This window comes from Thunnus maccoyii, chromosome 17, assembly GCF_910596095.1.
Source record: "Thunnus maccoyii chromosome 17, fThuMac1.1, whole genome shotgun sequence".
Classification (NCBI taxonomy): domain Eukaryota; kingdom Metazoa; phylum Chordata; class Actinopteri; order Scombriformes; family Scombridae; genus Thunnus; species Thunnus maccoyii.
The window spans coordinates 6,610,821-6,682,909 of record NC_056549.1 but is presented as its reverse complement, the minus strand read 5'-3'; the positions used below and the strand labels follow the sequence as shown (position 1 = coordinate 6,682,909).

The 72,089-nt window shown below is 38.8% G+C and overlaps 1 protein-coding gene and 1 long non-coding RNA gene across 6 annotated transcripts in view; one reads left to right on the top strand and one right to left on the bottom strand.

Moving 5' to 3' along the window:
• Positions 1-14,088, bottom strand: part of txlnba (taxilin beta a) — a 17,215-nt gene extending 3,127 nt beyond the window's left edge. The window contains exons 1-8 of one of the 3 annotated variants that reach the window (XM_042389601.1): positions 14,029-14,088; positions 5,466-5,670; positions 5,258-5,330; positions 4,091-4,176; positions 3,657-3,827; positions 3,091-3,285; positions 2,163-2,282; positions 315-389 (exon numbers count right to left, since the gene is read on the bottom strand). In XM_042389601.1, coding sequence (XP_042245535.1) covers positions 315-389; positions 2,163-2,282; positions 3,091-3,285; positions 3,657-3,827; positions 4,091-4,176; positions 5,258-5,330; positions 5,466-5,663 — 918 coding nt within the window. In that variant the 5' untranslated portion in view covers positions 5,664-5,670; positions 14,029-14,088. Of the gene's footprint in view, positions 1-192; positions 268-314; positions 390-2,162; positions 2,283-3,090; positions 3,286-3,656; positions 3,828-4,090; positions 4,177-5,257; positions 5,331-5,465; positions 5,671-8,405; positions 8,519-14,028 lie in introns of those variants that run through there. The other 2 variants (XM_042389602.1, XM_042389600.1) reach the window with 2 other exon arrangements.
• Positions 14,089-44,012: 29,924 nt separating this feature from the next.
• On the top strand, positions 44,013-69,520 carry LOC121881861. Of its 3 annotated transcripts, XR_006091938.1 has the most exons (6): positions 62,239-63,039; positions 63,348-63,847; positions 65,320-66,227; positions 67,715-67,816; positions 67,927-68,007; positions 68,228-69,520. It is a non-coding gene; the product is annotated as an uncharacterized LOC121881861 (long non-coding RNA). The 3 variants fall into 3 exon arrangements; XR_006091939.1 differs by lacking the exons at positions 62,239-63,039; positions 63,348-63,847; positions 65,320-66,227 and adding exons at positions 44,013-44,287; positions 49,975-50,154; XR_006091937.1 differs by lacking the exons at positions 62,239-63,039; positions 63,348-63,847; positions 65,320-66,227 and adding an exon at positions 49,131-50,154.
• The last annotated feature ends 2,569 nt before the right edge of the window (positions 69,521-72,089 follow it).

The window sequence follows — 72,089 nt, the reverse complement described above, 5'->3', positions numbered from 1 at the left end:
AATGTAATAAATTAAAAATGAAATGATTCTAAATTTTCTGATGGGATGAGGCTTGTTTTAACGACTTTCTAAAATCCAAAATCCCAGCTACAGCCTTGTTTATCCGTAACTACGGTAATTTAAACCCTACCCTGCAGTTATGTGCTACCTGTCCTTGTGGTCAGCGTGTTAGTCTGGTCAGTGAATATTCACCTGTGCCTGCATCACAGTGTCCTGCTCTTTGAGTGCCTGAGCCTGCAGTTTCCAATCGGCAGCCTGAACCAGTAACTGGTTAGGAGAGAACAAACAGAGACACATTAAAGACGCTTCTTTACCTGCTTCTTTAGGGCCAGCTCCTGCTCCTTCATTTCGGTGAATTTCCTTGTTTTGTCAAGCGTCTCTCTAAGCAACTACGGTGACAGAGATAATGTACAGTCAAACTGGGGGATGTTGATTCATTAAGAATTACTAAAGTGTTCATACAGTAATACAAATGTATAACGAAACCACTACAACTGAGCATCAGATGTTAAATACAGATTCTACAAAAATAATCAAAATTTTGTTTACAAAATTAATATTAATCAAGTTTAATTGATTTCACGATCAATCGTAGTCCATGAATGAACTTGTAATGAAGTTCAACAAATATCAAATGACATGAAACGGCAACAACAGTACAAAAAGTCGACGTTAATGAAGACTGATATCAGAAATTGAATGTTTGAATAGTGAATATTTGAATATGTGATATAAACAGTAGCCTAGTAGGTTATCAATAAGGAATAAACGAGCAAATTCAATTCAGTTTAAAAGTAATTTAAAAATGAATTAAAATAGAATAAGATAAATCATTCATACATACTTTTTTTTTTTTAAAATGAACCCTTCAGAAATGAGATGGTGCATCTCAAGGGACTTATCCTCTATTTCAATTTTGAAATAAAAAAGACAAAAATGTTTTGACATACATACTGTAAGGTTTTTTAACATTTTTCTTTTTGTTTTTTTAAATATTTTTTTTCATACATAAGCTTTTTAAAAACATTTTTCTTGCATAGATGCATGTTTTTTTGACTTTTTTTTTTGCATACATGAAGTGACGCCTACGAGCTGGTTCAGGCAGCCCACCTTGAGCTGCGGCTCCACTCACATGCCGTACTCTTCTCACTGTAACATATATTCAGCGCACCCTTATAATCATTGCGGCGTATTTAAGCCGTCAGTGCTCTGCTCACACTTTGCTGCACGCCTGCTGCTGCTGCTCATATAGCATTTCAAAAGCAAATTCACTGCATATCAGCCTGATCGTGTTGCTTTGAGAGGTTTGAGGAAGGAGCTGTGTTTACGTCCTCTGCTGCTTCTTCCAGGTTACTCAGAGCAACGAGACTCTGATCAGTGGTCATTCATCATTTCAGTTGTTAAAGCTCTGTTCAGTCAGTGCTCGCTACTGTTTGCTGCTGTGGGGACCAGCAGGGCTCTTCAGTGGAAAACTTGAGTGTGTAAATATTAAGTATTTTTTTGTTGTGATACTCGGATTTAACACCTGGACTTTGTAGCTGCGTCGCCGTCTGTTATCAAACCTATAATTCTCTCTCTCTTCTCTTCATTATCAGACAAGATCAATGTCAACAATCAAGCAGCAGCTTGTTTAGCTGCACTTTCGTTGGTAAAATGCGGAAAAGTCGCATATAAAGAAGTCAGTCACAAGTTGACGTCGGCTCGGGCTGAAAGTAGAAAAAAAACACTGGAGTGTTCAGAGCAGTCTGAAGTCGGTGCTTTATGCTCACAAGGATTAATTCTACATACGTTTACCTTATTATTTGACACTTTGACACTTATTTGACTGTACTGAAAATAAGGAAAAGCATAATAAGTCCCCTTTAACATATTTTTCCATGTATACTTTTTTTTTTACATACATACATTTCTTTAACATTTCTTTGACATACCATACGTTTACAAAAAATGTTGTGTTTTTTACATAACTTTGTTTAACATCTATTTTACATACATAATTTACATAACTTTTTGTTTGTTTTTACAGTTCTTATATGTGAATGGTGATAAAAGTTACCAAAACTAAATATTGTTCAGTAAATACTTCATATTTTGGGAGAACTCATTGTACCATTATCAATCCGTCTTCTGCGTATCGAGTATTTCGCTTTGTTCATACTCACGTATTCTTTCTCTCTCTTGTGTTTCTCCTCGGCGTTGGCCAGCAGAGCGTTGGCCTGCTGCAGTTTGGCTTCGCTCAGTTGGCACTGCAGGTCGCGATGTTTGTTGATCTTTTCCAAATTCTGCAGAGAGAAAAGAAGAAAGAATCTGAAGTAATGTTAAACACAACTGACAGAGTTCAGCAGGGGCTGAAATTAACAATTATTATTATCACTGATTAACCTGCCGTTTAATAACGCAAATAATTCATTATTTGGTCAATAAAATTTGATCCTCAAACTAATTGATAATTAATTCTCTGTTGATTCAGCTCTGCAGTTTAGAGTTTTAAGGTTTGTCGAAACTATATACAGTATTTACCTAAATGTGGAGAAATGCACTCGACTCTCCTCTGATACATATAAATAATAAAATATTATTAAAAATAAATATATTACTTACGTATTAAATATTATTAATGCATGTGTGTTAAATCATACTTTCTGCATACGTCTTGGTGTGCAGACTATGTAGAGTATATACTCTAATGTTTTTTGTAAATATTTCATACACAGTATAACAACAGCAATTAATGATAATTTTCATCATCAATTAATCTGACTAGTATTTTCTAAATCAATTGTTTGTCCATAAAATGCCAGTAAAGTTTTAAAAAATGTCCGTCACAATGTCCTTAAACTCAACATCACATCTTCATGTGTCTTGTCACAGAAAACAAATAATTACAAACAAGAAGAGTCCTGAAACTAATTAAACGATTAATCAGTTATCAAAATAGTCGCCCATTATTTTTCTTTCAATCAGCTAATCAATTATTCAACTCATTATTGCAGCTCTAGTATTTACTTTGATCAATATTTTGTTAATATATCGTTAAAAGTTTTTCTCATCTACGAAGCTTTAACACATTTGACCTTTGACCTTACTCACCTGCTCCCTCGTCTCGCACTGTTTCATGAGACTCTCCAGTTTTTCGGTCAGGATGATGTTTTCGCGGCACAGTTTGGTGTTTCGGGAGCTGTGTTGCTCAATCTGAGCCTGGATGTCGACCAGCGTCTTCTGGAAGTGGCCGGTGATCTCGTTCCTCTTCCTCTCATCGTCCCTGCTGCTCTGAAGACTCTCCTCCTGGGGGAGGTAGGCAGGGAACAATGGACGGAGAGCATTATGTTAAAAGAAAAAAGGGGTTTCATTGTGACTTTATTATCTCTTCATTTCAGAGTGTCAGATTGGCCTGCAGGACGTTTACTTCCTGCACAAAAGGAAACTGTTCCTCTGAGAAAACGTTACAATAGGTCATAATGTCAGTCGGCCAAAAACGGAGAACTGGTGCTGTTTTAAAGGTTTCTAGGACAGATTTCCTCATCCAGAGGAGGAGGAGGGGTGGATGGAGGTATTAACCCAACGGTGGACGTTTTAACAGGAGACTGCTGTTCATTTCCTGTTTCCACCCATGAGACAGGACAGTTTTTAGCCCCGAGCAGACCTCTAACACGTACCCTCAACACGCTGTAGTATCCCTGCAGCTCTCTGCACAGAGTCTCCAGGTCCCTGCGAGCTACGATGCCGCTGCGACACTCAGCCTGCAGCTGCTGCTGCTGCTCCAGCAGGACGGACAACTTCTGCTGCTGAACACACAGCTTCTTCTCATCACAGCGCCGCAGGACCGTCTGCACACACACACACACACACAAACACACACACACAGGGAAAAAGAAACACTTATTTATGCTGTGTTATGGCTGTAATTATTAATGACAGCAACAGCATAATTAGTTTGTTTTTTGGTGCTTTTACATCTAAAATAAAGTTGCTGGATTTATTTGTAGGCAATGTGTGTTTTCTTTCTAATTTTAAAGGTCAAACGATCAAAGAAATGTTGCAAATGTCTCAGCTGTTAAAAGCCTCTGCATCTGTTTAAAAATATTCTCACCATTTCAGCATATTTTCTGACCAGATCTTCCAGTTTCTTCTCTGGGGAGGAGAGTTCGTTCAGACTCTGCATGATGACAGAAACCTCTGTGGATGAGAGAGAGAAACAGGAGATGTAGAGCCTGAACTCATATGGACTGCCTGAGATATAAACTTTAATATAAATTTTTCCAGTTTCGCCCCTAAAGTTCTGGGCTTTCCTCTCCCTCCAAACTCTCCTTGGTGGAACTGATGTTGCGGAACATGCAAGAGAATATTGAGGTGCTTTTTGATTGAGATATTTAGTTTTTTAAATGTTTAACAGACACAGATTTTCCATTTTTCTTCCTTTTTATGTCGACACTCCTTTTTATTTTATTACTGATGGATTTTTGGTGGGTGGGCTGATATGAGAGCCAGAGATCAGATGGAAGTTCATGAGAAACGAGCTGCTGCAGAGGACGATGAAGATGCCAACTCTCATCATCACTACAAGCTTTTTGTTCTCTACATCTAAAAATGAGCTGCTAACAAAGAACAGCTTGTTCTTGACAGAGTGGGAAGCGTTTTTGCCAGAAGAACCGAGCTATTGAGAACAGATCCTGTTTTGTTGATGCCAAGTTGGAGTTCAGAGGTTCCTTTAAAAACCCAAAAACCAAATCTAATTAGTTATCTTCAGGTTTGGCTAGCAGCCCTGGAGTCCCCTTGACTCATCTCACAAATCCTTCAACTACTTTGGAGCTGTGAGGATGAATCGTTTTTTTCAAGTTTTAATCATTCTTCAAGCAAAAATGCCAAATATTTTCTGGTTCCAACACATTACTGTGGCCTCTAATTGAAAAAAACAACCCCCAGATTAATTTATAATGAAAATGAGCATTATACTACTTGTTTCATTCCACATATTGTGTCTTATTTTCCATATTTATTCATGTATTTATTATTTTTTTTTAGTTTTCACACTTTACTTATGAATGTCATATTTCATCATCCATATCTCATTGCAACACACACAAAAACAATTAATATAAAAGTATTCTGTGTTTTTATCCATTTACCTTAAAATCATTACACTGTTTTCAATCCATGTTTTCAATTCAGCAATAAAGCTTCACTGAATTAAACTCAATGAACTCACTGTTCCTTTTTGTGTACATAAATAATAAATGTTAGCATCTTCCGGCCTCACCTTTCTCCATGGTAACGGTGATGTCATCTTTTGCCTCCTCCTTCATCTTTTCCATCTCTGCCTCCACCACGCTCTGTTACATTCAAAACAATATAAAACTCAGTTTACATGCCCTCATACATCTCTGTGTGTCATCGGGATTCATTGAGATGAATGTTCAGGTTGTGTAAAGTTTATGTGTAACTCAGGTAGACGTCACCTTTCCCACCTGTTTGTCCAGGAGGCTGGCTGCAGAGCCGTGGGTGTTGATGATGTTCTCCAGGCGTCTGCTGAACTCCTCCATCGGGTCGAAGGAGTCGGAGGCCGCAGGCGGAGCCGTCGTCTCAACTTCAGCGCTGTCGGAGTCTGAGGAGGAAGACACAACGTCCGGCTTGGGGGCCACTACTTTCGCTGATGTCTCCATCATCAGAGGTCTGAGAATAAAGGACAGAGAGATTCATATTTCAGTCTAGAGGCATCACTTTCATCTCTTTAAATTTTTTTGTTGATAGGGTCTGAAGAACTTCATGTAGAAACAATAAAACTAAAAGTGTTTTATACAGTATATAACCTCTAGCAGAGAAAAGAAACAAGATAATGATTTAACACTTATTGTACAGTTTTGAGTGTATTTTTGTTTTTCTGCTTCAAGTCACATGTTGTTTTAAGAATTTCTAACCAGGTAATTGAACTTTTTTTGGTGGAAAACTTCATCAGACACAAATCATTATTCCAAGTAGAGTATTTTTATATGTTTTAAAGAATGTCTGAAGAGGATCTTTAATAAACAAGCTAACCTAACCTAACCTTAAACAAATTGCTAGAGTTTAAACATTACCATAAAAAAGTTACGAGCTGATATTATACTGCAAGATTGGATATTTTGAGAAAAAAAAATATGATGAAATATACTTAAGGAACTTTTTTCTTGGGCTCAACGTTGCTGCATCACAAAACATTTACTGTATCTCCCAAACACACATATACACATACATAAAAAGAACAAGGAAATCGATGAAACCACAACAGCTTATAAAACCAGTAAAATAATATTGCGCTAGTAGCACAGTATTGCCCGTTCAACATGCGACCAACAACTAAAGTATTGCACAGTGTAGATCTGTCAACCTGTATCTGTATCTCTGTGACCATGTAACTAAAACAGTATTTAACTGCTGCTCTTTTAAATAATGGATGATGGGATTAATCAGTTTTTAAAACACTTCAGTCTGCATTTTGATACCTTAAACCATCGGCCAACGCTCACATTCAGAATAAAGACTGTGAGAGAGTTCACTGATTATTTTCTCTGCCTCTCTAAGCACAGACATCTCACATAAAATATAACTTGAAGAGAATGTTTTCCGTCCCTCCCTATAACCTTCACAGCCCTCTGCACAAGACAAGTAAGCTCGGATACTGTGTCAACATGTGAACATTTCAACAAGTCCTCCAAATTAAACAAGCAGATATTTTGAATTTAGAGAAACATGTGGTGTGGGTTAAAGTTACTGCTTCCTTAAAGTTGGGCCACCTTTGTCGTCATGGCTACAATAATAACCACAAAGTTATATTTAGGTGATGATCATTATTACTGCTCTTAAAAAACAGTCCCGCCTCGCAGTTGGAAACAGGAAACAAACAGCGGTCTCCTCTGGCAGAGTCCACTGTTTGTTTAATGGCTCCATCCAACCCTCCTCCTCTGAATCTGTCCACATGTATATACATCATCTGAACTGCACCGCTGCTCCGGCTCATAATTACCATACTACTATTACTACACCACTAGATGGCATCTGTCACTCAAACTCAACTATACCTCGTTAGTGGGCGACAGACTTTACCACCTGTTGTGTGGTTTTTCCTGGGAGGACGGTCTCAAACGTTTTACTCGTGCATTCACTATCAACATGTTTGCAATTCTTGGCAGAAACATTTTTTTTCCTTCATTACGTTCACTTCAAAGCATGTTGCAGTGTAGTAGCATGTAAAAGCATTTTATAGGAGACATGGAGGCTTGTAGAAGGTATTCAGTGTCTGTTTATCCTCACAGCTCTGTCACAACATGCCGGCTGCCAACGTTTTTGTATCTGTCGAGTTAAAATTAGCTGTGTGAGCCAGCCAACCCCCACTCACACACACTCACTCACACTCACACACACACACACACTCAACTTCGCGCAGCTATCCTTGTTAGGACATTGCATTGACTTCCATTCATTGTGGACAGCCTAATCTAAACCATAATCACAATAACCATAATCAATTCATGCCTAACCCATAATCTTAACCAGGACCTCAGAAATGACGTTTTGCCTCATTAGGACTGGGCTCTGGTCCCCATGAAGACTACTGGTCCCAACAAGGTTGGTGTTTATACTGGAAAAAGTCCTAATGAGGTAACAAAAACGCATGCGCACACACACACACACACACACACACACACACACACACACACACACACACACACACACACACACCAGACGACACCTGTTGTAGTCTCATCTATTCTGAGAGTGTCCAAATATGGTAGAACTGCTTGATACAGCCACACACACACACACACACACACACACACACACACACACACACACACACACATATATATATTGAACACACACATACAATAAGCAAAATGTTACATGTGTGTTACAATATCCGTCTACCTGCTTCATGTCATACACACCGCCGCTGTAATAAATCCCCCAAAAGACAAAATTAGGCTCCACCCACTGTGTCACGCAGCCAATCAACAGTCGTTTCCTCAGAAAACGTGAAACGCTGAGGTGAGGACAGATTATTTTTATTGACGTGGGTGAAGATTTACAGACTGGCCATGACGAAGCAATTTATTGCGCAATGGCCACCATGATGGAAACTCTCCATGTGCTTTTACTGAGTTAGTACCTTAAGTTAATATTATACAGTAAAGCAAATCAGTGCAGCACAAGATAAGTATTTCTCTGCCAATTTAGTGTCCGACAAAACAAAAAAAAAGTTACTTCTTCCTAAAAAGTCCACTGGGGGAAAGTTGAAAGAGCATAAAAGCAATAAAAAACACTTTTATTGCTACATTTTGGCTAAAACACAACATGAAGGCAAACACAAATAGACACTTTACTGACACAACTGATTATTTAGCAGCGTACAGAATGAAAAAGAGTCTTACCGGATCAGTGGAGTGAAAGAGAAGAGATGAAGAACAGACAGAGAAAGGCAGAGGAAGGAAAGAGAGAGAGGAGGAGGAGGGTCCTGCTGACAGCTGACCCCCAAAATAACCTGAGAGGCTCAGCTCACACTCTGAGCTCAGGGACACATGAGTGTGTGTGTGTGTGTGTGTGTGTGTGTGTGTGTGTGTGTGTGTGTGTGTGTGTGTGTGCTTATGCAAGAGTGTGGGACTGTGGATACAGGGAGGACAGACTTTTCTGCCTGATATTTGATTAATTTAAATGATTTAAAAGACAGAGATTTTAAAGTATTGATGCTCTGAAGCACAATATGACCTCACTGTATCTGTACAGATCATAAGGGCCATGAAGCAAGTTTAGTGTACTGGCAGCTATCTTTGGACTTAACTCATATTTTCCAATATCATGAAACTAGCTCACTTTTAACTGGGGTAAATCACCATGGTAACCTATGCTGAACAGCTAACCTGCTCAACCTCTGACCAATCAGATCACTGGAAAAACAGGATCCCAACAAGGACAAAAGTCTTGAGTTTACAATGACATGACAAGTAAAAAAGAGCCATAAAGGGCCAGTATGAGAACTGTAAGTCATGCAAAGATACATGCCCTTGAATACTTTTGGAAGTAAACTTTTTGTTGTATTCATTTCTCTGATTTGTCTACATATGCAGCCCTTTTCCATTGAGGCGCACCAGTATCCTGGTTATGATCAGGTTTTCGGAGTATTCTGGTCATGTGTTGCACATGTAAACATTATATCCTGGTTTTAGAAACCTGGATATGCTCCCTGGAGTACTCCGATAGAAACCAGGATACTGTTGCATGTAAATGTTTCTCAACGTTCTCCGTCGGTGGAGAAACGAGTGTCTGAGATGTTGAGAAATTAAGACACAACTGGACACAGACGATCAGAAACCTGGATAGAATCATATTCAGCTTGTAATAAATAAATGGTGATAACTGTCTGATTACACAAGCGTTAATGTTTCCATTACTCTTTCCAGGTTGTAACAGATGGGACTAGAGGAGGTGGTGTTACTGTAATATGAAGTGTGCTCTGGTGTTGACCAGCTGGTGGCAGCAGCGAGCCGTCAGCCTGCTTCAATACCAGCCTGATGAAATGCAGCAAAGCACCATGTTCACCTGCAGGAGTGTGAGCGTGTGCGTGCATGTGTGTGTGTGTAAGAGAGTGTCGAACATTCATTTCAGTCACTCAGCTCTTCTGTGTGTCACTCATTCACACACACACACACACACACCCACACTTGTCCTTTCTTGCCTTTCACACAACTAACACTCACACAGACACACACAAACACACTGTATTTCAATTTGTCTCACTCACACACATTTGAAGACAACTCACACACACACACGCAGACACTCCACCCCCCCACCTCTCATACACACTGGATGTTAAAAATGTGTGTTAAAACAGCGCGACGGGCTGTGTTGGTGGAGGCGTGTTGCTTCAGGTAGCGATGAGACGAAGGTTGAGGGGTAGGTGGACCTGAACATGAAACATAATAAATATATAAAACATATTACAAAACAGCTCACATTAAAAAAAACATACATCAGTCACAACATAACCAGACATCTGACCCTGTATCATCTATAACACGATCATTATATGGAAAACTGATCATCAGCTGTTTCATCCTGAATATTAATATCAGTTTGATGACATGAGAGATGAAATAATTTCTCACCCTATTAGACCTGACCTTTGGTGATCTGAATCTCCAAGAGAGGAGAAGCTCAAACAAGTGGACACTCTTCTTTTTTCAGAGGATGTTAGATAGATCAAATGCACAGTGGTGGAAGAAGTTACTCAAATCCTTTACTTAAGTAAAAGTACCAATACATCAATGTAAAAATACTCCATTACAAGCATGAAAAATCCTACTTAAGTAAAAGTACATAAGTATTATGAGCTTGATGTAGTTAAAGTATTGCAGTAAAAGTAGTGGTTTGGTCCCTCTGACTGATATATTATTATATATGACATCATTAGATTATTAATAGTGAAGCATCAGTGTTATAGCAGCATGTTACTGTTGTAGCTGCTGGAGGTGGAGCTAGTTTACACTACTTTATATACAGTTAGCTAGTTTAGTCCAGTGGTTCCCAACCTAGGGGTCAAGCCCCTCCAAAGAGTCAGCAGATAAATCTGAGGGGTCGTGAGATGATTAATGGGAGAGGAAAGAAGAAAAAACAAAGTTCTGATACACAAATCTGTTTTCAGTTTTTGGACTTTTTCTCTAATCTTTGATTTTTGGTGAAATATTGGATCATTTGAACATTTATTGAAATGAAAGCATGTGAGAAGTTTAGAGGGAAAAATCACTATTTGGTGGAGCTGTTAACAACTCATAGACATCTACAAACTGCTTTTTGTAAGACGTCAACAGCCAAAAAGGTTGGAAACCACTGGTTTCATCTTTAACAATGTGTTGTATTTTAAAAGCTTGTTATATTATCCATTGTGTTAAATCTTCATCTGAAAAGCTGTCAAATATTGTCAGTATCACAATATAACATTTTGTTGTTCTTCAACTCACCTTTGAGCAGTAGTGTGCTGTATATGAACACACACACACACACATACAAGAAAAACTCCTGATTACAGCACAGCACTCCAGATTGGTTTTAATAACATAATTTGCTTCATGCTGTGCAGCAAGCCCCTCTTGATGCAGCAGCACTGCGGTGCATCCAACGTGCAACGGCTGTCAAATGAAGCGAGCAATTTGATGCACCGCAGCTTTATCCTGCATGAATATCACTTCTTCCTGTTTTGCTTCTAACATGTTGCTGGTGAACAGAAGTTTCAGGTTTATATTTATAAGATAAAAAAAAGGCAGAGGAACAGACGGTGAAAGCCTCACGTGAGCTGCTGAGGAGAAGGATTCCCCCCACATATCAACAATCAAACATTTACTGTGAAATGTGGAAACACTTTAACTTCCCGCTTAGGTCTGGTGTAGACTGCTGTTGCTCTCTGTTAGAGGAAACAGACAAAGCTGGGATTAACCCGTCAGAAAGCGCTCCGATCTCAAAGTGAAAGTCCCTCGGCAGCTTCCTTTCAAAAGTCAACTATGATCTCGTTTTTAAAATATAAGTTCCCAGGAATAAGCAGTGGTGAAAGCGCCGTGTGATGTTCTTTCTAAAAGTAAAAGATCCGCGGCTGCTCGCTGTGAGCAAGTTTGCTCCGTACTCAATAACCATACTTACTGTGTTTTATTTTGATCTTCTTCTGTCACACTGCTGCTGTCTTCTTTCTTCCCCGCACTTCAATCGTTCTTTCCTTTATTTTGGTTTCTTTTCCTCTCTGTTTGTCTTCTAACTCTCTGCCAATCATTTTTTTTTCTCTTTTTTAAGTCTCTCTTCTGTTCATTTCTCTGTTTAAACTTTTTTTCTGTCAATCTTTCAGTTTATTTCTGTCTCACAATGTCTTTATCACTCCAACACTTTTACTCCCCTTTTCCTTCTTCTCTTCCTTCATTTCCTTCTATCCTTACCCCCCTTTCTTTTCATCCTTCCCATACCTTTGTCTTCCTTCCTTCCTTTTTCCTCTCTCTTCCATTTCCTTTCTTTCTTCTTTTGCCCTTTTTTGTCTCTTTCATCCCTTTTACATTTTTTCCTCCATCTATGCGCCCACCTTCCTTCCTCTCTTCCCTCCCTTTTTTGTCTTCCTTGTCTTCTTATTTCCTTCCTCTCTTTCCTTCCTTCCTCCCTTTTACCTCTTACTTCTTCCCTCTATTTCTTTCCTTGCTTTAATTTTCATCTTTTTTTCACTTGCTCCCTCTTTTCTTCTTACCTCTTCCTTTCTTATCTCTCTTACGTTTTCGTGTCTTCCCCCCTACTTCTCTTTCTTCCCCTTTTGTCTTTTTCCTTCCTTTCTTCATTCCTTTCCTTCCTTGTTTTCCTCCCTTCCTTAGTTCTTTCCTTTGTTCCTTTCCCTCTTTTTGCCTCCCTCTATTTCTTTCCTTCCTTTAATTTTCTTATTTTTTCTTACCACACTCCAACCTTTCTTCCTTTCTTCTTTCCTTCCTTCCTCTCTTCCTTAATTCTTTCCTTTTGTCCTTTATCGTCTTTCTTCATTCACTTTTATGTTTTGTCATCTTTCTACACTTCTCTTTCTTCCTTCCTACCTCTCTTTCCTCATTCTCATCTTTTTTCTTCTTTCTACCCCCCCATCTTCTTTCCTCTACCGTCCTGTCCTTCCCTCATTTTCTCTTCTTTTCCTTCTTATTATTTTCTTTCTTTCTTCCCTCATCTATCTTTGTTTCCCTGCTTTATTTTTTTTAATATCTCTTTCCTCCTTCCTTCTTCTTTCTTTTTTCTTTCCCTCTCTTTCTTCCTGCCCTTTTTCCTTCCCTCTTTTCTATCTTTCCTTTGCCAATTTCTGTCTCTCACTTGCCCTTCTCTATGTCTGTCTTTTCTTCCTCCACCTTTCATATATTGCCTCATTCTTTCTTCTGTCTCTTTCATTCTCTGCCTTCTGACATTTGACTGGTCTACTGACATCCTCCTCCTCTTCTTCTTCTTCTTCTTCTTCCTCCTCTTCTTCCTCCTCTTCCATTATCTTTTGTGTTTCTTCTATATAGAAGAAATAATGAAATGGAATGTACACTCTGCAGCCAAGTCTCTTTAATAACACGCATGAGATTTATTTTTTCTTTTGTAGCTGTGTGATACTGTCCTTTCAGAATTTTTCACCTTTCACTTTGAGCATTAAACTTCAAGACAGGAAATGTGTGATAATGATTATTTTTTTTGGCTGCTGAGGTGATAATGTCTTTCTGTCAGCCATGGACTTTTTTTTTTTTAGGAGGAATTTCTCATTCACAGACAAAAAGTACGACTGATCCGTACACTTTCTTTCAGACTGTATTCGTCTCCTTCACCTTTCATTTTCTTTGTGTCATATGTTCTCTGTCCTTCTCTATAAAGAGCTGCAAACCTGTGTCCTCACCTTGCTAGACTTTTGTTAGCCATGCTTCTGTAACTCAATGGGTTTTCTCAATGAGGCTTTTTTTCTTTCATTCGTCTCTCTGAAAAGCTGAAACATGTTCCTGGTATTTTCTCTTTATACCCAAGATGATGTCCAAATCACTGCCTACATCTCGATCCAAATACGTCTGGTGATGTGCTCAATGATGGCTGTTTCCCAATTATTTTTCATTATGGTCTCAATTTCTAAATTTAGGCTCTCTAATAAGTGTGCTGGTGGTGATTTTGGAAATTATTGCTCTGTTAATAAGATCTAAAGACTTACAGTTACAATTACAACAATTTTTCATTTAGCAGATGCTTTTATCCAAAGCGACGTACACGTACAGCAGGGATCTAGTCAGGAGAGAACAACACAAGTAAGTGCCATAAAGCAAAGTTTGAGTCTAAAAGGACGCAGATGCCAACATGCGGTGCACGGATGCAATGCATAGAGTGCATAGATGCATGGAAGAGCGTAGTCTTTAGTCTTCTCTTAAACACTGAGAGGGACTCTGCAGATCAAATAGAGTTTGTGAAGTAGCTTTGATGTCTGCCGTGTGGGCGATGTTGATTGACAGCTGTGGTTGACAGTTGGCTCACCTGCTGCTCTCTCCGGCTCCGGGAATCACACTGAGCCAGACTGTTGTCACAATATTTTTCAGTAAGTTTAATGCTACTGCCCTGTTAGCACAATTTAGATAAAGTAGCTAACATTAGCGCAAATATGCAGCACTCGGTGTTCCCAGTAAGCTAGAATTAGCTTCAGTTCGAGGTAGAGGCAACACCCGGCACTCCTTATTTGGAAAGTCCTGGCTCAAAACAGAAAAGATGGCGCCAACCATAAGCTGCAACTCTGGGCTTTAGACTGGCTCCAATGAAACCAACGGGTGACGTCACACCTCGCTACACCCATCTTTATATACGGGCTGTGATAATGAAGTGAAATAAAATGGCATTTCAGTCTAACAGTAAACAATCTCAGCCCAGTATCGACTCTACACATCTCAATTTATGTCAAATGCCAACGTTCGGTGCCAAAGCAGTCCTTGATGTAGCAAGAGACCGGATTAACATTTGGCTTCTTATCAACTCATTGGTTTTGTGAAATTTGTAGCTCAAAGCATTTGTTAAGCATGGTCATAGACACTGCTTGTTAGTAAGTATGTACGGTATGTGTAAATAAGTGTGTGTATGCATATACAGTATATGTATACATAAAGAGAGATGTATGGAGAAAGAGTTTTACATGGTTTTGTTGAAATTGTATTAGGTTTTTGTAATGTTTATAATGTTTTACTTAGAGGGTAAGGTTAGTGCTGTAATTAGATTTATGTATGCATGTATGTGAAAGCATGTATATACATTTATGCTCTTACCCCAGGAAGAGTAGCTGTTGCCTTGGTAACAACTAATGGGAATCCAAATACACAATAAACCGTGAAAACAAGCATACAGAGGTAGTATACAAAGATTTATACTGTAAATATGTTGTCATTGAATGTAATTCAGGGTTTGGCAGAACCAGGCAATGTTAATGTTCCTGTCTGGCAAAATGTGTTTTAAAGACACTGAATCCCAACTGTTCCTGATGACCAAGAAAGAGGCTTACATGGACAGCAAGTCCTCCATATTAAGCAACAAAACACATGGTTAGTCCATGAACTCTAGAGCTGATCGGACACACCTATGAGCTGTACAAATCTCTGTGCCTTCCAAAACCGTCACACATCACTGTTGAGAAATAAATATTTTATGATGTGACAGCACTCTGGCTAAAGTTTGGTTAGGTTCAGGGAAACATCATGGTATGGGTTAAAATGACTTATTTCTTAAGGCTAGGAGACTTTTGTTGTCATGGTTACAATAATAACCAAGTGGTTAAGATTGGGGGATGATCGTGGTCATGATTTTAAAAAAACAATGTTGATTCTGAGCAACTAAATATCTACCGAGATAGGAGTGATCTCCTAAGTTAATAGTCCCAAAGTGGGACCAAAAATGTGTCACTCTGAGAATCTTTGGCCTGTTGGGAGTGATTTCCTCTTCTGGGAAGCTTGATAAATATGGCCCCAAAGTGCTGTTTTTGACAATCAAGTCAAATATTGGTTTAACTGGCGCTTTCAAGCCACAAATTCCTGCACACAGAGTAGTTAAACTTTATCCTACAGTACGTATCACAATGGTAAACCTTTCTTGGCGACATTACCCTGACTGTATGTAAACGGCCATGAAGTTCCTTGTTGAACATGGTGCTCACTCAATTAAGACAGTTAGTTTAGTTCTTCACTGGTTGACTTCTCTCTCTCTGATATTCTAATTGTGTCTGCACTTGTCGTTCTGGAAATGTCTTTCCATGAAAGCGTGAACCAAATGGGCGATGTTAAAATAATCAATCAATTGCAGTGAAGGCAAGAGAGTTATGGAGGAACATCCACGCCGTTGCTTTTCTTTGATTGCTTCTGCAAATGGCTCCTTAATCAAACCGCTGAATGGGTCAAATGGTATTACTGCTGATTAGATTGCCCTGGCTCAGCCCTCTAAAGATGGCACATCCTCTCTCGTCATTCACTTTCCTCAGTTTCTTTGCCCCCCTATCTTTTCCCCTCGTGTCCTCCTGTCATCTATCACAAGCTCACTTTTTTCTCATCTCTTTCTCTTTCCTCTGTCCTTTTGTGTCTCTTGTTCTTTTCTTCTCTTTCAATCATCTTTCTCCTTCCTTCAACTGTCTTTCTCTCACGACCTTTCCTTTCTCTCCTCTCTTCATGTCTCACTCTTTATCTTGCTCTCCGACTCATTTTCTTTCCCCTCTTTATCTAATGTTACCCTCTTGCTCATCACCGTCCCCTGAAAAACCACTGGCCGTTTGTTCAATCATCTTTCGGTTTACCTTGCGAGGACCTCCCGTGGTTATGTGAATTATGACTTAAGTGTCTTTATAAGCCGAGGTGGCCGTGCACAGAATCTGACATTTAAATGGGAGGCAGTTGCTGGCATCCTGTTTCGTTTTGTATTTTAAGCATAACCATGATCATTTCCTAAACTTAGCCAAATAGCTTTTCTGCCAAATCATTTTATAGTGGTAATTTGCATTGATTTTGGAAGATACTGACTAACAATGTCACTCTGACAACCAGAAAACGTGTGATTTTGAAAGGCAATGACGAATTACTTAATCTAAGTGTTTAGTTTGGCAGACATCAGCAATCCCTCCTTTTCTCCATTTGCCATTTTCACTCCATTTTCACCCCCTTCCCTTTTCTTCTCTCCATCCCTGTGTCTTTATCTTTTTATACAAGAAGGTGAGAGCTCTATCTTGGAGATTTGTGCTGAAAGTGCTGTTCTCTAATACATTGATCACCGGTGCATAGAGCTACAGTTATGCTAAATCAATTTAACATGTATTTCATTTAAAAAATGTGTGACATGAAATTGCTATACTATTCAAGTATAAGCTGCACTTTCAAGCTTCCAAGCAAAGGGTGCTATAAACAAGCTAAAACAGGATGTGACGACAATTTCTAACCTCTTCCACTGCTGATTCAGTCCCTCCAGGAAACTGCAATCGCAACAATTAACACAAATTCAAGATATCTCCAGAGCTCGCAAACTTGCAACTTTTCCGCATGAAATGGTCAAATCAACAGACTGCTTGTGATTTGTGATTTTGTGTCATGGTAACTATGTCATCAAAGCATCCAACAAGGATATAAATAGAACTCAACTACAGTATTTTGTTTTTTATATAACTTTGAGCCCATGGTTCTCATGTTCAAATTTAAAAATTAGCACTGAAATATACTTGAAATATGCTTTTTACCAAAGTGATTACATATGACTCTTCACTGGTAGTAGTTAAAAAAACAAAAAAAGCATTATTTTCCTTTGCTTGCAATTTTTCCAAATTCCCACAATTTTACCACAAAAAGAGCACGTAAAACAAAATTTTTTGAGAAAAGCCACTGCAAAATCAAGCATTTTTGGCTGCATAATCACAAAAAGTCCTGGAAGGATTGCTAACTGGTTGAAACATAGTGTCGAAAAGGCTATGTAGCAGTTTCCTGGCTTGTTTTGGACACATGGACAATGTTTTTTTTCTGTTTTTACAATAACTGATCTCAACAACTACAGTATTGTTAAGGTTGGGAAAAGATGGCTATAACAAATAAAGAATGGTCAAGGCATGGTTAAGGTTAGCAGCTAAACACTTGGTTATCTTTAGGTAAGGATCATAGTTATGGTTTAAAGAAGGCAACATTAACTTTTACACAAGGAAAACTCTGCCGGTTTATAGTTCAATGCACTACAAGCCCATAAACCAACCAGACTCAACACCCTTAAGGCACCAGCATGCTTCAATCAAAGAGCTTGTCTGATCGTCAAAACGACGTATGAACCCCTCTTCTCCCACATCACACCTGAACCTGAACCTGCATTCAATCATTTTTGTAATTTCCAAAGCAGACAATCTCATGATCTTTGTACAAACTAGTTCCTTTAAAGGCGAGGCAAGTTTATTTGTATAGCACATTTCAACAACAAGGCAATTCAAAGTGTTTTACATAGAGCATAAAAGGCATCAAGACAGAATATAAAAGTAACACAAGGCAATGTAAAAAGACATTTAAAGCATACCCTGGCTGTTATTGGGTTTCTTTCAGTGCTCCATTATCATATAGAGGGTTAGTTGTCTTTCTCTTTGTCACATTCACATCAGCTTGTTTACAGGGATTTATTTTCACCCCTGGATTGTTTGCTCATTTACTTCACCTCATTTGGCCATGTACGAAGAATGTCTTTCACACTGTGGGCAGGCAGATATTCAGTAGTCGCAAGGTGTGTTTAGTTACGAGATGTTAGCAGAGAGCCATGTTTTTAAAAAAAAGGGGGAAAAAAAAGGAAATTCTTCCTTGCAAGGACACACTTGTAGCGGTGCTTCAGACCAGTACCCACCAAGGAACTCAAGAATTCAACTAATTCAGCATAAGTCTGTGTGCACTGGAGGTCAAAACCAGAACAGTGCTTTGTTTTCTACACGGATGGGAGATTTGATTGGCAAACTGCATCCTTGGACAGACTGCAGCGATGTTTTCAACATTGATGAGTAGAAAGAATAAGACGTAAGGTTAGGCTGAGCATCAGAGTACAGAAAACATCTTATTGTGAAGTTGAAAGAACATGATTCGTTTATTATTGTCATTTTTCTACATGATGAGATTTTATTGATTTTTCTCATTTCTTGAAATGTATTTTGTTGGATTTTATTTGTTTATTTCTCTTGTTTTTCATCTCTCTTTCTTCACTGTCTCTCTTTCTGCATCTTAATCTTTTCTGCGACACAGCTCTGACTGTATTTTATATTCTGCTGCGCTGCAGTACCTTTCATAATCAAATCTGCCCTGCTTCACGTGTGCGAACCAACCCATTCAGATTCCATGCATGTACAAAAGGACACACACACACACACACACACACACATACACACACGTGCTTCAATAATAATGATAACGGATCCTCATATTGGTCTCTGAGTGAATGGTTGAGATGGACCAACAGTGAGTCTGACAGTTTGAGAGAGAAACTCAGAGATGTAAATAGAATGATGGAGAAAAAATCACTACTCTCATACTATCGAATTGTGACACATCTCTGACATGTTTCTACTTCAGTTTTCAATCATACAACAACCAAACAATCATTTTATCAGCAGACATACACAGATACCGATATATCTTTGCAATATTGGCCAAGATATCAGATTTATCGATGCTTAGACCATCTTTATTTACTTATTTGTATGTAAACAACACATCACCTGAGGGGTGTACTATGACGCGAATATACCCAGGTTTTCTTTGTGTGAGCTGGCTTGACAAACCCTAAACTTGCAATCAGAGATAAGTGGTACCATGACGGTGGTTATAAACGTTCTGTGTTAACTCAGGCTTTCTGCTTCAGGCTCTGTACGTGTTCCGATAAAAGGGGCCGTGCGGCACATCATTTGACTCTTCTTTCACACAAAACGGACCGATCCTGTGCCGCCGACTTCAGTCAGGAAGAACAGGTCGTTATAACAGAGAGCTATGAAGAATATAAGGACATTAACACAACAAAAAGCAACACTGTTGCTGCAAATAAGGCGAGAGAGGGATGCTGGCAGAAAATTGCTGATTGTTGTAATTTATTTTACCACTCAATGCTTCCACATTCAGAGCTCTTAAACTTTATACTTGATGCAGCAGATTTAAACATTATACTCAAGAGGTGCATTCAGGTCTGACTCTGTTCCATAATGAAGGATAAGTAGAAATCACTTTAGTTTTTGGCCAAATCAAAGTGATCTAATAGCTGCAGTACCAGCAGTGTTCAACCGAAGTGGCAGCAAATCAGGTGGTTAGTGAAAGGGCGGCGCTTTTTATAGCCGATTTAAGCTGAAACCCGGAACATAACCTGTTGACCAGGTTAGGTTTGCAGCATCAGTTACCATGGTGATCTAGCCAGGTTAAAAGAGAGCCAACTTCGTGACGTTGAAAACCCTGGCTTTAGGCTCAACATACTTTGCCTGAGGGAATTACCCACAGTTCATAGCATTGTGACGTTAAATCAGCGTTAAATACGAGGTTACCAGTTCAGCCTGGCATAATGGGTGCACTGGTATGACTAAATGTACAAAGAAACAACAAGGATTTAAGATACTTAAAAACACATGAAATCTGAATCTGAGGAATGCAAGCAGAGGTTATTTTACACACCTAGTTTATTCATCAACCATTTATTTTAACTTTTGCTTTATGTTGTTTTGAAAAAAATGAGTGAATTAATTATTTGACAATTAGCTTTCATCCACTCTGTAAGGTTAGAGCCTGGAAGATGTTCAAATCAGGTGGTTGCTCCCTTACTTGACTGTCATGTATGTGTATTTTATTTGTTGGATATTACCTAATTATCTGTTTTACACTTTGTTTAATGTATTATGTGCTTCATGAGTGAGTGGTTTTACTATTTGTGTCTTTTTCTGTTTTTGTTTAAGTGAACTCACTAAGAGAAACTCCAATCAGTCACGTTGATATGGTGATAAAGTATTGAATAAAAACAGGTTTTGGTGTCATCAAGGTAACGTGATATGTCACAAAGTGCTGGTCCATTCCCATTTAAACCATTTCGAGCCCTCGCAGCCTCTCGCACTCAAGCACTTACCAGGTGACGTTTATTAAATCTGTGATGGTTCAGGGTTTAGGGTTTAGGGGGAACACTGGGATTGGGCCCATGACTTGAGTGTGTGATGTTTTTCACAACTGTTTCAACTCGGCAAAGAAGAAGAAATAGGAGGACCATCAAAAAGTGATTGATGGTAACACTGTCACAACACGAAACTCTTTTCTTTCTTTTTATTCTGTTTTTAAAATCAGGCTCAGCTAGTTATTATTACGTAAATAAAAGGAACAGTTTGTAACAACTGACATATTTTTCTCACACTAAGTCACAGAGAAATAAGAGTCTTCATGACTTTATTTTCTCCACTAAGCTGAAGTGTTAAATAAATTAGAAGCTGTCGACTCTTAACAGATGTTGGCCCGCCTCTAAACTGCTGTGCTACAGTAAACCAACCTGTGCTATCTCCACTCTCCCACAGTGATCAGTTTATTGGGTTAGATTTACTTTAGCCTGTTATTGATTAGACATTTGAAGGAGCTGCGCCTCCTAAATGAGCTTGTGCTTGACTGGGTTGCAGAGAGGAGATAATGAGGGGACTGATGGGCATAGATTTAGAGCTGAGACTGTTGCAGAGGGAGGACAATCTGTTGGATTAACTCTATTTGTTTAGGTGCTCATTGAGTCAATGTGTAAACTGATGATTTAAAGAAGGTTGAGAAGCACACAGGAGCAGCAACTGTGCTACAATTTACTATATTTGTCCTAAAAGTAGCTTTTTTATTTGTATTTTTAAAAGGGGACATATTGTGCTTTTTGTGATTTTCTGTTATTTTTATCTTTTTCTGATGTAGTGAAAAGCCAGCTGCTCTGAACACCTCACTACTTCCTTGTGATGACATCAGATTGTTCATGCAGGCCCACAAATGGCCGTCCACGCCGCAGTCTTTGTTGCTAAGGTCGTTGCTAAGGTTTTTCCATGTGTTCTTCACATTGTTCAGTCTCATCTTTCAGATCTGATTTGGCTCCAACATGTACGGACGCATTTGAGAAATTGACATTTGGCGTAAAGAAGGAGAAAAAATATTGAAATCCTGCTACTATAGTTTGTTTCGTGGTTTGTTGACGTGGTCTCTGGAGCTCAAGGAAGCTTCCTGAAGCTGACCAATCAGAACAGAGTGAGCTGATCCATAAGGAGACAGGAGCTAAAGTGGCCTGTTTCAGACAGAGGCTGAACTAAGGGGCTACATAAAGGACCAGTATAAGATAAATAAGGGATTTTTAATTGTAAATCATACAAAGATATTCCAGTAGAGCCCCAGAATATAAATATACACCTGGAAATGTGCAGAACATGTTCTCTTTAAGATGGCAAACTCTGCAGCTCTGTGTAACTTTTTAGTCTCTTTTAGCTCGTAGTTTTGATTTTTCAGCAGATTTATTGTTTCGTTCAGTGCCCTTATTACCTCTTTTCCATTTAAAAAGGGCACATTCATGTGATTAATGCTCTGCGCTTAGAAACTTTTATCATTGTCAGGTTGCATCCGTGTTGGATGACTGTGCCAAATAGTCTGTTTTTGCACCAGTGAACAACATATCTGTATTTTCCAGCATAAAAATTGTCAGTTATATGCCCAGTAGTATTTCACATTGATAGCTCAGGAATCTCACTAAACCAGATTTGAATACAAAGCAAGTTTCCATAACACATCCAACATCTTTGATCTGGATCCAACATCATTCCAGAGATTTTAGCTCCATAGCTGCTAAACTTCTTTTAGCTTATTGTTTTAGTTTTACGGCACATTTGCAGCTTTATTCAGTCTCAGTGTTTCCATCAGCAGCAGACAGCTGTTTTCTCATAAACCCATTGTACACTACCTACTCAGCAGGAAACAGCAGACAGACACAGTTAGCGACTAGCTGGTGAAGAAAGTGGAACATTTAGCAGCTTATGAGCCAAATATTTTTGTCATGAGTTGGTAGGGAGCAAAAAAGAGCTAAAAGAGAGTGAATATTGGACTTACCTTCACCGGGTATCTAATGGGATGATAATGGGATGATAATGTTGCTCTTTGTCTGCTGCTGGCATCGTTAGGCCTGGGCGTCCGAGGCTACAGCCATGTTTTATGAATGGCCCCATCTACTTTACAAGGCCACAATATGTTAAACACAATGACTTTTTCCACCAAAACAAAAAAAAGATTTGCAGTTTTCACAGTGTTGTAGCACTTAAAGATCCCCTCCATACATATTGTCAAGACATAAAAATACTCTGCTTGAAATAATAAAATGACATTTTCTCCTCCTTTAAAAAAATCCAGAATCTCTGTCTCTTACTTCACTGTAAGTTAAGTTCATGTAATTTGACATGGATATCACAGTAGCATTGAAACTGCAACACACAATTATGCACAAGCAACAGATCAAGTGTTTGTAGCAAAACACTAATTTACAACACACAGTGTACTGGAGGCTTCAAGTTTCCACATCACACTTGTGTAAGTTGCATACTGGATCACGATTGGCTCCAAACTAGTTGTGATGTCACAAATCCTGCTTGTAGGTACACGTGTTGAACTGAGATTTAAGGTGAGCACGGAGAAACTTTACACGTTCGAGAAGAGAGCAACATTGAACTGAAGGAACAAGTAGAAAAACATGTTTCTGACTTTAAATCACTACATCACTGCAGTAAGGTGAGGAAGTTCAGGTCAGCAAAAAGTTCTTCAGTTGGTGTTAAAAGAAAATGTTATTGAAGAAAAGCTGTGTGAAGTCATCAGTATTCTATCTAACATCTCACTTTGATGAAAACAACCCGACCGTTTAATCATGGAGTTTAAAAGAAAGCCATGAATGAGGAGACATTTTATTGTCACACTGCAGGTGCAGATTAGAGGTTTATTAAAAAGTATGAGTGCTCTATTGTGTAGAAGTTTTCAGATTTGGCATAAACAATAGAACAACAAGCCAAAAAACACAGCCAGCCAGGCAAACACGGTTTTTTAATTAAACACAATCACATCTAATCATTCGGGTCGGTTCTAATCCAGACTAACTTCAGCCCCGAACACACTCTTTCCTCCCAACCTCCTGTCTAATTGTCGTCTCTCTGCCGCTGCTACCATAGTGATTGTGTTCAGCTATTCAAAGTTTCCCGTTATTCTGTTGGCTTTCTGTTGTATGAGATCTGAAGCGGCAGGTTTTAATATTAGAACAGAAGTGCAAAAAGAATTTGGAGGACTGAGATGGGAGTGAATACCACAACATCTCCACTAATTGCAGACAAAGCTACACACTTTGTCTAAAACAAAAAGACAACCACCAATTATCTAAAGCCTTGTCAGCAGCAAAAGTTTTTAAAGTCAAAGTATTGTGCCTAATTTGCTTACTCTACTATATAAAATGCATTAATGAAAGAGCTTTCAGTGCATATTCTAGATGAGATCTAGAAGTGCAATTCATTTTGGAGTATGTGGGATATAACATGTCGGGTGCTGACAGACACATACTGTAATATGTTATCTTCTTATAAAGTTATTATGGCTAACATGTTATCACATTTGCCTGTTTCCACATCCAGCAGACACAGAGCAACATGATAATCTCATTGGAGTCATGTTTGTCCATCTGAAGAATGTAAGTCCGATATTTACTCTCCTTTTAGCTCTGATTTGGTCTCCACCAACTCCTGAGCAAAATATCTGACTCTTTAGCTGCTAGTCTCTAACTTCGTCTGCTGCTGAGCAGGTAGTGTACAGCGGGTTTATCAGAAAACAGCTGCCTGCTCCTGGAGACTAAATTAAATTGTAAATGTGCCGTAAAACCAAAACAATGAGCTAAAAGAAGTTAGTAGCACATTTGAGCAGCTAAAAAGCTAAAATCTCTATAACCATAATGGATGTAGAGCAAAGACACTGGATGTGTAAAGGGAACCTGCTTTGTATTCAAACCTGCTTTAGTGAAATTCCTGAACTATCAAAGTGAAATTACAACTGGGCTAACTGACAATATTTATGCCAGAAATATGTTGTGAAATGTGTCATTTTTCACTGGTGCAAAAACAGACTATTTGGTAAAGTCATTGTTGCAACATGACAACGATAAAAGTTTCCAATTGCAGAGCATTCACTACATAAATGTGCCTTTTTTAAACAGAAACAAAGTAATGAGAGAACTGAACCAAACAATAAATCGAGTAGGTAAAATGAGAGCAGCCTGGACTTCCTGAGTTACAGAAAGTCTGTCTGTCAGTTTTTAGTTGAATGATTCCACATTTTGTTAGTGATTTTCTCTGTTTTCACTCACAGTCCTGAAATATTCTGCCAGCCTGGTTCCTCTGTTCATCAGCCACTTTGTTCTTCTCTCTCCAACTCCTCTTAACAATGTTATGTCTTTTCCATCTCCAACTTTTTCTGTCTAACTTTCTCCGCCGCTTTATAAGTGCATGTCTGCTGGTGGAGGATTATGGCAGCCAGCCAGATAACACGGTTCACGTCTGCTGCATGAATAAACGGTGGAGACGGCGGCAAACAGAGTTATTTGGGTAAGAAGATGAAGAGAAAGCAGCATAAACCTGGAGAGACAAGTGACTACAGGTTTCAATCAAAATGTGTTTCTGAAGCCTGATCCTGATCTGTGTGTTTGGATGGAAAATGTTTGTGCTGATATGAAATATACTGTAAATTAAACTCGACCACTTTCTTGCTATATCTTACATCATCTCCTGAATATTTAACTGTCAAAAAGCATCTGAAATAAACGTCAGACCATTACCGGACACCAAAGTTTCTGCTGACACTGATGAAATGATTTTATGGTCAGCAGCTCTTCTTCAAGGAGGAGTGACCAACATCTACTGAATGCATGATCTTTAGTCCATGATTTTATGGTCTGAGAAGCCAGCTAAATTCTAAAACGCTGTTTTCGAGCAAAAACGATCTGCATCCACAGCAGGCGTTTCAGCTCATTCCTGCAAATACCTCCATCCATATTAAAACACCAGAACGGGTAATTCTCCTCCTACTGGGAATGTGCAGAGAACAGACAGGCAAGTCAGCCACAGAAAAAAGAGAGAAAGAAGAAGAAGGTAAGAAGAAACATTATATTGTTTCTGTTTCTGTGGCTGCTTCCTGACATTTAGTTAATTGTGAGCAGATTACAACAGTTTCATCAGAGGAAGGTGGTAGACAGCTACAGTTAACTCTAAACAAGCTATCAAAGTAGACAATAAAGAGAACAACACTTGCATCGTGTTTCTTCTTCTTCCTCTTCTGATGAAACACTGCGCTACTGCCACCATCTGTTCACACTACAACGTCGAGCCAGCATTTTCACATTTACATCCTCTGGAGGACATCTGGGAAAAGCTCAGAGAAAAACACAGTTTTTTGAACTGTTGTTTTTGTCATGAGTACTTTCACACAGAAGGTGAATATTACGCAGTGAAAAACGAAGGCATCAACCAATCACAAAGGGCTGTTGACGCAAGATGCAAATAAGCCACTGTATGTGTTTTGAACTTATTTACAGAATCTACTGAATTGAAAACGTATACCTTTATGTTATTGTCTTAAGATTATGTTATACTGCCTTTATAGCAAACAGCACATCCTAAGACTTTGTGCTCTCTGCTTCCTGTGTGGAAATGTTTCTAACAGGTACCATCAAAGGTGAGGTGTGGGACTCGGTCACCATAACTTTTGGTTCTCATTAGACAGAGGCAGAGAGTGAAAGTTCTTAGGGAGGAAATGCAGATAAGGATTCGGCTTTTAACTTTTAATTCTCAGAAGACTGAAAGAAACTCCACAGAGATATGGTGAATTAATTAAATGAAACCTATTAGGGTGACGAATATTGGATGACTGTGACACACACAGCTTTATGTACAAATACTGACACTGAACTTTCTTTCAGCCTTAGTAAACTGGGAGATCCGCATTTGCAAATGTGAACTCTGTTTAATGCAGTAAAACTCTGAAAGACAACTTGCTCTCTGTGAAGTCATCTTTAAAATTCCACAACAGTACATTGATTGATCAAGGCTACCAGTTTGTCTGTTTCACTGCAGGCAGACATGTAGGTTCACTCGCTACGGTGGGTGGGGAAATAAAGCTGAATTAATTAATTAATTAATTAATCAATATATAATAAATATACACACTGTCGATTTCTTGCCATGGAGCCGACATGAAAACTATTTTGGTTCAGTAACTTTCTCCTGTCAGTCAGCCTGGTGAAGGTAGTTTGTCCGTCCGCTGTCCTCTGAGCTCTCCAGGAGCTGCAGCTGACAGATGGCTGCTTCTGTGGACAGAGACGCTGAATTCAGGTCAGAGATTATCATCGTCATCACATCCAGTGATAACTTTTCAAAATATAGTTTTTGAAAGCACGCATCTGTAGATGATATTTTGGTATGATAGCAGTTTCTAAGTGGTAGCTTTTTCAGAGTTTTCTGTTTATGAAGTTATGGATTTTAGGCACTGGTGCATATCTGACTCTAGGCTCAATTTCAAGAGCATAACTATCGTTCTATTCAAGTCAAATCAATTTCATTTATATGGCGCCAAATCACAACAAAAGTTATCTGGGGGCACTTTTCACATAGAGCAGGTCTAGACTGTACTCTTTAATTTACAGAGATCCAACAGTCCCCCATGAGCAGCACTTGGCGACAGCAGCAAGGAAAAACTCCCCTTTAACAGGAAGAAACCTCGAGCAGAACCTGGCTCTAGGTGGGCGGCCATCTGCCTTGACCGGTTGGGTTGAGAGAGAAAGAAGGAGGAATAGAGGGGACAGGGAGAGACAGAGAAGCACGACAACAACAATAATAACAATAACAACATGGCAGCACGGGGTCCACAGCCATGGTCCATGGAAGCTTGCAATCTATAACCAGATGATCCACAACCATGATCCATAGAAACCTGTGAGATGAGAAAGCACAAAAAATCTGGTGAAGTAAGTAACATGCATTAATGGTATATGAATGCGTACAGATGGAGAGGGGGAGGAGGAGAGGGGAGCTCAGTGCATCATGGGAAGTCCCCAAGCAGTCTAGGCCTATAGCAGCATAACTAGGGGCTGGTCCAAGGCGAGCCTGGGCAACCTTAACTATAAGCTTTGTCACAAAGGAAAGTTTTTACCCACTCTTAAATGTGGAGAGGGTGTCTGCCTCCATATTATCGTGTGTTTGGTATTATTTTAATGCGTAGTCTCTTAGATTTTATTTAAGTCGGGTTTTTGTTACTTGCGCCAATCAACAAAAGCAACCTGCCTATATCTGGGACCTGCATCTATTTGGGATCTGTCTTTATTATACCACATGTTGCACAACACTGAGAACTTAGAGGAGCTTGAACAGCTCGTAGTGGCAATTACTGTGATCACAAAGGCTGCAAGTGACAGTCTAAAGAACATTGGATTGTTATTGAGGGCATATAAGTCATCACAGGACTGAAAGGTATTGCAAGGGTTTGCTCTGTCACTGAATGTTGATTACCTCAGGCAGCTGAAGTATACCTTTGAGGTATTCCAAAAACTTTTCTTGGAATTGGATGCTTCAAAGCTGTCAAAGAAAGTCCAGTCCCTCAAGAGCAAACGTCTGGCTTGAAATGAGACTGTGGTCACTCTTTTCAGTACATTGTGAGTGCAACATAATGTTCAGCTTCTGCAGAGCTTGAGAATTGCACTTTTGAAAGTGCCAAGTTTGTTTCTTTTAGTTAAGTAGTTGAAATCGAGAACTAAGATTGCTTAATATCTAAGGTTTTTTCCCTTTAGGGGAAATCCTACAACAACCAGAATGCATTGCGTGCGTCCTGTTCAATCCAACTGACTCACTTTAATAGTGTGTTCACATTCAGCAGAGTACGAGAGACAAAGTTAGTGAGTATCAGCATAATATCTCTTTACTGAGGCTTATTTTCATTTACAAAATGATTTTCCTCATTGAGTCTGGATAAATCACACCCATTTTCAAAGGATCACAAAACAAACAAGCGTGCTGGAGTCAATTATGTTATATGGATCAACTTACTGAGTGCTGCACGTAAGGGTAACACAGTCGCTGTTTGCTGTTGTTCTGTATTCAGAGTTGCCAAAGCCTGATATAATATTCTGTCAGGAAACAAAGTCAGGATCACCAAAGCGGAGTTTTCTGCTCGTCTCCCTAACAGTCACCGGACACCCCGGCGGTTGTGACTCCAGGCTGCAAGCACATTTCTCCTCGCAGTTGGCAGACGCTGTTGCAGCTCCAGTGGTCGCCCTCTCCTTCACATTCTGTTTCGTCTGATTACACAGCACTTTATTTGGCCTGATATGTTGTAACAGTGGTGCCACATCTCTGCTGCAACTTTACAGAGAAACTTGGCAGTCGACACCGTTTTGTCTGATTACGCAGCACTAATTCAGCCTCATAAATTGTAATAGTGGCGCCTCCAACATTATATTGTTTTTTTGTGTTCGATTCAGCTCTTCTGGATGAATCACAGATTAATTTTAGCAGTTTAGCTTAGCTGTCGCTCCGGTCCAGTGGTCGCTTCCTCTTCTACACTTCTGTTGTGTCTGACTCCACAGCTCGATATATCATGAAACTAGTTTTCTTCCAAATATACTGATATTTTTAAGTATTTAGTTGTATGATATTTTGTGTCTGCTTTTCCCTATCACTGGCGTAGCATGGCACAGGAGTGTTTTGGAAGACCAACACTTTACCATCCTTGAAGGCACCACTACAAAAAATAATGAAGCGTAGTTTATAGTCTAAGGCAGATCTCCATTGTTCGCCAGATGATGCATTTTATGGTTTGGTTTAACATACAACACAAAGATGTGTTTTTGTTTGAGCTGTTTTAGCCGTACATGAATTTTAAGATCATATCGGCAACATTTAAAATAAAGAGTTCTTCATTAGCGTGTGAGTTTGTTATTCCTAAGAGAGACTATTAAGATTTAATTGACTGGCTTGAATAAATTCAATTTTTAATGTGAATGATTATTACTCACTTATACATCGTTGATATGAAGAATAAAATTAATTTTTATTAGTACTATTTACAAATTTAGAAGTTTCTGTTTTTCATATGAACCCAAAATTTTTGTTTAGGTGTTAATTCCTTTTTGTCTTCTATTTGAATCTACTAATATTAAATGGATAACTATAAACGGTCTCATTTAATTTATATGAACTCAATACCAAACATAGTTATATTTAATTAATAATACTGTTTGTAATGTGTTGCCTCAATTTTATTAGTAGATAATGGTGTATCTTCTCTTACAGTGAGGTGCAGTGAAGTGAGGTCCAAAAACACACCTGCAATTACTACTTATCGCCATAGGTGCCGCCAAAGAGAATGAAAAGGAGATCTTCGAGATTGGTACTTTAAGGACAGTTTCGCGCAGTTAAAATCACACTTCCAGTTACTTTTAGTGAACACAGGTGTCACCATAGTTGATTATTTTTGTGGAGACAAAAGCAAAACTGAGTGAGAGCTGAATCAAAAGAGAAGCCCGGAGCTGACTGACTACTTCAGGTGTTTATTTTGGCATGAACGATGACGAAGAGGGAGACGCCAAAAATGTAGAACCATCCAAGAGACTGAGTAATTGTGGATGAATCAGAACAATAGCAAAATAATATAAATGCAAGACCAGTACGCAGGGTTGAGCTGGACAGATGAGGGACGAGGAGAAAACCTTTGATTACTGCAGAGGAAGGAAACAGATGGAGGGACTGAGGACAGAGGACGAAAGAGAGAGCCAAAAGTGGATGCAGAGGTTTAATGGCTCCCACCCACACAGTGACATAGTGGCCTGAAGGAGTTTATTCTCATTTTAATCCAAATCCTTCAAGCTGCCAACATTCAGCGCCCTGACAGAGAAACACTACCTGAACAGTTCAAAAGAGTAAAAATAACCACAGAAACATACAAGGACAGAACTTTTTTATATGTTTTCCTGCTAGTGTTCACAAGCAATGTACATGTTTTGATGTTTTGCACAACAAGGCAACATAAAGAATAAAAGAAAAGTCCTCCACCCTGAAAAACTTAAATGCATGCAGCCTTTTTATGCAAATGTACTGCCTGATATGTTTGTTTATTCCTGTATTTCACCTCAGGTTATTTTCCCAAAGCTACAAACTATTAACATTAAATGTCTGGTTGCACAAATGTTCAGTAATCACACAGACAGAAATCCATCAAAGCGTCACAGATATCATTTTCTACTCACACATTTTAAGTAAGAGGTGTGGCTGCAATTAGATAAGCTCTGAACTGGCAGGCCAGCATCTAGTCAACACGCCCACCTTTGATTGAGAGAAACATCGCGTGGCGGATCGACAAACGTCTGGGAGATGAGACAGGATGAAAGAAAGTGAAAAGTGATGTGTCTGTAACTCATTAAATCCAAATGTCCGCTCTCTGGACCTTCAGACTTCAGTCATATATACTGTGAAGTGTTCACTGAAAATGCAGGATTGAAACATAATATTTTTGAAGACAGTCGAGCAAGAATAATAAAAAACAGCCGCACCACCTGCAGGGCTGTCATCATTACTCGTAAAATACATGTTATCTCACACAGCTAACTGACTGTCAGTATCAGATGCTTAAACAACAAAGAGCAAGCATCCAGTTTAATAATCAGTTTCAACACACACAGAGCAGAAAGGTCTGCTCGCTAATTGATCTGCTGTTTGTGTTTCCTGACGAATCATCAGTGTGATATCTGCAGACAGCTCCTAGCTAGCGTTAACGACCCTGCAGACAAACCCGAACAAAGTAGAATCTGGAAACTGTTCAGCCGACTCCCAGCATTCCTCATCAAAAAACAAACTGAGAGACACAGATCAGTGTCAGTCATTTTCAGTCTATATTTTCGTGCATATAGAAAGGGGTTCATCTTCCAGCAATCTGCAGCTGAATCAGATGCTTCTCAGGTCACGCAAAGCACATTTCCAACGAGAAAAGACTGGAGAACACTGATTGATTTGCAGCCTAAAGTGCAAACAGGCACTCACCAGAGAAGACGGTAGTGCTGAAATGCTGTTGAGTCTTTTCTCATGTAATATTTTTGTGCATAACTTGATTATCTGGATTTTGACTTTTCACACAATGTGCAAAACAAAAGTTGTAATTAATCAAATTAAACCCTGGTTCAGGTTTTTTCAAGTCTGCCTTAATAAAATACTGATGTTCCCATTATGTATGTGGGTCTTGCTTGCTGTAACAATTCCTCCTCCTCTCACTGGCCCTGAAGATATTTCCTCCAAATGTGACTACACTTTAAGAGATGGAGGACAAAATCCACAGTCCTCATTCTATGCAGCGTGTGTCTCCCTGCTTTACTGCGCAACACTGGTCACATGGAGGTTCACTGCCAAATTCTCGCTGCTGTCAACTAACTCGAGTGAAAACGGTCTGATTAGAAACTTTTGCATTCTCCAGAAATCATGTTGGCCATCAGCTAATCAGCAACTGCACTGCATATCACTGTTTATTTTAATTCAAATGCATGTGGACGGTGAACAGTGCAGTTTAAGCTGAGGTTTGTGCTCTCTGAGTGTTGCCTGGTTGAGGATGAAATTATTTGATAACTTCCCCCTAAAATTGTGTTTTCATGCCTCACTGAGGGTAAATCAGATGTGAGAAGACAGCCTGTTAACTTAAAGTACTGTACATCTGGTTGACAGCTTGTGGTTTATTGGGAGATTAGAAGAACAGGTATCCTGAGAAAAATAGATTTCAAAAGATTAGAGATTATTTGTTGAAGTAATGTGCTTCTGAGCTGCTGTGTAGTATAATCAGGACACAACAGGTCTGAAGTCCTGTCTGCCTTGTTGAAGTGTTTCTTCTGTTGACTCTCAATCAGCTCTACGACACATAACCGTACGCTTCTGTCTGCCATCTGCTGCATCAGCTGCCGCAGGCTCTTATGAGACTTTTGTTTGTTTTTGTAAGCAAGAGCATCCTCCTCAGTTAGATGCCTTTTGATTTTGTAAACCACAGCGTTCAAAGATGCTTCAGTTTTGTGTTGTAATGACAGACTGTAGTTTATCGGTTCTGAGCTTCCCATGATGACTGCAAGGAGAGCTTCACAGCTTGAGAATTGAGAATAAACATATTTCACAACAAAAACTTATCAGCTTTTCAAATACATGAGTGTTTAATGTCACAAAGACAGCTGGATTATGGCAATGAACTCCAGGAAATACAGTAAAAAATGTTATTACCAACTTTAATTACTTGACAGTTTTTGGTACTCTGTGAATTAGTGACAACAGGCCTCATGCAAGAACATTTCCTTCTCTTAAATATCTGACTTTTTTCTGTGAGGTTTGTTCGTACCAGTCAGATTCACCAATCTCTCTTTTTTTTTGATCAATTTTTTTATTGTATATCAGTATATCACACAAGTGTAAACATTATACATTTTACATGTTTTCTCCTCTCTTCCACTCCCATCATAATGTCACATATGTACAATCTTAAACTTTGCGAGATCTACTATGGAAAAACGTTACAATTGTGTCATCATAAACAATTAACAGTTGTAATAACCAAACTCTTCCCCATCCCTTGACCCCAGTGGCCACCCCTGAAAGCCCCCACCCACCCACCCACCTTGGATCTCTTACTCTCTTAACCAACTTAACTAAATTATAAGCCTCCTCCCACATTTTAAGTGTCTTAAGATTGGCCCCATGCATTCGAGCCATCAGCACGATTTCAAGAAGCGAGTTGGCCCACTGTTGCCGAGGTAAATCATGTGGTGGTTGCCACCTCAAAGCTAACATTTTCTTGGCTGCAGTGAGGCCAGCCCATAGAAGGCGTCTCTGTTGCAAAGACAGATTCAGAGAAGAGTCGTAATTAAGCAGAAGCACTTTTGGTGATAATGGAATCTTAGTTTTAAGCATTTCACTTAAGATTAAAGATATTTGTTTCCAAAATCTAACAACATTAGGACAGTCCCAATATACATGTCTATATGTTCCCTGGACATTGAGAGGGCAAAAATCACAATTAGGAGATTCAGTGATCTTCATCAAGTGACGCCTTCTAGGGGTAAGGTATATCCTATGAGACCAATCTCTCTTAAAGTCACAAAATCTTTGTAAATCTTTGGTTTCAGCCTGATAAATGCCACCTGTTCATGAGGAGCTGAACATTGTTCCCAAAGAGTGAAAAGAAGAATCTTTGGTTGCTGCTGTCAGATATCAGTAGACACATTTATCAGCGTCAGTAGTCGTATTAGAGGAGCTGAAACAATTAGAAAATATGAATCCATCACAGCAGTGCTGTACTGTGACAGAAATAAAGACAGAACGCTTTGACAAGTTAGATGCTAAAAAACGTCCTCACAGTGCTTTATGACTAATATGAGAGGCGGTCATATGACAGTCAGAGATATTAGAGGAGAGAATATTATAGCCTACAGTAGGTGATGTTAGACTGTCAGCTGCAATAACATGATATTGGACGGAAACCTGCAGGGAGACACCGAGCCAGCTGTTTACTACTGACATAAACATTAGCACATCAGTAAACAGGCAGCCAAGGTGATGATGGTGATGATGAAGATTTTGCTGTGAATTTGTTAGTTATATATTTTTATTTTGGTAAATTGGTTAAATACTAAGTCCTTCGCTAAGCCCCACACCCCTGTTAGTGTTGCTACGGTGGAGGGAAAGAGGAAAGCATCTCATTTTTAGTCGACAAATATGCGTTAGATGATGTGTGGTATGATGCTAACTCAGCGCCGTGTAATGGTGCATAACAGACTGAGGCTAAAACTAGCAAAAAGTCGTCTTCACCAGCTGATGATCCATGTAAAAGAAATTACAAAAATAAAGAAATAGCATTGTTCGTGTGTTGAAGGATGGAGCTAGTTAGTCTGAGTAATATACAGTATTTTGAGAATAAATGTGATAGAGTGATATTTCTTTTTACACTATTAGAAATACATAATTTACTTCACTAAAGTTTAGATTTTATGCTTGATTGTCAAATAATATATTAAGGACGTGAGGAGAAGCTAATCAGTTGGAGATTTTTGGTTTCTCCAAATTCAATAAAGATCAGGACCTAGCTGCTAACGTTAACATTCTAAACTCTGACTAAGCATCCAGGACCAGAGTTACACTGACTTAAATGCTTGTGATTGTCTTGTACGGGGCATTTCTAACGTGATATAACCTTACAAAATAATGTCGTTAGCTAATGATACACTAACTTGCCTGCTAGGTTACTAACTGTAGTAAGCTAGTTAGCCAGGTATGCTAATGTTGGCAGCTTGTGTTACAGCAGACAAACACACTCATTCATTACACTTTAACTGTTGTGTTTTTGGTTTTTCAATTAGCATGCTCTCAGATCCATATGTGACTGAATCAGCTTTTTTTCAAAAGCTAAAGCCTGTACCTGTTTTAACAGTGGTAGCATCAGCTGTAAGAGCAGTTTTTTGTTGTCTACAGGTGTATCATCGAGTGTGTTAAAAAACCTCTGTTAGCTTCCAGTCTCTGGTCCTGTTGTGGTTTAGAAAGCTGTAGCATGTTTGGAAGGAGGACAAAAACAAAAATAAAGCAGAATAATATCAGTATATCTCACACAGACAGGTCTTTATTTATCTATCTGTCAGTCTCTCATTCCCTTTGTTCGGCCTCGTCTCAGGATTTCATCAAAGTGAATATGATTTCATAAAATGTAAATCCAGAGCTTCATGCATTTAAAGTAAGAGGAGTCAGTTTCCAAAACCACAAAAATAACATATAAAGAAGACCTTCCCAGAATAAAGAAGTTTCTCCAATATTTCATTAGTGTAGGCTATAAGAGAGACTAAACTTAATTGAAATTTAAGGTTGACTGAGCCTGAGCTTGTTGTTTTCCTCTTCCTGTTTTGTAAATTTGACCCACAATGTACAATACAAGTCTTCTCAGTGATTAGTCTGTTTCTGGTTAATATGAATGTTGTAATGAACAGTGGTGGAAGAAGTACTCAGATCCTTTACTGAAGTGAAAGTACCAGTACAGCAATGCAAAAATACTTCATTACAAGTAAGGGTCCTGAAAGAAAAGCTCAAAGGTATTAGCAGCAAAACGTAATTAAATCTTCCTCATTCTCTCAGCAGTGTTTGATGAGGCAGTCTCACTTCCTGACACAAGGCCAAGCTCTTCAGCTGAGTCCAGAAACAAGTGATGTATCATCTTCCTCTTCTCTGCAGCTAGTTTGTAAGGCAACCACCTCATCTTGAAAAATGGGTGGGTTGTTGTAGGCAGGATGTCTTCAGACATCTTACCGCTAAAGACTGAAACTTTTGTTCTGTTCCGCTAATTCCACCATTCATGTTTTTTTAAGTGTCAGTGTAGCCGGTAATAGCTCTCTTCGGAAGAATATTTATGAAATTAGAAGATGCAAAAAGAAAGTGCAAAGCATATAGCAAGCAAAGAGCTGAGGAAAACATCTCTGCACTGCAGCACAACTGGAATATATTGTGATAAAGTCCTGATAGTAGTCAACAATTTCCATTCTTGCTTATAGAACATACTGTAGGTGGGTAAGCTACTACTGTGCAATGTAGCCTGATTTTGAAGTTTTGCTAGTAAGGTATAAAATGTAGGCCTATTATAGTTTAAGTTTATGCTATATGTAGTCAGAAAACAACTATATGGTGACCCACCAACTATGTTGGTTGATCTGCTGCTTTCAAAACATGATCTCACTGCTCAGACTATTACATTTTCAAATCCTGCGCTGCATGTGGTCTTCCTGTTGATTTGCTGCAGCATGATGCTTACTATTGGTGCTAGGGGCGACACTTGACCCATGTCATATGACGGGATGCGGCGGCAGTGCGAATTGCACTTTACTCAAGCTGTTGTTGTAATAACTCTGACAGAGTCAATGTACTCACTGAATATGACACTGAATATTTTACACTGAGGAATTTACTGTGTATATAAACCACATTTTTGGAAGAAGGGGGCTGTTTTTGTGGCCAGAAAAGCAACAACAACCAACATGATATAAGATAGTAAGTATGGTGAATGCTACTACTACTGTCTAAAACTTTTTTTTTTCCAGTTGCTCTCAAAACCTCAGATAATGTTCAATATCAATGATTTTAATCAAAATCTGTGCATGACAATTAGAGTATGGCAAACTTTATTTGTAGGTTTCGACAGGATGTGAACTCTGGTCTCCTGATGTGAATAAATAAGATTCATGAGGGTGGATGAATATGGAGTTTCACACCGGCAAATTGGTATTTTTTTGAGGTTGAGTGGGATGTTTTACTGACCTGCTGCTGTTCAGGAATCTGGCAACCCAGCGATGTTATTCTACAAACTTTACACTCTACATCAACCACAAGCTCAGAAAAGCTCAATAATCACAGCACAACCATACTCGGTGATATTTTAAATCACTTTAATTAGTAGAGATCTCATGTTTCGCCTGCCTGCTCCACTTTCATTACACATTCTTCTACTAGCACATTAATCTAATTGCATAGAAAACATACCATCTTATTCTAATTATGGCAGTGATGCCAGAAAAGCAGAATGAAGATTAATGTCTGATTTGTACCATCATCTTTCATCTGCTACAGCTCGTATGTATGAAAGGCTTTCTCTTTTACTTGATTAACTTTCTTTAAAACAGGTACTGTATATGTTCCATCTGCTGTCTCTAATTTGATTGGTGCGCAAAGTCAAAGTCAATATACACAGAACAGATCCACTGTTGTTATCTTGATTAAATCTGGTGCAACCAACACCAGCCTGATGCAAAATAACATTACAAATTTCTGTGCTCCTGTGTACAGACAGGGCGATGTTTCCCAAAGCATCTTAAATCAACAGTCAGGAGCCCAAATTAACATTGAAACAGGTTTTTCTTGCTGTAACCATCAAATAAAGAGGGTATCTTCCAGTTATGACTTTTTAGTAAAAAATTCCCTCTTTGTGTCTCGATGAACAGTGTTTTCCTGTACAGCTACAGTTGAGGGATTGTAACAAAAAAAAGGGACTTTGGCACAAAAAAGACTGTAACATTGAAAGATATCTGCTTGATTTAACTCATTTTGGATGACTGAAGCTTCATATTAGCTTCAAATAAACTTCTAAACACACTTTTGCACAGGAGAACTGTGGATTTTGTCCCCCATCACTTACACTCAAAGCACTATGAAGGGATCTTCTAATGGTCAGTATGAACAGGAGGAATGATTACAGCAAGAAAAACACATTTCAATGTTAATTTGGGCTCCTGACTGTTGTTTTAAGACAGCCTTACAAAATGTGAATCTACCCTTTAAGATGCTTTTGGGATACATTTTTTGGGATTATATATTTCAGTAATCTACAGTGTCATTCCCATCAATCTCCTCTCTGTGTTGTCTTTCTAAAGGATTTGACAGAAGTAGCACATGCAATGTTACATACGTTGACATGTGGCCATGAAGACCGACATGAAGTGTCAAAACTGAATTGTGTTGGTTCACATAAAGTTAGTTAGGTTACGTTCATAGTGGTTTTTAGTGGTGTAACTGGAAACAAGAACTCAAGAAGAACTAAAAAAGTATAAAATTTCATTAGAAGTCAATGAGCCACACCGCTGCACCGTGCAGCACTAATAAAAGCAATTGAACTAATTTAAAAAGGAGCCATACAGTTTGTTTTTGTCTGGTCTCACCATCTGGGTTTACACCATCTAAGAATATTTCATGAAAGGAGTTTTTTTCCTTCCTTGTTATTGCGCAGCATTATATCTTGTAATCCAACTGTGATCCTGGTAAACAGGGTTACAGGTCAGATGTCAGTTTGAGCTGCATTACTGGAGATGAAGCAAACTGGCTTTATTAAAGTCAGACAATTATTAGGTAACATAAATCTGCCCTGTAAGCTTCTGTATTCTCACTGTTTTTGTGCCTTTCATTAACACACACTCACTGCATTTCATCACAAACCTGAATCACAGTAGGATGAAATTAAATTTAATGAGTGTGTGCAGTGAAACAGGTATGAACTGTTTGTGTGTTGACTACAAGTCATTATGAGATGTGAAGGTTGTTTTCAAAACAAAAGAGTGACGATCAGATGTTTCATGCTGGTTCTTATTATCATTCTTCCCTCATCTTTCTTTTCTCCTCAAAGTTTCAAACCATACTTTGTATTTTTGCTGTTCTCATCTCCTCATCTGACATTGTAATACTGAGGTCAGAGGACTGAGTTTTGTTGTGAATTTGACCCTTCAAATGAAGAAGCACCTCAACCCATCAAATCTATGCTGGTGATGGTGTCCTTGGAACTCTTAACTGCTTGAAGGAGGAAGGACGCACACAGACTTGCTTGTTTCATCAACTTCTTTATTCAGACAGCGTTGTGTGTGAATCAAAGCACAATGTTTCAGCTTATGCCTCAGTGGGGGCCAAACAGGAATAATGGGTTGAAAACCACTTTTTATACATTTTCAAACATCACTTGAGGCATCCTATAGGATAATTACATCATTTAGTGATCAGAGGGGTGTACAATAAAGCAAGATTAGTGGGTTAGTGAGGTATGTTGAGCCTAAAGCCAGGGTTTTCAATGTCATGAAGGTGGCTCTCTTCAGCTTGGTCAACAGAATAAAACGTTAGCAGTTTATGTTTCTGCAAACCTCAGAAACGTTGAATATCTATGTTACAATACGTGAAATACGTAGCTTATTAACTATTCAACAAAACATATTATGTCAACATTTCTAAAGTGACGTAGTTCACATGCGATCTATATGGGCTGATCTTTGCTATTAGGAGGAGGAAAGGCCGGTGGATGGTTAGTAAGTTTGTTGGCAGCAAGTTGGAAGTCAGCAGAGAGTACTGTTCAAGACCACCTTGAAAACAATGTCCGCTTCCCATTTCAATCGACAAAAGCAGGTGTTTTTAGTGAGATGTCAGGACATTTGCAGCTGTTTTTCTGGCGAGAAAACCAGGTGTTTTTAGTGAGACATCAGCCGTTTTTATTTTATATTTTATTTTAATTTTAACTCAAACCATGACCCAACCCTAATCAAGTGGTCTTTGTGCCTAAACCTAACCAGACCTTAACCACAGCATTGTCACACCATAAAACATCATTATTCAACGGGTAGAAATGTTGATATGATATGTATTTCACGTGTTGAAATGTATATATTCAACGTTTCTGTGGTTTACAGAAACGTTCAATGCCAATGTTTTCTTCTGGTGATTGGGTTGCTCTCTTTTAACCTGGCTAGATCACCAAGGCAACTTATGCTGCAAACTTAACCTGGTCCAGAGCAGGTTGTGTTTTGAGTTTCGGCTTAAATCGGCTATAAAAAGCGTCACCCATTTATAACCACCTGATTTGCTGCCAAGTCCGTTTAACACTGCTGGTACCGCAGCTATTTGAACACCGATTAGAAAATTGATTAGTCTTTTATCTTACTAGTCTATCATACTTACCATTAATTTGATATGTCATATTTTAGATTTATAAATGGGCTGGGGTTACTTGTGGGAAAGCCTGGGTATGTTGAACTTGCTTCATAATACACCCCTCAGGTCCTCATGTGTGTCACCTGTGTGGTTACCTGTGTTTGCTTTACACATTATGGAGCCATCTTGTGGTTAAATCAACACAAATCAGCCAAGAGAACAAACAAAAGTCAAATTCCAGTATAATTTCCAAGAAATCGTATCAAAACTAAATAATAACGGTTAAACTTAACTTGTAAGGAAACACCTCAAGTCTAGCTCTTCATTCAGTCTGTGTGGCAATAGCGTGTTTAATTTATGCTTCATGTTTCAGAAGCAATAGATCCACATCGCCACCTCTCTTACTGCGATTCACTTTCTGAATGTAGACTAGAAATTGTGTGGCTGTGTTCTACGAAATGTTTTTTTTCCCTACAGGAGAAGTTAGATCACGTCTCCTAATAGTGTCGTTTTGTCTTCCCCACATACATCATGCCGCATGGACATTTCGGCATGTAAACAGCCCTGCTGGTGGCCCAAGTAATACGTCCTTTTACATTAAATCTCTGTCCTGAATGGGGATGCCTGAACTCATTAGTGTTGTTGCAATGATCGCATGAATAACAAGGAGAATTCAGGTTATCATGGACTATTAGGGCAGCTTCTCAAATCTGAAGAGACTAGAATGTCCTTCAGACTTTTGTCTCTCTTGTATGCAAAAGGAGTGAATCTGCCTCTTGAAAACTTGGTGATTTAAATGTTGAAACATGTTTGAGGTGCTTCAGTTAAAAGCATTAAATAATGCAATATTGAGACTTTTACAAGAAGTATCTGACTTTAAATTAACGCAGAGGTTGTCATAACGGGCCACAGTGTTAGTTCAGCAGAGCGCTGAAGTCGTGCTTGTTTTAGCTGATTGGCTTCAGCTGTTTTCAATATGCTTAACAATCATTGACTCATCTGCAGCTGTGTGGATAATAACATCCAATCACATTCATGCAGGTGTACACAGCAGACGTTTTAACTTGACACTGTCAGAGTTCACTCTGTAGATTACCACCCCAACCTCCTCCTCATGTGGTGTTTTATATTGTTAATTATAACTGAGATTTAATATTTATTAGGGGGATCAGCTCTCTCAGCAGCATCCTTGTCGCTGCTCAGATTCTTTGAGAGCTCCCTCAAAGGAGCAGAGTCTTTTCTTTTCTCAATCTGACTGTATAACTAACCATTTGCTATAAATGGCCATTCCTTGACATAAGGGTCAGACTCAAAGGCAATTCAAAGTGCTTATAAATTACAAAGTGCTTAATGTATAAAAATATGCAGAAACCCTTATTAAAGGAAATTGAAAAATTAAGAACAGAGACATAAATACAGGATGTAAAGGATGTATGAGTACTTTAAGTGAGACTGTATTTTTGTTCTTCATTTAAAAATTACATTCTTCTTACAAATAAATTAATTTATAAAGCAACAAAACACACCCTTACTCAGTTTTATACACTCAGCCTCTACAGCCTTACCTGGTCTAGTATGACCACTAGCTTATGATGTCTAATATTAGCAAACTTTAAATACATATTGTGGTGTAACTGACTCAGCTCGCTGACATAATGACTCTTTTCTACTTGTGCTGTTTTACCAGCCAATGTTTTATTTGCACTTATCACTATCATGTAATGTGTGAATTCCTGTTCAACAAAACTTTTATACTGTAGTGTCTTTTTTGGTTTTGGTCAAAGAAAGTGCAGAACATAAAAGTTTTTAACCTGGATTTAAAGGTGGTGAAAACATAAAATTGTTGTCGTTATAATAACTTTCCAGAGTAGTAAAATCCTGTATCAGAATATTATCAACCTAAGTGCAGTGTCTTGGCGTCTGATGCTGAATGCCCACTTAGCGAGCCAGAAACGACCATCTGCTGCTCCACAAACACTGGATCCATCCCAGTACCCACGTTTGCAGTATTTGCAAATAGTCAAGTTGCTACTTGTGTGACGTATTTCAGGTTACTGTCACAGTGCCTGTTAAGGCAGGTGGTGGAGGTTTTTCAGAACTCACTGGGACACTCTTTATTAATAGGACTTCCTGTCACTCATGTAAATACAAATACTGTACATGGCACAACTGAGCTCCTGTGCTTTGTTGAAGTAAGAGTGGAGTAGGCTCAACCAAACAGCGTTACAGTTACAATCATATGAGAGGAGAAATACAAAAAATTAAATAGTTATCTAGAAGCATGTAGGTTTACTGTACATAACACAGACATAATACAATATAATTTTGAATGGTTTCTGTTTGATAACATTTTTTAAGAATGAAACATTTTTCAAAATCTTTGGTAATGGATATGATATTTAATATTATCTTGACAGTGTCAGATATATAACAACAATATTAGTCTTATCAATCCCATCATGAACAATTTAATTGTTAATATCATGTGATCAAGTGTGGAGGATCTGCCATAATTTAGTGTTGAGATATGAATAATAATATTAACACTAAATCCAACTTAAAACAATAAACAATAATGTGGAGGTGGGCGTGGTCGGTGTTTAGCTGCAGGAGAGAGAGGTGTGGAGATGGCTCAGGAGAGCAGTGCCAGGTGAGTTGATTAGCACAGCTGATGCTGGTTAACTAATTGTACTCTCCCTTTCAAATGCAGTAGCATGCTGGAACTCAGACAAGACAGACAGGCCAGCTGTCAGGATTTGGTTGGCGAAGGTTGGAGCTATTATTTGGGGAGCCTGAGGGATTCATGGGACCAAACCGCATGCGCCAGAAGAAGCTGGGCGACCACAGGCGCATGGTGGCTTTACGTTTATTGTTTATGTGGAAACGTGTGCAAGCAGCCGAAAATAAAAGGAGTTCTCTGTGACCCACCTGTTGTATTGGTGTTATATGCCGAGGCGTGCTACAAATAAACTTCTTCTTGTCAGTTGATTATTGTCAGTCCAAAAACCAGCCAATAAGTGCACTACCTCTAACTACTAGACTGGTGTTGCGCAATACACCACGCTGAACTGTGGGATACACTTGGCTCTGGATATTGCTTCGAAGCGGTATTAGAAGAAGTGTACATCAAGTGATGGTGACTGCAAAGTGTGGGGATTGGGATGCACCCACTGTCTTAGTTGTATCTTGTTTCTGTGAAGTGAGATAAATCCAACAAGTCCTCCAAATGAAACGACCAAATACGTGGTCTGACCATGTGACTCTAGAACAACACATAGGAGTGTTTTCTAATCTAAGGTTAAAAAAACATGTGGTGTGGGTTAAAGTCTTCAAAGTTAGTCCACCTTCATCGTGGCAACAATAAGAACCACAGGGTTAAGGTTAGGGGACAATCATAGTTACCGTCTTGACTCGTGGTTGGAAACAGGAAACGAACAGCGTCTCCTCTGGCAAAGTCCACTGTTGGGTTAATGGCTCCTTCCAGCCCTCCTCCTCTGAAATGAGGAAATCTGTCCACATATATATACGTCATCTGAACTGCACCACTGCTCCGGGTCATAATTAGGTTGTTTTTGGGTGACTGAGACGGCAGATTCACCCCTTTTGATCAGTTGTAATGTTTAAATACGGTTCTCGCATCTGTGTAAATCTGCAGGCTTTGAGTTCCCATTTTACACTTTTATAAGCTACTTTTTTACTGTTTGTGATCACATTTGTGTTCTTGTTGTTGTTGTTGTTGTTAATACATGTTCATGTAGATTTTAAAAAGCTCCAACAGTTATTGCCCTTCCTTGACACACGTTGTCAACTACTTTTACACTCGTTGCATATTCGAACTGAGCCTCCCGCATTAACTATATAGGTCAGAGTGCATTAACACAACCAACTGCACTAATTTTAAACAGACAATTAATTCTTCAGGGGGAGAATAACACTCAAATAAATTCATTACTAATCATTACTTATGTAACCTCTGAAGCATCAATTTCTCCACTAATTTTCCCTGTGCATACATTAAGTAGCGTAATTAAAGGGCTGCACTTTATTTAGCTTCATTTTCGCTTTCCCTAACGCGTCTGTCAGTTTGAGATAAAAGACACCAGTGCCGTGTCGCAGTCAGCCTGCGGAGACAACATCAATTAATGTTAGCCTTAGTTAATCTATGGTGATGATGGATCAAACCACGACCCGGGGCTCTTAATTTGTGTGGAGAGGAAAAGGAGAGGAAGGAACGGTGATGGAGGAGGCAAAAACAGGGATTAGGAGGAGGTGTGTTTGTTTTATTTCTTTCCATCTCTCAGTGGTCTTGTTCTTGGAGTGTTAATAGCCTCGAGGTATACTTCAGCCTGTTAGCTGTTTGACAGCAGTCATAGCGAGTTTGACCCTCAAAGTGTTTTAAAGCGAAAGCACTTTTTATACAAATTATGAAAATGGATTTGGCTCGCTCTTCTGCCCCTGATGCTGAGCTGATTTATTCTCGATTCATTCACTGAGTCAGGATATTATAAATGTTGCAGAAACATGTATTTAGTGGTTAGATGGATGAGCTGCTCTCTCACGCTCATCTCTCAGCATCAAGCTGTATTCTAACTACATGGAGTGTGACACCTTGTACAGTAACATGATTTATAGTTTATTTAGAAAGTTTAAAAGCTTTTTTTTTTTCATCCGGGACGTGCAGAGAATTACAAGTAGTTCTTCTCAAGATTGATGCAGGATTGCATGCAGATTTACTATACTGAGTTGTCATTTGCAAGTTTTTCGTCCGCTAACTAAAAGGTAAATGTTTAGTCTGCATTAATTGTATTAATTTACTTTTTTGGACACTAGAGGACCAAAAAAAACTGCACTTCAAGTTGACAAGCCCATAGTCCTGATAGAGGATTACCATTTTTATAATTGTTATGGCTAAAAAATACTAATTACTGGAACTTGAACATAAATTTTAAGAGCATCAAATAGCAGATGTGATATAAAGATCACAACTTTGGTTGATCCACCTCTTTCATCCAGACTGAAATATCTTAAAAACTATTTTATAATGATAATCACCATCAAATCCAGTTCAGACATTCATGCCCCCCTGAGCGCCACCATGAGGTTGATATGTTTTGTTTTTTAGAGAAATATCTTGACAACTAATGGATGGATTGTCATGAGATTTGGTACAGATATGCACATGTATACGTTTGAAACCCAGTTACATGTATACATGCCGGAGTAATTGTCGTTCTCCAGGAGAAATCTAGCTGCAGAAACCAGGTTTATCTAATCTCCTACCTCGACTACAGTAACCAGGTTTCTCATTTACATGACGGTTAAGAAATCAGCTTTCTGGAGACAGTCGACTGTAACCTGCTTACTTAAATGCATATGACTGCACTGAGTGAGTGTAGGTCTCCCAATATGCAATCACTGTAGTTTTGTGTGTAAAACGTAGTAAAATATACTTGACTAGTATAAAAATATGCCTCGGGTCATGCTTTCGCATGTATAGTACGAGTGAAACATGAGCCTGTACAGCTGTATTGATGTGTTTGGTCAGAAAACGCTTCCCTGAAAAAATGTACTAAATTGTCTGATAAGCTTATAAAATTATATTTATTAACTCTTGACAACAAATAAATCGTGATTTGATTTAGTCGTGAAGATTTACGGGTGCAGCAGCATTGGTATTCATGTCATCGTAACTTGGTTTCATTCATATCTATAAAATTCACCAACACTCCAAGTTTCTAGCTGTAATCTTTGCTGTATAAAAACCTCAGTTCAGCCCTCTCTGTCTGACTCAAAGAGAGTCCCAAACAGGCCTGGAGATATATGTAAGCCTTTTTAATCATAACTAGACTTCCATCAGTGTGTTTTTCATATGCTGAAACTTTGCTAAAATCGATAACGTAACATACAAATCACAGAGGCTGCATGAGGAAAAAAAATACTAAATTCTCCAATAAGCATAATATTATAATATAGTATATTAATATAGTATATGTTATATAATATATATAAAGTATATTAATTAATTCTTGACTGCAGATGATCACAAAATAGTTTACAAATGATTACATCAACAACATATGCTGTTCATATACTACAATATTCAAATACAACAGCAACTATTACAAAATAGCTTTGACTTGTTGGAAACTATAGAACTGTAGAACAACCCTGTCTTTAATTTTAAAATCCATGTTAATAATTAAACCAGCATACAGTATTTCCAGCGCACAGTGGGTTGGCGAAAAAATATCTCGCACCACATGATGAAATAAGATTTCGTGACCATGAGAAGAGACCCGTCTTGTTGTAAAAGGGCAGATTCGGTGCAGGAAAATCAATTTCCATTATGTTGCTCACCGTGTTGCCAATCAGTTGCGACTCTTCCCTCTTCCCATGGAGGCCGGATTTGCACCTTTTTCAGAATTTGAGATTGCAGCTCTCATTATCCGCCTCACACGCTCGTATCGCCACCGCCGTGAGGTAGACACGGTCAGCCTTCAGAACACCGCAGGCTTGATCAAATTAGCTCGTTAGGGGAAGACAAACTCTCTGAAAAACTTGATCTGAAGTGGATTTTTCTTTTAACTTGAGAGCTAAAGATTGTGTGTATATACAGTATGAGGATGCAAACATTTGAGCTCACAAACTCTTTGTAGTAACTCACAGGAGGCTTCTTTGTGAACAGTTTTATTTCACTCCTGGCGAAAGAAGTTTGCAGCCTGGTTACAACATTTCTGCATTACTCAGTACAAACTGTTTTCCTCTTCTATGTGCCTAACTCTCAACTGACAACAACCTCGATGTCACAGAGCTACCTAGTGGACTAGCGTTCAATACACTCAATTTTAAATTTAGAACACTCTTTTTTACCGATTGCATCAGCTCTCACAGAAAAGAACAAAGACAAAGTCTCTTGGAGCGACTGTATGTTCATATTGGATTATTCTGCAATACACAATTTATATTTGGTACCATCGTTTGTTGTCATTGCAGAACGTAGGACGCCCTTTATGTAGCAAGGTGGAAAGATATAGAAAAGAGAGATTGAAACTGAAAAAGAGTCCTTCCCCTAGCAAGCACAGCAAATTTTATGGCAAATATTCCCGTTAGATGTTGATGCTAGAGGAACTGTGGTGGTTGCTAAAACATCAGGATTCATCCTCTGGGGTCTATGAGCATCCACAGAGATCAATCAGTCCAGCAGGCTTCGAGATATTTTGCACCAAAGAACAAACAAATCTGCCAAACCAATGAATAGGCGTAATCATCACACATCAGTCCCATACATATAATTCATCCCAAACTGATGGAGCACAGTAGACTCAGAAGGCTGGTTATTGGGCAGATTGGTCAAAACTTTATTGACCAATACAGTACAACACAGTATATCTCTTTTGTGCTTCTTATTACAACATTTTTATTTGTAATGAGTAGCGTCATGCACATCTCCTTGTTAATCCAACTGACTGGCTTACTAAGAATTATTTAGCACGGTTCAGCTAATAGACAGCCAAAGTTATGATGCAAAGTCAATGTAATCTCTCATTCAGCATTTCTTTCATCTGTCTTTCTGGAAGGAATGAAGCATGTCCTTGGAGACAACTCGGCTCCACCACAATACTTTCTATCAGAAGTAGAAATGTTTGTGATTTTTAGTCAAATGCGTCTCCCTCTTTAGTCTTATTTTGGTGGGCGAAGGTCTGCTGAGCGCTCCTGAGCTCCACCCAGAGCAGATCAATGATATTAATGGTCGATAACAGCCTTCAGTAGGCCCCTACTAGTCCATACACAGATGTGATGATGGCTTGATAACAGTAAAATCAGGAGAACTTGCAAAGTAATTAAAAAAAAAAAGTTTAGAGTGACAGAAATATACTTCTGTGTGAGTTCTAGTTTCAGAGGATCAGCAGGTGCTAATAAGGCTGAATTCAGGTGTTACATGTTGTGACGCAGTTCAGTTCCCCACTCATCTCCTGTTAATCCAGAGACACTGAAATAGCTGGAAATATCAGATGCATCCCCGCTGTGCAACAGAGGATTCAGTTTCATATCTGTCAGCAGTTATCATGTGTGATAATGTGATTTTTATCTTAATTTCTTACCCTTTTTGATGCTGCAAAAAGTCGACTGTGCACTTTTTATAATGTCATTACTCCTTTAACATTGAGATCTATTTAAAGACTTTATATTTCACTAAAAGATAATAAAAAAGGCAATAAATAACTTTAATACCTCACATTTAAGGATAAGGATAATAACACTGCTTTGTCAAAGTTTGGCTCTGCTCCCTTGTCATGACCACAAGGGTAAAACACACATAAGAGCTGGATGCTGACACACGCAGAGAGCTATAATGGACCATTAGAGAAAACCAAATCACCTCTTACCTGTTTCTGTCTCAGTGTCTATTAATTTTTACAATGTTCCACTGTCTGTCACGCAAAGTCTATCTTAGGTCATAAAAGCTTGTTATGAACTTTTTATTGGACCCCAGGACGTCTAGGGGCTGCTGAGACTTCAGCCTAATGAAGACAGAACAACGAGGAACATGCAAATTTAATAAGAGAAAAAAAAGAGACAGCTCAGTTGATTGATCTATCATTATGTCTCAAACAGTGTGTGTGTGTGTGTGTTTGAGTGTGTGTGGACACTCCAGCGCTGCACCACCTCTCGTTACAACTCATCAAACTGTGCCTGTGTGTGTGTGTGTGTGTGTATTTGCAGCTTGCTGACCTCTGTCATTACAGCTTATCAACCAGCTGTCAGTCACTCAGCAGAGAGCCACCTCACGCAGTGTGTATATTTATATGTTCATATTGTATATGAGAGAGGGAGAAGAGAGGTTTCTGTTGGTCTGATGTGGTGACTCTGAAAAAGGCAGATTACGCCATTGGTTTTATTCAGTGTTCAAATATGGAAAAGTTCAGTGTTGAAATACAACATTTAATTAAAGTTAAAGGATGTGGCTGGCAATTTACTATATTTTTTATATTGTTTTCAGTCTGTAGAGAGTAGTTCTCTGTTCTGTGTTCATTAAGATGCCACTGAGCATGTAAACAAGCTAGCAAAGCTATAAACAGCACTTACACAGAACTACTCTCTGGAGACTAAAAATGTGATCATTATTGGTCTTTGGAGCCATTTGTAAACCAACTAGCATGACCAAACCTTTTTTTATAATGAAGGAACATGTCACCCAGTGTTGTGCTGTGGCTAATTGACTTGTTTTTAATAGTTTTTTGACAACAACAGAAGTCTACGGCACAGAAGAATAAGATATCAGGCTACAGGATGCTTTGAAGGCAATACATCAGTTGAAAAACTTGTCGGGAACACAAACAGCATCAGGAGAGGAGAGAGAGAATTTATTTGGCTATTTATCACCTCTAATAGTAAATATTGCAAAGGCCAATTCAAAAAATTAAGCTCACGACAAAATGTGAGACTTGCGCCATTTACTACATGACAAATTTATCATTGCATAAAAAGAAAATCGCTGTGGGAGAATGTTTCCTACATCGATTCTACTCTGAAATCTTGTTTGTGTGTCTGGCATAAAGGAGAAGCATGCTGGAAACATGCTGGAACAAGCAGCTGGAGATGAACAGCGGACATTGTGGTTATGTGGTGTCGTCTCATGGCTGCGGGACAGACAACACAGGAAAATCTTTATTAATCATTAAAAGGCGTTCAGTGAAACATGTTTTAGTGATGGAGCTCATAACCTGCCCACTAATTAATAAGCTGAAACTGAAGAAAAACAGCTCAGTGAAAGATAATGGATCACTACTGTTCTCTATGGCCCTGAACAGAACTTCAAATCATTTCTAATATAAAAGTTTTGGCAGAAATAAGTATTTGCTATCAAGAGACTTGACATTTACTGGGGTGATATTAGAGGGTTTAGTGATAGCTGGCAGGGATTTCATAATGATAAGATGATTGTTGTTCTGAAGGCGTCCTTGAGCTGTTTGAAATGTCCTTCCTCCTGACGTGGACCTCTCTGGAAGACGAGCAGAGGGAGGATGAAAGGTTTTCTCATGGGTGTATCATCTCCAGCTGCAGGGCAACAGCTGGAGCTGCGAGCGCCCAGCAGGCGTCACGATGTGCCCTCGCTGACGCTGATGGAAAGTGAGGTGAGTGTGAGAGACGTAGATTAGAAGAAACTTCCGACTTTGACTATTTCCATTTTATGCTACTTTAGAGCTCAATTTCTCTACTTTTCAGAAGGAAATATTGCCCTTTTAATTTATCTGACAGCTGTAGTTACCAGTTACTTTTCAGGTGATTTTTTTCATTCAAAACACATGATCAGATGTATAAACACTGTATTAACTATATTGATACTGAGAGCTGCATTAATTTAAGGAATGCTACAGTCTCCTCATCGCTCCACACAGATATTTCACACAATATTTTGACTTTTTTTCAGATTTCCGATATGATTTTTTATGTGCAAATTGAAACTGTGAGGCTAAGGATTAGCAGGTAGAGCGGGTTGTTCATTGATCGCAGTGTTGGTTGTTCAATCCTTGGCAACTCCTGTCCACATGTTGAAGTCTTGAAACGGGATTAGCAGGTTGAAAAATGAATGATAAAAAAGGGAATCTTACCAGCACATTATGTGCACTGCATTCATCAGCAGCAGTGATTATTCCGTTAATAATAATAATAATAATAATAATAATAATAATAATTTATATAGCACATCTCAAGAGACCCAAAGCGCACCCAGGTTGCTGACTGTTGGAGATGAGCAGATGGAGCAGCCGTCCACGTCGAGGATAAGATCTCCAAACTTCCAGAGCAGCACCTTGTGAGCCACAACCATGAGCTCTGTTTTGTTGCTATTTAGCTTGAGTAGATTAGAAGACATCCAGATTTTTATTTTGCGAAGGCAGTTGACAAGGCACTGTGGGGGGAGCTGAGTGGATGGTTTAGTGCTGAAATACAGCTGTGTGTCATCGGCATAGCAGTGGAGGCTTAGACTGTGGTGGCAAATGATCTGACCTAGGAGGAGAAGTAGATGTAAAGAGGAGGAGTCCAAGCACAGAGTCAGTCTGACTGTTTCTTGTTGGAGAGATATGAAAAGAACCAGGAGAGAGCTGCACTGGTGAGGCCTAGGTATGCAGATAAGCGGTTGAAGAGGATTATATGGGAAACTGTGTCGAAGGCTGCAGAGAGGTCCAGGAGGATAAGAATACTGATGTGGCCGGAATCAGCAGCAACAAGGAGGTCACTGGTTAATTTGATGAGGGCGGTCTCTCTGCTGTGGTAACTCTAAAGCCAGATTGAAGGGGTTCATAGAGCTCATGATTGGACATGTGCCGATGGAGTTGGGCGGCAAGTGCAGGGGGCAGGGGGCAGGGGGCAAAAGAAACTAGAATCCACTTTGGCCTGGAAGAAGGCCAGTAACTTGGAGCAGAGGTCGGGGGTACCTAAAAGGTAGGGGGCATCAAGGGGATGGAGTAGCCAGTTGATGATGGAGAACAGCATTCTAGGGTGTTTTTGCTGGTTGCTAAAGAGAGTAGAGAAATACTGCATCTTGGTCTGGGAGAGCGCTTCTTTATAGGTCCTCACATGCATGGTCTCGAGGCCCTCGAGGTGGACAGTGAGGCTGGATCTTTTACAAACCTCTCCAGGTGACGACCGGTGGCCTTCACAGTGCAAAGTTCAGTGGTAAACCAGGGGGCAGGATGGGAGAACGAAACAGTCCGAGTTTTGTGGGGGGGGCAAGGGAGTCAAGGCTGAGGGATAAGGCTGCATTGTAGTGGGCTACCAAGCCATCCATCATGGTGTCAGGGGGATCTGAGGCCATATGGGTCGCTATCATGTTAGTCAGAGCTGTTGCACTCAGTGTCTTGATGTTCCCAAACATGATGGTACTTTTTGTGCACTGACCTTATCCGACTGCTCCGAAGCCTTCAGCTGTTAAATCCGTCATTTTGTGATTATTACAGCTTCGGTGAGTCGGTGAGTGTGGATGTACTGAAAGTTAAGTCAAGTCAAATTTATTTACAGAGCACATTTCATACAGAAAGCAACACAAAGTGCTGCTCAAGGGCAAGGGTAATACAATAATATTGTGAAGGTGAAGGTATTCAATCAAGGGTCACTGCTTCCACAATAATATACAGAGATGTTCACTGACTGTAAGTGCTCTTCTCTCTGTGAGAGCACTTAAAGACAAGGGACTTACATGTGAGGAAATTTGTCTATAATAGGGGTTTGATAGTATTTAATCGAATTTGAGTCCCTTATCGAAGCTTGTCATGTTTACATTTCAACATTTGCCAGTTACTAAAGGCTAAAATAACACCTCTAAGATGTCTGATCAGTTTTCGATGTCTGAGAAACAGAAACACAAGTTTTTAATGTTCACAACCTAAAAATGAGCAGAGCAGCATGAAAGGAAATGTAGATAAGTCAGTTCAGTTATACGTCACAAGGTACTGACGCTAAATACTATCACAACTATTAGCTACAGCTGATCTAACCTGTTCAGTTTAACCAGAGACACTCAGCTTAAAATGAGAGGCTGTTACCTACAGTTTGTTTTCTATTGATGCTTAATGAAAAAGAGTGAGGAGAGCTAAAAGTTTTGATAAGAGATTTGTTAGCGTAGAAGCAAAAGGAATCTGGGTACAGTGCCGATGGGGACACTGATTCAAAATGGAAGAATACTTAAGTAAAATGTAAAAAGAAAATAAGAGAGAGGGTGATGTTTCCTCAGTTAGAGCATTTACTCAAATGAATTAGAAAATATATACATGTACAAATAATTCAAAAATGTAAGTTACAATGATACACAGTACTTCTCTGAGACATAATCCTCAACGTCTCAATTGTAACCAGCAGACAACGGTAGCTGTGGCTCAGTAAACTCTCCCAAAACTTACCAAAGTTACTAAATACACAATATACAAACAACCATTTACATATGTGTACATGTGAAGACACAAAATAGTGGAAACACTTGGCGCAGTTTCGGGTTGAACTCTGCTAACAAGAAGGGGCTTCGCTCACACACACTTTATCATACTCAACAATATTTAGTCTAACTTATTATATTACAAACACTCACTTGACACTCGAAACATGTGAGCATATTATATTATAACTACCACTATAACAGCGTAAAATACCAACAACATACTGAAAAACGGGGAGAAATAATCACGAGTGTGATTGGGTGATATTTCTTCAGTGAGAGTGTTTACTCGAATGAGGAAAATACCGAGATTTCCCTGCTTGGTATGTGTTTGGAGACAGAAGCAATCGATCTCAGGCTAACAGATTAAGAATATTTTACAGATCCCTGATAATTATGGCTTATTTTTTCTATCTTTTTAAAGCTTAGACCATTAGTGTATCTTTCAACTTGTCATAACATTTGCATCACCCAAAGCATGATGGGAACTATTGTTTCAAAATCCAGAAGATCTTTAGTAAGATGGTTGAGAGAACTGGTTAAGTGGGATAAGGTTCATGACATCAGAGGTGAAGCACAGCAAAGAGCACTTTACTTAATGATGGTAACTCCTGAGAGGCTGGTAACTGTCTGCAGGCAGCGTCACCATGGAAACGGTTAAAACTGTCTCTTTGTTGGCCTGAAGGAGCTTTAATGTGACCGTCTGTCCACGCGTCACCACTGAAGGCCAGGAGAGTGACAGGCAGTAACCTGTTTGCTTTCCTCTCAGTTAATTTTGTTTCCCGCTGTCTTCCAGCCTATGACCCGGAAACCCACCAAGGTCCACTATCATCGAGGACGTCCATCTGTCACTTAAATGTGTCTCTGAGGAGACAAGGAGAGAGCAAAAGTCACTTCCTGTCTAGCCTCTGTTCCACTAGTTTCTGTAACTCAACACAATCTCTCATTCAGTGTTAATTTTATATGTCTTCCCAAAAGAATTAAGCGTGTTCTTGGAGTTTACTTTCCATATTCTCAGACAACTTGGCTCCACTACACCTATACCTTTGTGATTTTAACTAAAATTAAATGATTACTTTGAGGGCAAAGAAAGAACTACAGCTCCCATGAAACTACAAGTGTGTCAGCATGGGTACTTACATCCCCATAATGTGGTTTTGTCCATTTCCATCTAAAAATTCAGAGTCTGTTCGCTGTTAAAAAGGAAATCAGAGGTAAAAGAAGGAGCCAAGCTGCTTTGTAGTATTAATATTACATCTGTGGAATACTATGGAATGGAAACCCAAGTCCCAAACAATAAAAACAACACCAAATTTATACATATTTTTTCATTAAGTAAATATTATTAGATGTGTGTTTAAATGTTGACACTTTTCTTGATCAGCCAAAAGGTTTTTCACTTCTTTTCAGCCCCAAGTGCATCTTTGTTCATCAAATATTTGTCATCCACAATAATGGTTATTATTTACTTTATTATCATTATTATTATTATTATTATTATTATTATTATTATTATTATTATTATTATTAACTATTAGCCCTGTGGTGTCAAACTACTGGCACATGTTTAGAATTTATAGTGACATCCTGGTCGCAAATTAGTTTTTCCTTGTTTTTCAGCATTTCCCAAACTGCACACAAAAGTGCAACCTGTCAACATCAACACCACAGCTATAACCAGCAAGAAACAAGACCAACAAGACAAGTTGACCTAGAGCACAGACTCTATTAAACATGACAGGTATGACGGAGACAAGCGGAAAAGAGTTGTTTAGCCTCAGGGAGGAGATGGAGGTTTGTTGTTAAAAAAGAAAGTGTTTTTTGGTTTAATTTTTTGCAGACATATAGTTACATTTGAGAGACAGATTTATGAAAAACTTTTTAAAACGTGAAGTTTTGTGAAGAACCTAGCACACAGCATAAAAACAAGATTAAAATTCTTAGCCTTCAGATTGTGAAATGAAAGGGAAATAGAAACTGACCCTTCACTTTACATTCAAGCCCGTTTTCCTGAAAGATGAAAACATGCAGATCTTTGACAAACACAGAAGGTTGCAGGAGTCTTGGTAACTTTGGAAACTGGCTGAAAATATTTTTTTTATACTGCAGCACATGAAATATTTCTTTATCCAGATGGTTAGAAGGTTGTTAACAACACTTACCGCTGTTTTGAAGGTATATTCAGGATCCTCACAGTAGAAAAACGGTCCGCCAGTAGTACAAAAATGCAAACATTGCCCTCAAAACACACATGAACCTTCGCTTTTAGTTTTGTTTTCTCACCGGGCAGTTTTCCACTAAAGTTGGCAGATAGTGCAAGGCATGATTACAAGTATTTATGTGTGTTTACGCTCCCAGTGTTATGTTCCTGTTATGTTTTTTTCCCCTCTTGAAAGCAGCTCAGGAGGTTGGTTTACGACTGGTGGAGCTGACTTCTGGTTCTTGGCAACCACACACTCAAAATACCACCAATATTGCAGGAAAAAGCAAAAACACATTTTAAATGTGTGTGCACAATGTCTTTCATGTTGATATAAACTACCAAATGGGTCAAATAGATTACTGACAGCAACAACAAATTTAATTTTCTGTCCGAAATAGTCAAATAATAATAATAATAATAATAATAATAATAATAATAATAATAATAATTAAACTTTATTTATACAGCATCTTTTTATACAGGGAATGTACCTCAAAGTGCTTTACAATAAAGTGAACAAACAAGAAAATACGTTAAACAGGCAAATTAAAATAAGTGCAAATACTGCACAATAAAACCAACCAATCAAATGAATAACAGAAGAGGCAGCAAATAGCAAGAACAGGTATGCTAAGGACAACAGGATATGTGAAAGATAGAAATAAAACATAGGAAGGCATAAAAACAATAAAATATGTAAAAAAAAAAAAAAAAAAAGAATAAAAAAAAGAATAAAAGAAAGGAAGAGTGTCAGTTAAAAGAAATGTTGAATAAATAAATGTTCAATTGTTTAAAAATGTTCACAGAGCTTGCATCTCTTATATCCTTGGGTAGGGATAGTTTGTATTTGAAAAACTGGCAGCAGAGGATCTAAGAGGCCATGAAGGACTATAAAATGACAAAGAATTAGTAATGTAGGCCAGTCCCAAACCATTAAGTAAAAAGAACCTTAAAATCAGTCCAAAAACACACTGGGAGCCAGTCCAGGTTAGCTAAAGTTAGGGTGATATGTTCTACCTTTCTTGTTCTAGTTAAAAGCCTGGCAGCAGAATTCTGAATTAATTGGAGATTATCAATGGACAAGTTTTTTGGCATCTTGTTGGGATAGAAACGGGTGTACCTTTGCAACATTTCTTCAATGAAAGACAGCTGCTTTGGGCACCCTCTTTATGTGGGATTTAAAATTTAAGTCTGAGTCTAGGATAATGCCCAGGCTTGTGACTTCTGATTTAATCTGTGAGGCCAAACTGCCAAGTTTTGTGAGAACTAGCTATCTTTTTGTTTGTGGACCGACTAATACATTTCTAAAAATGTTTTCTAACCATTTAATTTAAGAAAGTTGGTCTGCATTCACTTGTTTACTGCGGCCAAACCAGTTGTTAAATGGCAAAGGGTTTGGTCATCATTTGTATCTAATGAAATATACAGCAGTGTGTCATCAGCATAGCTGTGGAAATTAAGCTTATGTTCTGTGATAACATCACCTAAAGGGAGCATGTGCAATGAAAAAAGCAGAGGACCAAGACAGCTTCCCTGAGCAACACCTAAAGATAACTCATATTTCCTTGATACATGATCTCCCATAGTGACAAATAGTGACAAAAATATGTAAGAGCGAAACCAATTTAAAACACTCCCAGAGAGGCCAACTCAGTTCGAAAGGCAAGTTCAAAGGCAGCATTTATATCTCAAAGAACAAGAACTGAGACCTTGTTGGCATCAGTGCTAATCCTGAGATCGTTGACAACTTTGGTGAGGACTGTCTCAGTGCTGTGATTTGCCCTGAAAACTGACTGAAACTTTTCTAAAACATTATTTTTGCTCAGGAAATTGGTATTTTGATTACAAACAAACCTTTCCAGTATCTTACTTAAAATGTGACATAGGCCTATGGTTATTTAAGACATCAGTATCTATTATACTTTGTTTTTTTCAACAGGGATTTTATAGCTGCAATTTTGAAGGATTCTGGAAAACATCCAGTTTCAAGAGACATGTTAATGATCTTTCTGACAGAGTGAAGCATACAGTTAAAACAATTCTTAAAAAATGTAGAGGGGACAGGGTCAAGGCACCACATGCAAGACTCACTTTCAATGACAAGCTTGTATAGTTCCTGATCAGAAATGGTGGTGAATTTTGAAATGTTTGCAATATTTTTCTGGGTCGATTGATGTTATCAGCATCTATGACAATAGCTGCTCTTATGGAGGTAATTTTGTTATAAAGAATATTGCAAATTTCTCACATCTAGTGGAAGATATCTGGTGCAGGACTTCATTGACAGGGGCAGGATTGAGCAACTGGTTTATATTTGTGAACAGTGTTCTAGGATCATTGTTACTCCCTCCTGCAATCATCTTGGAGAAATGAGCTCTTGTGGAGCATCTGGCAAAGTTAAACTTGTTCCTTGTAAATATTACGATGCACTTCTAGACCAGTTTTCCTCCACTTTCTCTGCTCGGATCTTTTTCACTCACAAACAGAATCTATCATCCACGGTGATGCTTTATCAATTATTCTCTTTTTTTCCCTGAGTGGTGCAACTGTATTTAAAATATTAGTCAGGTTGCTATTGAAAAAATCGATCATTTCACTTACAGAGCCGTTTATTTCAGACAGATTGGACATAATAACCTGCTCAGAGAATTCACGCTGGGTTTCGTTGTCTAGTGACCTTTTGTGAACAGTAATTTCTTTTGTGATTGTGGATGCTGGTAAAAGGGCATCAAAAAATACAGAGAACGTGAAATGGATCACAGAAACATTAGCAACACATAATCCTTTTGCCATCACTAGATTTAGATATTACTAGAATGGTGGGTGGACTCGGTGACATGCTGGGTGAAGTCTACTTAGGTTCTCAAGGTTTTGAATTCAAATGTCAAGGAGTCACCATGTGTGAGATCATTAAAATAATGTATGTTGAGATCAGCAGTAAAGACAATCCTGTCATGGCTCAGTATGATGGAGGATAGAAATTCAGAGAATTCAGATAAGAAACAAGGATTGGGCTTAGGAAGGTGTTAAATAACAGCACAGAGGACAGTATCTGTGCTGCGAAATTTGACTACAAGTACCTCAAAGCTTATAAAATTGACAGCTGAATACATTTATAGCCCTTTTTATATACAGCAGCAAGTCCAACACCATGGCCACTGGGTCTAGGCACGTTAAAATGTTCATATTCTAGAGGACATAGTTCAGCAAGCTGTCTGTAATCATTTGGCTTCAACCATTTCTCAGTTAAAAACATAAAAACAAGATCTCTGGAAGTGATAAAATCATTTAGGATGAAAGTTTTGTTGGTGAGTGGTCTCACATTAAAAAGACACAGCTTAAATAATGTAGCCTGGTGGTGTGTGGCTGGAATGGTTGATTTTATGGTGAAAGGCTGCAGAGGGAGTTTAAATTGCTAGCAGTAACAGCTTTTGTTTTGCATTTTGTACATTATATCCTAGGGGTAATAATGACTAGTATTGACGATTGGGCACCCTTAGTCAAAATACCCTTTACATTAGATATAGATGGTATAGACTACTCATAATCTGTATATCTATTTGTACTGGATACATTGTTAAAAGGATACTGTGATGGAGGTAGTTGTGAGTTTGTCAGTACCAAGCCTGCTGTAGGGCCAGTTCAATGTTCAGTTCAATACTTTACAGAGTAGTTTACAGGCAGATGCACAAACACGAGACTGTAGGCACAAACCAGAGATTACCAGGTTTGTTTGGAGGGTGTGCGTCACTCTGTAGCTCTTGTTATAATAGAGAGCACCATCAGTCAAGAGTGTACCATGCAGGGGCTCTACAATCAAATACACAAACAGAAAAAAAGAGTAGTGATTGATTATAAGAGATCTGAGACCTGCTGTGATTCTCTGGATTCAACTCTCCTTAAAGGCTGACTCACCTAACTGCTTTTCTACCTTTTATTTTCTTATTTATGTCCTTATTTTTATATCTGTCTGCCTTCAGTTCTCGAGCATATAGAAAAGCAACCCAAGCCTCCAAGAAATTATGTTTAGATACTACTTTACTGTTATCCCAATGGTGCTGCTGGGACAAACGTTGGACAGCTGCAGCTAAGAATTATTTTTATCATTGACTAATCTGTTGATTAATCCATTAGTTGTTTGGTCTACAAAATGTCAGAAAATGTGAAAAATGTGTATCACTCTTTCCCAAAGCCCAAGATGACTTCCTCAAATGTCCTATTTTGTCCCGACAAACAGTCCACAACCCAAAGATATTCAGTTTACTGTCATAGAGGACTAAAGAAACCAGTAAATATTCACATTTAAGAAGATGGAATCAGAGAAATTGGACATTTTTTTCTCAAAAAAATGACAAAACAATTAATTGATCATCAAAATAGTTGGCGATTAATTTAACTAATCTAATCTAAACTAACAACTAATCAATTTATTGACTGATCGATGTAGCTCTACAATCGCCAACTCTGATTATGTTTGCGGGCAGTGTTTCTGTGAATGAATGAAGCACTACAGCCGAGGTTCACATCCTGAATCCTGACTGCAGTTATATTTAGGCAACAACTTTGGAAAGACTGTGGTTTCTGTTAAATGTTAATAAACATGCTCTGCAATGAGGTCTTCAATCAGACAAAAACCTGTAAAACTGACACACTCACAAATAATGTTATGTTTAGTTTCATAGCTCAGTTTAGTTCTGATCTCAGTTGCCCCAAAACAGGAGATTCTTTTTGCAGCAAGGCAGCATAAAAGACATAAAACATGAACTCAATAAAAACAAAGTGATAGAGAATAGAGACTGAGATAACGTTATATTCTCCAAACCACTTCATTCATATCTTCACATTTGAGAAGCTGAAACTAACAAATGTTTGGCATTTTTGCTTAAAAAATTCAATTGACTGATCGTTGCAGGTATAGTCACAAAGTGATTTTTTTACTGTAACGTTTCTAACAAGTAAATAAAAGTGAACAAAAGCAAATAAAAGTAGGTTGCAAAATCATTTCAGCTCAAGAAATTCACATTTTGTTTTAAATTTAGTTTTGCTTGGACATATTTGTCTATTCTCTCTCCACTTTAGTTCATCCTATTGAGTGACTGTATATTTTATAAAGGCATATGTGTGTATATCATTAATCTGTAAAAGCCTGTTTTGTGTAAATGTATGAGAGGAGAACCCAGGTAAACTCTCAGCTCCACCTCCCTGCCATCACTGCAGAAAACAAACAGCAGCTCTTCTTTTATTTTCATTATTTAAGCAGCACTTACACATCATAATTTGTACAAACTTATTATTACACATTTCAGTACTTCTGAGCAGCATTGAATATTTCAGTCCTCAGTTTGTTGTCAGCTGGTCCTCCTGCTGTTTAGGTTTCAGTGCTGACTACCTGCCAGCAGAATCTATTAAACATGAAGGAAAAGAAACATAACTACCTTTATTCCCTTAATAAAAACAGCTTCTACATACGCTCCAGCAGGCAAACTGAGGATCCCGAGGACACTTACATGCAAGGACAAGGACTAGTGAGCTCTGAAGACGGTGCGCTTTTGCTGAAACTTCAGCTTACAGAATAAAGTCTGCGCTGCGTCACCGTCCAAGTGCTCCTGCTTTATGCTTGTTCACTGCCGACAGTTCTCAAGAAACTGCAGGTTTTAAAGACGCTAGACAATGGAATGCTAATTAAGTTGTTAATTAAAGTTTTTCTTTTTGTCTCTGCAGATGTAGTTTTGGTGTATTTCCTGTCCACCTGATGAAAATCTCTGTCACACTGGGATACTGCTGGTCATATTTTATCCTAATAAACAGTGTGTTCCTTTTATCACCTTTTATAGTCTTTAAGCTAACAGTGCTGACAATCTCCCAAACCATTCTAATATTCTTAAATTTGGTCGATATAAAGCGAGGTGACAGCTGACTGTCTCTAAACTGCGGTGGGGAATTTCTCCTCATCAATCCGCCCCACCGCTCAGTTAAACTGCTCGTCACTTGGCAGAATAAAGACATCCATCTGTTTTCACGCGACGTTAATCCTCTGTCATCTTTTATCCGCTGTGAGGTAGACGGTTCAGGGCGTACAGTCGAGGAGGATGAATCGTCGGTGCAACCTAGCTCTGGCCCTCAGCAGGCTGTCTGAAGACTAACTGATGGTGATATTATACGGGACAAAAGGTCTGGTGGAGAGAGCCTTCATTTTAACAGCAAGAGTCAAGGTTTGGAGCCTCCAACGGATAATTTGAGCCCATTAACATCTTTGTGTTCTGTCAGAGTGTCTGCGAGTAGGCTGCTCCTGCTGCACTGTTTGAGCACATTCTGTACAGGAAGTGATGTTAATTCAAATATCAGGAGCTCTGGAAGAACATGAGGTCAAAAATCTGGTTATATTTTATATTTTTCTTATCGTCAACGAACCCCATGAAAAGACCAGGAACATACTTACAAGTATTGTGTGAGTGTGTGTGTGTGTGTGTGTGTATCCAAAGGCTGATATATTTTATTCCTCTTTGACGCAGACAGCTGAAGTCCTGTTGTCACCTCCTGTCTAGCCTCTGTGCCACTAGCTTCTGTAACTCAGTGAAATCTGTCATTCTTTCATCTGTCTTTATGGAAGAATGAAGTGTGATCCTGGAGTTTACTTTCTATATTTTAGGACACATCAGCTCCACTACAGCACTTGTTTTTAGAGATTTAATCCTTTGTGTGTGAACAAAACTGCAGCTCAGTGGTTAATGTAACCAAAAATGCTTGATTTTTCAGTGGTTTTATTAAAAACTGTGATACAAAAATTGTAGGAATTGGTAAAAAATGGCAAGCAAAGGGAAAATAATGTGACTTAAAAAAAAAATACTACCAATGAAGAGTCATATGTAATCACTTCCTTTGATTTAAAAGCATACTGCATATTACAGAAACGACTATTTTTCAGTGCTAATTTTTAAGTGTATTTTCTGAACATGAAAACCATGAGCTCAAAGTTGTATAAAAAAGAAAATACTGCACTTGAGTTTCATTTATATCCTGCGTGTTGTGTGCCGCAATGACATAAGTTACCAAGACACAAATTTGCAACAGTTGGTCCAAATCACAAGCAAATGGCCAATCTGTTGATTTGGCCATTTCATGCAGAACAATATAACAATAACAAAATTCCAAGCTCTTGCAAATATTGCAGAGGTTTCTTTGAATTTGCATTAATTATTGCGATTGCAAAATCACAGTTTCCTGAAGGGACTGTAAGGTGCATCGTAACTTGGTTTCATTCATATTCATAAAATTCACCAACACTCTTGTCTAAAGTCAATTTTCCAACATTTCAGCTGTGATCTCTGCTGTCTGAAAACTTCTCGTGTTCACTCCTCTTTGAACTGACATGTCTGAACTGCTGGTCTCACCGATGGCACATAGCCTGTATATAAAGATGGACGTAGCAAAGTATGACATCACCTGTTAGTTTCATTGGAGCCATTTGAAGCCCTGAGTTGCAGCTTATGGTCAGTGCCATTTTCTACCTTGGACTGGAGCTAACGCTAGCTTACTGGGAACACCAAGCGATGCACACCTGGGCTAAAGTAAAGGAGTAATACTCAACGAAGGACCTCACATTTACAGTAATACCAGTATGTTGTCAAGGAGCAATCAGCTGCTTCTCATCCTCCACTTCATACCTGGATTGTTTGCCTTTGTTCATTTGTTAAGCAGCAGCCTTCATCTCACACAGTAACAGAGAAGTGTCCATCCCATCTCTGCTTGACCTCTCACATCAATCTTCTCTCCATTACACTCAGATCGAGGTCAATCTCTCCGCAGGCTCAGCGGTGGATGACGAACCGCCAGCCTCATTTTCTCATTTGTGTCAAGTCTCAGCACGCAGTCGTCACGCTCAGTGAGGTCATTACCAACATTATCAGCTCCGATTTGAGACTCAAAAACTGGTACATGTAATGAAAATAATATATGCAGCAGATCGCGAGTTGGCATCATGAAACACGATATTCACTACAATCATTAGTTTCTTATGGTTTCTCTCTTGGTAGCTTCTTTATTATATTTCAAAATAACCAATTTTTTTCTCTTTTGACCCCAGACTTTAATAAGTTCATATTTGTGAACTCTAAGAGCATGACAAATCATGTTACAGGTCTGTCTGAACGGCTTTTTTTATATCTATAAGAGCCGCCTCTGCTTTGTGTCTCCAGTGTCTCCATGATTTAAAAAGCTTTGGAATAATTCATTTGCTCAAGAACTCTTCAACGGTCATCCAAAGTGCAACTGAGGAGAAAGCAATCAGCAGAGCGACTCTGGGAAGATTGTCCTTGACTTCACTGTTACTAGACAACAAAGACTATGCGGCAAGAGGCTTCGGTCTCTGTCAATATGAGAACTGACACTCGCAACCTCGAGTGTGTGTGTCCTGATTTTGTCTTTATCTCAGCTGCTCCTGACCTCCTCACTCCACTAAATTGAGGCCGCTCGGGCCAGGTGAGGCTCTTTTTTTTTTTACAGCCCTGGTTCAGCTTTTATCACACTGTTCTGTGGTTTTTATGAGTTGTCTCTTTAAGAGAAAATGTCACTGAGGTAATTCTCAATGTGCTGACACAGACATCTAATAAACATTTAGCCTGGTTTAATCTTTTCTATCACAGGTGCTTTAAAGGGCTAAACTCCACATCATCATGAGACTACACTGAATTCGATTGTACGTATCTCCATTGTTACCTTATTTATCAACACCAACAACCGTGTTTTGTCTCTACTTTGTTTTCCTGAGTGAATCTACTTGAGTTTACAGAAATCATTAAAAAAAACTAAATTGAATGAAACAGAAAAGCTCATCTCAGGAAATCCAAGCATTAAATTTAACATTTACAGTTTGATGGCTAACTTTATTGCCACAGTCACAGTAAGACACGTATTTCATGTTTTCTGCATAACCATAAATGTAATTAACATTTACAGTTTTCCAAAATTGCGCCCATTAATTCCAACAAAAAATGCTCACTGGGTTCGTTCACCAAAAAGCACACAAGGATATTGTACTAAAATGAGCTGCTGTTTGAGACTCTTTAGTTTTTATTGGATCTAATGGCTCCAATTGAGATAATACAAAAAGTCATACTGAAGTGTTTGTGACACATCATCATTTTACAGCCTTTTATTTTTTAATGGTTCTTTATGAGAAAATGTCTTTTTTGGCTAGTTTGGTGCATCATGTGACCTGCAATTCCGACTGTGGCCACAACTCCAAAATCAGTTATTACCTGCAGTTATAAAGAAGCCCAACGAGTTCAGTATCTGTCATTCCCTCCAGGAATTATTAAAGCAATTTCAACCAATTCTCTTCAAAGGAAAAATTCACTGCTGTGAATATGATGATTTCTCAAAACTAGGTCAGCTATGTAGTAGAAATGTGCAATTACATTGGAAATTTGTGCCCTATAACTATAGAAGACTGAGAAAAAGGCTGCAGAGTCTCCATACCGCTCTTAAGGGGGAATCCTCCAACAAGCAGAATGCAAAGCACGTCTCGTCTACTGAGCTTCCAGTGAATTACTCATTGATATTTTTTTTGCATGATATTTTAGTGTTTGCTTTTCCCTATTGCTAGTGTAACATGGTAGGCTTGAGTTCCACATTTTACTGTTCTTGAAGGTACCACAATGGAAAATGAGGAAACATAGTTTGTAGTCTAAGGCAGATCTCCAAAGTCCACCGGATGATGCATTTTGCATCACCTCGGGGACTTTTTCCAGCAAATGAGTGGGGAGCTGTGGGTGCAGGCAACATGGAGGGAAGCTAAACGTTGTTAATTTGCATATACTACCCACACTGTAATGATTCAGTGCTGGTTGAAAATTGGCAAAGTTTCCCTTTAATATTTATAAGAGCAATTTCTTCAAATCCTTGCTACTTTTAAAAGTCACCACAGTCTATGAGTTAAAAATAATATAATTCAGTGTGGATGCCCCAGTAGTTCACTGATTAAGAGTCGTAATGCTCTCTCTACCCATGTTTCATGTCTACACTTGCTTGTCAGAATAAAGGTGAACAATGTCGACATCATCATGTTTAGTTGAAATCTTTTATGAGCCCAGAACTTTAGTTACATATCCTTTGTTTTCTGTGACTCCTCTCGCCTGCCAGCTTGGTCCCTTACAACAGTCTTTACAGTCCCACAGGTTGGGGTTTTAATCTCAAGCCCACCAGTTGAGCCTGGCCCAAAAGATACGGGAAATAAGATAAGTGAATAGACGACAATGATGGCAGGTAGTACAAATTGTTAAGATAAAAAAAGGACAGATGATGTTTGAAGGATTTTACAGCAACAAAAGGGTTAGAGCTCATTCACCATTGCTGCTGTGTATCACAGAATAAATCCAGTCTTATCAAAGGTCTATTTTTAAAAAAGGGAAAAAGCTCCAACATTCAGCTCGAAGATATACATGATACTGACATGTTGGCTGGTGTTCATATCACCAGCAGATATGCCCGGTAGCGTCAACATGTTGAGAAATACACCTGTTCACACTTGCATGAAAAGATTGACACAACTCTCATGTCTGTACAAGCTAGTTGGCTAGTTTAGCACAAAAACTGGAAACAGGAGGAAACAGCTACCTTGGCTCTGTCCAGCAGGAATAAAATCCACATCTCTACATTCACTTAACATGCTGTATCTTGTTGGTTTAATCCATAAAACAGCCAAAGTGTAAAAACAACAATTTGCTGGTTTATGGGGGATTATGTGCCAGACTGATTTCTTGGCTGTAACTTCTCTGCTGGTCGCCAAGAAATATTTTGGCACATAACCCCCTGCAGCAATGTGTTGTTTCTACGCATCAGTTTTTGTACTGATTAAACAAATGAGACACAACATATGTAACGTGTGTAAAAAAGCGCCGCCCCCCCAAACAATAGCATGACAAATGCTGTCAGGTGTCAAAGTTCAGTCTTGAAATTAGTCGTCTTACAAAAAACTTTAAATTAGATTTTCCCAAAGTATTTAACCACATCTGTTTGAGCAACTTTATCTGCTGATGTACACTGTGAGATGTGGCTGAAATCTCCATAAAAAGCTAGTAAGTAATGCCTACCATACACTTTAAAACTTTGAAAAGACTTTTTTAAAAGATATAGTCTGACACCCTCTCACATCTTAAGACAATGTGTCATAATTGGGCAAAGACTGGGGATCTTGCAGGAACAGCAGGCTTCCTTTTGGTCCTGGAGAGAGCCCACCTGCTGGTTGTTGACAATGTTCGCATCATTGAACTTCACGTGCCAAGACTAATTTGCATATGCCAAGGCTAAAAACTTCAGATGATATTAAACATGTTTGATCTTATTGGAACATCAAGTCGTGAAAGACTGAATGATGACCTTACACCAAACAATCAAGATGATGGGAGCGCACCGCAACTCTAGCAAAACTCTCATGATCTTTCTGCGACTGTGAAATCCCTTGAGAAGTCAAGTTGTTGTTGTAAGGTCAGCATAAGACCGAGAGTTTAGACTTTTCGGTCAAACAATTCCCAAGGTCAAGGATGAACTCTTCACACTTCATAGCATTTGCCATTTGTTCAACTCCCTGATACTTTCTACACTTAAATTAACCAGCATTGATAATGGTGGAGCTTTGTAGCAAGTTTCAGCTCATTTTTTAACTGTCTAGCTGCAAATTTACTGTTTTTGTTCACTCTCAGTGCTCTCATTGCATCATTTTCGGCCACAGCAGGCAGCTGTTTTAACGGAAAAAGCTCTAAAAACCCACTGTACACTACCTCCTCAGCAGCAAATGGCAAACAGACACAGTTAGCTGTAGACTAGCCGGTGAACATAGCAGAGGATTTAGCAGCTGAAAAGCCAGATATTTCCCTCAGGAGTTGGTAGAGAGCACACCAGGTGGACGGAAACATGACTCCAAATGAACAATAACATCACTCTCTGTCAGTGTTGTTTTCACTATTTGTTTCTGCTGAAAACTAGTGGACAAAACATCAGTTAATGCAGGTTTAACCATCTACTATCATACCACAAGACATGTTTCCAATTGCAGCTAGATATTGGCTCAAACAAAATTTAAACTGTAACTTTCAAATACTCAGTTTCTCTTTGAGTGTGTTTTTTTCCACAACTGGAGAGATGTTTCTTCACCTGAGGCCATTTTACCTCAAGAGTTGACATGTGAAAGCTAGAATTTAACTTAAGTGTAGTTCAACAAAAGAGGCCTCTGGTCCAGCTAAAAACAGTCATCCACACCTGTCTTTTCCACACTTTCCATCACAAAAAAAGTCATATACCGAGTCTAGAAACTGGTGGTGGTGGAGAAATTATTTTTTTGAATACTTTCTTTAGACAACAGAGACCTCACTCTGCACTACATTCTTGTTTAAATAGCATCTTAATGACTATATTTCTGCATGAAGCAGGTCTTAACTTTGTGCTGAAATATAGTCATGTATATGCTGGTGGAACAAGCTATACATATCTAAAGAACTTTTGACTTTTAACTAAGCTCTCTCTCTCTCCCTCCCTTTCCCACCTTTCCCCTCTCTCTTAAATACAGGTTGTCCTCATTTGTTTGAGTTGTTCTCCCTCTGATTTGTTCCACTTTGCCTCATCCACCATCCACCATACCTCTTAGGCCAAGAAGCCTTTTTTTGAGTTAGTGAGTATACAATCTATGAAACTTTCTCCGTTTTTGTCTCAGATTTAAAATTGTGTGATCGTGTAGGACTCAATCATTTATCAATCTCTCTCACTTTCCCATCCTCCCAGTCTATCCCTCTATTTTAGGTTGCCCTCACTTGTGTGAGGAGTTGTTCTCCTGCCGATTTGTTCCAGTGTGCCTCACCCAAGGTAAGAAGACATAACAGTTAACACCACATACATTGAAGGCATGTGCAGGTATGGGTAGTTTTTTGTAGTAGGATGGTCTGGGGAAATACCAGGGCTGATTTTTTTATGTCCCAGTCCATCCCTGGAAGCCACTATGTGAATATTTTAGCGGTTAAACGTAACATTATTCTATGGACTTTCCCCTGTGCCCGAGAGATATTTAACTTTCCCTCCCTCCAAGGTCGTCTTTCGCACGGTGAAATCCCCCCCGGGAGATTTTGATGGAGGCCAAAAGGTGTGAGATGTCAATTGAGATGCAGGGGATGCAGGGGAACACCGCTTTGTTTTATGAATGCACATTACTTTGAGAGTAAGGCCTGTCCTTCAGCTGCTCCCGGGAGAGTTGAAGAGAGGGTCGGTGGACAGCGAGAGAGGAAACAAGCAACGATCTCCAGATAAACAAGGAAACACATTTAACTGTACGTGTGTCATCATCTACAGTGTCGTAACATACTGATCATTGACGGAATACATATCGCGATATAGCACATTTTCTGTAAATTCAATGAATATTTTATATAAAATGACCACATTGAAAGGCCTATTTCTTGTTACATTTTGAATTAAAAGGTACATACTCATATTTGATTATTTTCTCCTTTTTATTTAGAACCTTTGTGCAAATTTTCAATTAAGCATGTATAAAATATAAAAAGGTAAATAGGAAACACTTTTCAACTGTAGTTGCAAACACTAAAATGTGAACATGGTCAAAAATATCATTGGGCTACTCAGAAATACCTTCAGTTTGTATGTGAGTTGTACTGTACATGTTTTAGAACAGTTTTTTTATGAAAAAAATGTGTTTTCCCACATCAGCCTCCAGTTCCAAAGCTGTTCTTCTTTACACCAGCAGGACTTTACATGTATGCAAATTATTTAGGCATGAGTGTGTCTGAGTGCTGACATCTGTATTAATTTGCAGAGCTCAGACGTCAATGAATCTGTTATCTTCTAAAAATTTTTATCTCTGCTCTGTCTTTCTTGTTAGCGGAGAACAGTTGCCTGCTGCCACATATATCACAGCTCACCTGAAAGCTGTGTAAAGTCAATTTTATATAGCCTCATATCACCAAAAAAAAACAGATTTGCCTGAACAGTCTGAACAGCATTTGACAACCTCTATCCTTAGACTCTCAATTCAGATAAAGAAAACCTCAGGAAGAGGAGGAATCCCTCTTCCAGGACAGTCAGGAAATAGATTTGTGTACAGAATAAACTAAGAAAGCAAAATGACAATATGGAAAATCAGGATGACAAAATTATAGATGGAAGATACTGCATGAGGTGAATTTGAGTCAAAAATTATACTCATTCTCAGAGTCATAACTCAAACATGAAGCACATATTGATATCAGATTCGGTATGACTTACACATCCCCAGGATATCATTATTTCCTCCATAAATCCATTTAAAAACCAGAGAAAAAAGAGGCAGCAGAACTTGCCTGAGAATCATCATATTTTTAAGTTTTCTTCAGTATAGAATAATCCAGTGATAGTTGTCTGTACATCCATGGCTACCTTGCAAACAGGAGCTGCTAATAGCTAATTCAGCAGACTTTTAATGGTGTCAAAATGTAAATGATTATAGGCAAAGCTTTATAACTGTAGTTGACAACAGCAGCCCATTTGATAAGCTCTTATGGGGTCTTGCTCTCAGGATGATTTTATGTTTTTTTCTGTTGTCATATTGGTTCCAAAATATGTTGAGTGTCAGCATGTTTGCATCTATCAGGTTAGCAAAAACATTTATTTTTGTAGTAGAAGAACAAGCAGCTATTCCCACTTTAAAATGCAGGGACATTGCTCTGGGCGGGATTTAAACAACAGGAGGAGCAGCAGCGAGTTCGCTGAAAAACAAACAACAAACACAGTCATTGCAGCTGTAATTATTACTGGGGTGGGAGGGTGAAAACTGAGCCACATACAGAGAGGGACTGGATTAAAATCACTGACCAGCAGGTAATGTTCAAATCACCACAACTGCCCTACAGACATGAATCCCGTCCACACGGGGCTTAAGTCTATCTAGAGTCTGAGGTAGCAGCTCAGCTCTGGGATAAAAGTTATTTTTCCTTCTTTTTCTTATGCATCCTTTGTACTGTTATAATGAATTCACAGTGAAAGCAGGTAATGTCTTGTCTTGTTCTTACTGCAAGGCGCTGCAGTTTACCGTATACTCCTTATCATCCAAAGCCATTTATCGTCGCCAATTAAAGCTATTTTCAAAGCCAATGAAATCAGTTTCCGCTCATTTTAGCTTACAAGATGAAACAGTTCAACTTCACTGAGGGGTAATTTAACTCCCACACATACAGATGAGTGAGAGAGAGAGAGAGAGCTGCATACAACCGTTCCCAGGTGTGTACAATGAATAATTTTCTAATCTTAATTCGAAACTGGCTGCAGGGAAATCTGAATGAAATGCACATTTTAAATCCTGTTCAGTAGTAGCATTCATTGAGTAAAAAAAAAAAAAAAAAGAAAACACAGCATCGAGGCGAACCAATTAGAAAACCCTGTCCTAATAATAAATTTAAATATGGCTGAGATGACAGCTGAGGCGACAGGATCTCACGCTGTGCCTGCTTTAATGTTGTTTTTATAGAAACCTTGCTCAGGGTCATGTAATGTAGCTGTGACAATTTTTCCACATTAATCCCCGAGATTCTGCTCGCAGTTTGTTTGTAGTCCTTGCTGTTCCTGCCCAATATTCAAATTCATACAGCAACACGCAGCCAAAATGTGAAGCAGGAAAGAGCCGGTGGCTTGTCGCGTGAAAGCGTCGGCTCATGAGACAGAAGAGCCGGAGGGAGAATACTGAGAGAGTGCCATCAATTCAACTCCAGATGATTATCGTCTAAATGTGCTCACAAGTTTTCTTCAATAAAGTTCCGGCAGACTAGATCCTCCACCACACATAGCGCTGGCTTAAAATATACGAATGAATCTGAAGTGCTGATTCTTTTCTGGGTTTGATACATACTGGACTTGTACTGCCAAATAGCCTTCTGTATCCTGGAAGTAGTAGTAGCCATGTAATGGCACACCAAGTCCAACAAAAGCCTTCACCTTCTCCAGTCTATTCTGCTTATTATATATTACCAAATTAACTGCCCATGATCAAAATGTAAGTTTTACAACTTTAATTAGTGCTAAAACTCATTTGAGTACTGTGTGAAACCATTAAGTTGTTAGTGCAGGTCACTGGTGACTGACTGATGCATCTTTTCCCCTTGGGGTTTATTGTAGTTATATGCTCGTGCTGAAGCCGTTCAGTATGTATAAACCAAGCCCTCAGGAAGTAAACTGGGTTTCAAGCCAATTTGACATAGTGGCCAAACCGTGTAATTACAACTTCTGGGTCTGACGGGGGCCCAAAAAGCATTTCTCCCGCACACAATCATGGGAAAAGGAGTGGCGGTGAAATGGTGGATAATTTTTCTTTTAAGACACACACACTCTGGTGTAGATAGACTGTGAATTACCTACATCTGGCACACAAACACCTTGCTTGTTTTGTTTCTTTCAAAACCCTTATTTATATCCTCGTATAACATGCTGCTACACCGTGGTGCCATTTTCTTAATGTGCAATACCTCCTTCCAACTGCTGCTCCAGTACCTCATTAGAAACTCTGTGGATAATGGTTGGAGGTATTAGATGTCGTGCTTTTGACACCGAAACACTGAACATCACACCACCCTGTCAAACACCTACAGAAGGCTCATCAGGTTCTAGTAAAAGTATTCCTTCCTGAGCCAGATGTGAGGCGTCCATGTGTATTTGGTTTTCCCGATTATTAAAGATCCCCTCTGACATTTATTAAGACATATACAAATACTCATCTCAGAACAATACTGTGTGTCTGATGTTCTTTTTCCACAAAGGAAAGTACAATTACCAATATAAAAACCTTCAATTCACATCTTCTCCTCCTCCCTCATTGAAAAATTATAAATTATGAAGATAAAAATATTTTTAATCATATTTTCCTGCTGGACACAAGATGTCTCCTACTTTACTGCAAAGTCCATTCT